The sequence below is a fragment of the Aulonocara sp. 'chitande type north' Nkhata Bay genome, linkage group LG18 (genome assembly GCF_057382095.1).
Source record: "Aulonocara sp. 'chitande type north' Nkhata Bay isolate Kocher_YH1m ecotype deep benthic linkage group LG18, A_spYH_male_GT1.1, whole genome shotgun sequence".
NCBI lineage: Eukaryota > Metazoa > Chordata > Actinopteri > Cichliformes > Cichlidae > Aulonocara > Aulonocara sp. 'chitande type north' Nkhata Bay.
Genome location: NC_141361.1, coordinates 36401856 through 36460872, shown reverse-complemented (window position 1 = coordinate 36460872; position 59017 = coordinate 36401856). Strand labels below are relative to the sequence as shown.

General features: G+C 40.8%; 4 protein-coding genes, 1 long non-coding RNA gene, 1 other non-coding gene and 1 pseudogene across 7 annotated transcripts; 1 reads left to right on the top strand and 6 right to left on the bottom strand.

The window, feature by feature from the left end:
• Positions 1-1700: 1700 nt before the first annotated feature.
• Positions 1701-3290, bottom strand: LOC147309111 (uncharacterized). Its single transcript, XR_015125939.1, has 3 exons — positions 3091-3290; positions 2300-2566; positions 1701-2202 (listed from the first exon to the last, which is right to left on the bottom strand). It is a non-coding gene; the product is annotated as an uncharacterized LOC147309111 (long non-coding RNA).
• A 1796-nt stretch (positions 3291-5086) lies between these two features.
• LOC147309110 (uncharacterized) lies at positions 5087-8729 on the bottom strand (annotated as a pseudogene).
• Positions 8730-11981: 3252 nt separating this feature from the next.
• Positions 11982-15150, top strand: LOC147309109 (fat storage-inducing transmembrane protein 1-like). Its single transcript, XM_086270703.1, has 2 exons — positions 11982-12923; positions 13060-15150. The coding sequence occupies exons 1-2, from the start codon at positions 12745-12747 to the stop codon at positions 13745-13747; spliced, it is 867 nt and encodes a 288-aa protein (XP_086126829.1). The 5' UTR covers positions 11982-12744; the 3' UTR covers positions 13748-15150.
• A 2193-nt stretch (positions 15151-17343) lies between these two features.
• Positions 17344-26245, bottom strand: LOC147309108 (tRNA selenocysteine 1-associated protein 1-like). Of its 2 annotated transcripts, none has more exons than XM_086270702.1 (9): positions 26063-26245; positions 24117-24214; positions 23361-23460; positions 22508-22560; positions 21475-21603; positions 20888-21004; positions 18984-19287; positions 18456-18498; positions 17344-18356 (listed from the first exon to the last, which is right to left on the bottom strand). In XM_086270702.1, the coding sequence occupies exons 1-9, from the start codon at positions 26099-26101 to the stop codon at positions 18220-18222; spliced, it is 1020 nt and encodes a 339-aa protein (XP_086126828.1). In that variant the 5' UTR covers positions 26102-26245; the 3' UTR covers positions 17344-18219. The 2 variants fall into 2 exon arrangements, with proteins under 2 accessions (XP_086126828.1, XP_086126827.1); XM_086270701.1 differs by having other exon boundaries at positions 18456-18501; positions 26063-26244.
• Positions 26246-26582: 337 nt separating this feature from the next.
• trnaq-cug (transfer RNA glutamine (anticodon CUG)) lies at positions 26583-26654 on the bottom strand. The gene has a single exon. It is a non-coding gene; the product is annotated as a tRNA-Gln (tRNA).
• A 1134-nt stretch (positions 26655-27788) lies between these two features.
• On the bottom strand, positions 27789-39301 carry LOC147309106 (inositol monophosphatase 3-like). The gene is made up of 8 exons (XM_086270700.1): positions 38679-39301; positions 35423-35495; positions 35006-35152; positions 34671-34830; positions 32845-32940; positions 31590-31751; positions 31147-31281; positions 27789-30755 (listed from the first exon to the last, which is right to left on the bottom strand). Exons 1-8 carry the CDS (start codon positions 38819-38821, stop codon positions 30610-30612), a joined length of 1062 nt encoding a protein of 353 aa, XP_086126826.1. The 5' UTR covers positions 38822-39301; the 3' UTR covers positions 27789-30609.
• Positions 39302-40299: 998 nt separating this feature from the next.
• LOC147309105 (aspartate--tRNA ligase, mitochondrial-like) lies at positions 40300-50885 on the bottom strand. Its single transcript, XM_086271247.1, has 17 exons — positions 50444-50885; positions 49939-50038; positions 49294-49357; positions 49100-49201; positions 48574-48669; positions 48376-48499; positions 48147-48193; positions 47830-47936; positions 45843-45912; positions 44017-44196; positions 43779-43886; positions 43578-43640; positions 43276-43428; positions 42966-43184; positions 42768-42878; positions 42588-42663; positions 40300-41099 (listed from the first exon to the last, which is right to left on the bottom strand). Exons 1-17 carry the CDS (start codon positions 50616-50618, stop codon positions 40915-40917), a joined length of 1980 nt encoding a protein of 659 aa, XP_086127373.1. The 5' UTR covers positions 50619-50885; the 3' UTR covers positions 40300-40914.
• Positions 50886-59017: the final 8132 nt, after the last annotated feature.

Below are 59017 nucleotides of genomic sequence, written 5' to 3'. Positions count from 1 at the left end.
GGTAATTACTAGCAGTCTTCTACTCTGTTGGTGTTCTTTTAAGTACTTTCTAACCACCACACACATTCACACTCTGATGGATCCACTGGGGACAGTATGGCATTCAATTTCCTTAGCCAAAGACATTTTGACATGTGGACTGAAGAAGCTGAAGAGTGAACCACCTACCTTCCAACTGGTGGAACCCACCCGAGCCACAACCGCTCGCTGAGCTTGCTGAAGGTTAGCAAGAGATTGTGGGTTGGGTTAAAACGTGAACTTGAGAGTGAACTTAAACAACTACTTCTTACTAGCTTACAACTGCTTCCTTCTCTCACTTCAACCTGGTTGCGGCAGATGGCCGCCCCTCCCTGAGCCTGGTTCTGTCGGAGGTTTCTTCCTGTTAAAAGTTTAAAAGTTTTTCCTTCCCACTGTCACCAAAGTGCTTGCTCATAGGGGGTCATGTGATTGTTGGGTTTTTCTCTGTGTGTATTATTGTAGGGTCTACCTTACAATATAAAGCCCCTTGAGGTGACTGTTATTGTGGTTTGGGGCTGTATAAATAAAATTGAATTGAATTGAATTACAACTAAGGTATGCTGAAAAGCATACAACAGCATTAGCACGCAACACAGAGAACCTTGAAGCAGATGGACTACAGCAGCTGAAGGCCACAATAGAAGATTGGAGAAAAATTGCAAGAAATGATTTGTTTCAATATCTGCTGCAGCACTCAGAGTGTTGGGTCAGAACTTGGTGTGACCAACATGAAAGCAGAGCTTCCTCATATCAATGGTTCAGGCTGCTGATGGGGTAACACACCATGTCACAAAGACCAAATCATCTTAGACTGTTTACTTGAACATGACAGTGAGTTCACTCCACTCAAATATCCTCCACAGTCACCAGATCTCAATCCAATAGAGCACCTTTGGCATGTGACATCAGAATGTACCAAAACATCTGAGGAATGTTTCCAGCAACTCTTTGAATTCATGCCATAATCAATTAAAGTAGTTCTGAAGTCAAAAGAGAGTCCAACCTAGTACTATCAATATATAACCAATGAATTGACAGGTGAGTGTATACCAGGGGTGGGCAACTCCAGGCCTCGAGGGCCGGTGTCCCTGCAGGTTTTAGATGTGTCCTTGAACCAACACAGCTGATTTAAATGGCTAAATTAGCTCCTGAAGTTCTCCAGAGGCCTGGTAACGAACTAATCATGTGATTCAGGTGTGTTGACCCAAGGTGAGATCTAAAACCTGCAGGACAGCGGCCCTCGGAGCCTGGAATTGCCCACCCCTGGTGTATACAATAATTTAATTGTTTATTAACAGTAATTGTTTATTACAATTTATTTCACTATTAATGTACCATGTATTAACAGTGTTAACAAACAGAACATACTCACATCATCATGTTCATTAAATCCTTTAGTGACCCCTCATGAATGATGCTATCACTCAGAACATTTATTTACTCCTCTGAAGTGAACCATTCAGAGTCAAGCATACTTTTTTAGTTACTAGTATACTAAGTTTAAAGTAGCCTATCAATAGAATGTAGCGCTCACCTTTGTCCTGTCATTGTTTATGTATTAAGCATGTGTGCACTTTAATAACTGCCGGTGTGATAGATTAATAATAGACCTTTTATTTGCTACCTTGCCTGACCCCGCTGCTTTCCACTGCATGAGCAGACTGGATGAACTGTTAGAGCCTGTGTACTGTCCACACTATCAGTAGCATTCTCCACCTGATAGCAGGTGGAGAGATAAAGGCTTGCTTTTACAAGAACAGATCTGAGCCATGCACAGAAGATATAGTCATAGAAGAAAAAATATCCACCACAACTACACGGAGAGGCTAAAGCGGTTATTGTCAGGCTGGTATAATGTTACTTTTTGAACTACAAAGGACAATACAAAATGAGTTTAGTTAGTCAAAAAATAAAGTAAAAAACATAAAATTATATGTTAAAGTATGAAAGAGGACTCCAGCATGTCTGACCCTGTCTGTCCTTTCTGGCTTTCCAGTTTGGAACATTTTCAGCAGCAGGACAGGGCAGAGGAGATCAGGTCAGCAGCTGTTTGTGTTGCCAGTCAGTCTTTAAGGGGGATTAGAGGCGAGATCCCACAGCTGACAGCTTCGATGACTGCCACACAGATAGCCAACCCTTTAATGGATCCGGAAGTGGGAGAGGCAGCACAGCATTACTAGCTTTCTATCACATCAAAGAGAAATTCAGAGTCACACAGTACAGAACAAGCTTGACAGATGTAGGAAGCGAAAGGTTTCAAAGATTCTGGAAAGAAAATTACCTAGAGATGTGTCCAGAGACACCATAACAATGGCCAAAACACTTGTGAATGACTTAGCCAAGTTGGGAAATGTAGTTCCAATGAAAACAATCACTCCAACCTTGCAGAGGGATGGAGTGCGAGGTTGCACTTCACTTGGCTGCTGGTTTAGCTCACTGGGATGAGCGGGTGACCATATGCTGCCTTGCAGAGAGCAGCCGGCCTAGGTTTGGTTCCAACCCGTTGCCCTTTGCAGCATATCTTCCCTTTCTCTCTCCCTCTGTTTTCCTGAGAAGAGGGAGCATAATCTCATCAAGGTGCAAGGAATCGTGAAGAAGAAAGCTATGTGAAGATTTTGAAAGAAAACCCCAAGCAGTCAGCAGGATAACTGGGTCTGGGTCATAATTTTGTCCAACATGCTGACCCATAATGCTCCCTTTGAAGAACTATTTTCATAAGTTAACATTATTAACTGGGAGCTTACTTGAAGACATATAAGAGACAAGTGTCAGTTGACTATTTTTTTATTTATTTTTTTTGCTGGATAACAATTATTATATAATTATTTTAAGTTCAATCAGAAAGATCTGTGGTCACACATCTGTCTGCTTTCCAGGTTTTTGGTGGCTAATTTAAGTTTTACATCACTTTCCCACTCTGTCAAGCTCACTGTGGACATCACTGGTCTAGTCCAATCATCTTTCTCCCTGCGTTCTCAAGGCCAATCAGCCTCCACTCCCCATACTTTAAATCTGTCATTCTGCCTTGCAGATGCCTTCATGCAACCCACCTCCTCCCCATCTCCTCCTTACCTTACAAGTTACTCAGGCTCCATCCAAGCCTCCATCTTCATCTCCACCACCAGCATCTAGACTCCACTGGGTCCTGCTCTAACTCCTATCATTCTGCTGTGTTGGGCCGTCAGAGTTTAACTGCCAAATAGATTAATTGAAATCTGTATATCAATAAATCATGTTCAATTCTGTCTCCTTTTCAGGAGTGACTGTTGGCATCAGAGGGGTACTGAAACTTGTTTCTGCCACTGAACAAAGTTTTTTTTGACATGCATAACTCGAAATTTTGAAGGTATCTCTAAATCCCCCACTGTTCTGTCTGCTCTACAGTTGTACCTACATGATGCCTCCATTACTTTGTGTTGTCGACTCTGTGGTCTGCTACAGCTGAACACAGGATTGTCACACCAGAGGATCGCAGCAATGGCATCCTGGTAAACAGGAGCATGACTCATTGTCACAATGATATCACCAGATTTTGAAAAGCAACTACGAGTATTGAGATTGAAAAGGAAGAATGTGACCATTGACTTACTATGGTCTGACTGGTCTGATCACTGGTGTGTGCCTGCATGTAAATGTAAGTGTAAGTGTGTGTGTGTGTGTGTGTGTGTGTGTGTGTGTGTGTGTGTGTGTGTGTGTGTGTGTCAGTGTCATAGGGACATTTATAGTCATATTTTTTATAGTCATCCTTTGGGGGCACAAACCAAGTTTACTTGGTGATGGCTTGTTTGAGTTCAGGTTATGTTTAGGGTCCATACTGTCCATTACTTGTTACATGAAAGTGACTATGACTATTACACCGGTTGCAGTAAACTGTTATGTCTCAGCTGATCCACAGAGTGGCAGGGTTTTTGTTCACCCCCAATTCAAAAGCATACACTATACATATAAGTTCTAATATATTATATATAAATGTACCTGTCCACTGGTCGATCACATGAGCATGTGGAGGCAGGGAGCTCATAGCACAAGCATGCTCCCATCCTATTATAAGATTGTGCTTTGCATTATTAAATATAATGTGTTTTATTTATCCATTATATTTCTAAACATGAAGAAGTCACAAGCAAAGTGAGACCACACCACAGCACATGTTTAAACAAGGACATAAAAAAAAACATGTATGTATTATTGTAGGGTCTACCTTACAATATAAAGCCCCTTGAGGTGACTGTTGCTGTGCTTTGGCTATATAAATACACTGAACAAAAATATAAATGCAACACCTTTGTTACTGCTCCCATTCCCCATGGGATGGACGTAGAGACCTGCTGTGAGACAAAACTGCACATTCCAGGGTGGCCTTTTGTTGTGGGCAGTCTGAGGTACACCTGTGCACTACTCATGATGTCAGATCAGCATCCTGATGTGGCACACCTGTGAGGTGGGATGGATTATCTCAATATAGCAGATGTGCCCACTACCACACATTTGGACTGATTTGTGACCACTGTTTGGGAGGGATGGTTATATTGTGTATCTGGAATGAATTTTAGGTCTCTACGTCCATCCCATGGGGAATGGGAGCAGTAACAAAGGTGTTGCGTTTATATTTTTGTTCAGTGTAGATGGACCATGACAGTCTCAAAACAACATTTCTCCATATTTAATTTTAGGCTAATGTTGATTGTCCAATAATGCGTATTCAAATACAAATAGCCTTCAACAGATCATTCTGCAGTCAAAACTCCAGTTCTCCAAACTGAATATTAAAAAAGCGTAGCTCTAACAACAAGATAATGGTTCTCATTGACTCTCAATAATCCACATTTTTTTAAGACGCGTGGGGTGGGGGATTCTTTCAAGTAAAAAAAAGCTTTTCCTGTAGATGTCAGCAGCACTACAATAATGAAATCCAAGCACAGAGGGTCTCTGTATTGCTCTTGGGAGTGCTGTTGCGCTACAGACAGCGCTACACTGAATCTTACAAACGCTGTTGTTTGCAATCATGTGGAAATCATCTCACGATGGTGGAGCTGCTCGGGATAGAAGTAACAATGCAGATGAATGGTCAAATAATAAGTTAAAGAAAGATGAACCTGATTTCATCATCATTTCAACTGCTGTAACAAAAGAATTTGCCACATCTCAGATAAAGTATTTTTCAATTATTCACTCATATTTGTTCATGCTGAATATGTACATTATTTGATTTGATTTTATTGATTGATTAGCATTCAAATTCAAATCTCAGTGAAAACAGTGAGAAAAAAAAAACAAAAAACAGTGAAAACAGAACAAAAATCTACCATAAAGAAAGAAAGCATGAGACAAGGCTAATCAAAAGGTATTGGCTGAAGCATTTGCTTATTACGCCAACCCTTTTCACAAAATATCTTTTTGTATGCAGCTCCTGTACACAGGGCTTGAAGAAAATAATAAAACAAAGCAAAAACCAAACAAAACAAACAAACAAACAAACAAACAAAACAAAGAAAAAAAAACTTTCCACCTTAGATAAGTAACTACATCAAAGTAAAGAATCAAGAGGTTGTTGTTTTTTTTTCTCCTTTTTGTTCTTTTCATTCTTGATTTATATATTTTTCTAATACTCTATTTTTAAACATGTTTTTAAACAAGGAAAATGAACTACACCTTTTTAAATCACTGTCATAACTATTTATTCACCCTATACTATAAAGACACATCTCCTGGATGCACTGGTACGCATCTTCAGTGATGTATCCTAGGGTCATCAGGTGTTTCGGGTCTCACAACATCATACACCCTCGCCCAGGCGACCCAGCCGGGGGTGATCAGGCCCCGACTTGCGTACCAGTAGCTACCCACGGATCAGCCCTCTTAATCCACAGCCACCTTGTGGCTTTCTCTGCCGCTTCACTCACAGCCTGGATGGCCCTCTTCTTGGCTGCCCCAGCCACGCCCAGCCGGCCTAGAACTTTGCAGAGTGATCGTCCTGCAAAGCCCCTACAACCCACTTCTATGGGCTCATAGAAAGTCTTCCAGCCCCTTCCCCTGCACTCTTGCACTAGTTCCTGGTACTTTCCTCGTTTCCTTTCATTAGCCTCCTCAATCCGCTCTTCCCAGGGCACTGTGAGTTCCAGCATGATCAGCTGTTTTGAGGCCTCAGAAATAATTATCAAGTCTGGCCGGAGTGATGTTTCTGCAATGTTCTGAGGAAACTTTAGTTGTTTACCCAGGTCAGCCTGTAGCTGCCAATCAGAGGCTGTGTTGAGAAGGCCAGTTGTCAAATGTGGGCGCCCCTGGGGTTTCTCTCCAGCCTTAATAAAAGAGATTGCCTTCCTCGGAGCATGATGATGCTTGCTGATGCTGATTGCTGAGGCAATCTTTTCAGCAACTACTCTGAGCACCTGGTCGTGCCGCCAACGATACCGACCATCGGCCAGGGCCCTTGGGCAGCTGCTAAGGAGGTGTTCTAGGGTCCCTCTTCCAGAGCACAGGGGACAGGCAGGTGTCTCGCTCTTTCCCCACAAATGGAGGTTTGCTGGGCTTGGCAGAGTGTCGTATACTGCCTGCACTAGGAATCGGATCCGGTGGAAGTCTGCCTGCATGATGTTTGCCCAGGTGACCTTGCGCTGCAAGGTGCTCTCCCACCTTGTCCATGCTCCCTGCCGCTTAAGGCCTACAGCTCTGCTTACTCGCTCCTCCTCCACACCTGCTCGGACCTCTTCCTGGAGTAGCTGGTGTCTCTCCTTTCCCTGTGCCCTGCTGACCTGGGCCTTTGGGATGTACCCCAAGCCTGCTCCCCCTGTTGCTAAGACCCCCATTAGTGTTTTCTGCCTTAGGCGTGACTCCGCCACCTCAACTGCCTTCTCAGCCTTCCACTTTCTTCCTGTCCTTACCTCAATGCCTGCTGATGCCACCTTGCAGTCTTTAGAATCTCTGTACTGTAGGGCTTCTCGTGTGCGAGCCACCTTGAACTCTTCTGTGAGACCACTGAAGGGTAACTGCACGCTGTTGCTTGTCCCATACAAGGCAGCGCTGGTGAGACTGCGGGGAAGTCCCAGCCACTTACGAAGAAAGCCACTGATCTTTCTTTCAAGGGATTCCACAGTAGTTATTGGAACTGTATAGACAAGCAAGGGCCACAGGATTCGGGGCAGGATGGAATGCTGGTAGATCCAGGCTTTAAATCTTCCAGGCAAGCCGGACTTATCCACCTTAATAAGCCACGCTCCCAGCTCCTCATTTGCCTTCTGGATAGCAGTAGAGTCTTTCAGGCTGGAGTCAAAGAGTTTCCCCAAGCTCTTAACTGGTTGTTCCGTTATGGATGGAATAATGGTTCCTGAAATTGAGAACCGGAACTTGTCCGTCACCTTGCCCTTCTTCAGTACCATCGATCTTGACTTGGAAGGTTTAAAACTCATCCTTGCCCATGAGATGAGTCTCTCAAGACCTTGCAAGATCCACCTACACCCGGGAACTGATGATGTTGTAATGGTGAGGTCATCCATATAGGCTCTGATAGGGGGCTGACGAACACCTGACCTTGTTAACGGCCCTCTGCACTCCACCTCCGCAGCCTTTACCACCATGTTCATTGCCAGGGCAAAGAGCGTAACTGAGATGGTACAGCCTGTTATTATACCTTTTTGGAGTCGGTGCCAGTCTGAAGTAACTGCCCTAGAAGTGACCCTAAGCCTGAAATTGGCGTAATAGTCCAGGATTAGGTCCTTGATCTTGCTGGGGACGTGGTGGAGGTGCAAAGCATGCTCAACCAGTTTGTGTGGGATCGACCCATACGCATTAGTTAGGTCCAGCCACAATACAGCTAGGTCGCCTCTGTTCTCATGTGCTTCTCTTATAAGGTGTGTAACTACACCAGTGTGCTCTAGGCAACCAGGAACTCCTGGGATTCCCCCCTTCTGAACTGATGGATCAATGTAATTGTTTCTAAGGAGAAACTCGGTCAATCTCCAGGAGACAACGCTAAAAAACACCTTCCCCTCCACGCTCAATAGCGAGATACTCCGAAACTGGTTTATGTTTTTCGAATCCTCCTCTTTGGGAATCCAGACTCCCTCTGCGCACCTCCACTGATCAGCAACTCTCCCTCTCCGCTATATCACCTTTAAGATCTTCCACAGGTGGCGGAGCAGCTCTGGGCAGCGCTTATAGACAAGGTAGGGTACGCCACTGGGACCTGGGGAGGATGCTGAGCGGGCTGCTTTGATGACCTCACACACCTCCTTCAAACTTGGCTCCGTCAACTTGAACTCTACTGATGGTGGGGCAGGGTTGATGAGAGCTTTGTTTGGTCCCAAGTCTTGTTCCCTCAATGGGTCACTCGTGGTCTCATGAAGGAAGTTATTCACCTCCTCTGCTGAGCACTCCAACTGCCCGCTTCGCTTGACCCCAAGCAATTGTTTGGAAAATCGAAAGGGATCAGCAATGAAAGCTGCACGTTTCCTGGCTCTCTCTCTTCCTCGCCTCCTGTGCCATTCTGCTCTACGGAGGGTAATCAGCTTCTTCCGCAAGATGTTATGCAGCTCCTCTAAAGCTTGCTTCTCCTCCGCATCAGCGTTCTTGAACTGCTTCTTAAGGCTCCTAAGCTCCTGGCGTAGTTGATGAATCTTCATGGCCCTGCGGTTCATGGTGTAAGGGGTCTTGTTGCTACACTTCTCGATCAGGCCGAACCTTTCTGAGGCGTAGCTGACTATGATGGTGGTCATTGTTTTAAGCCTGCTGTCGGCACCTCTTTTGGCCACAGCTTGTATGATGTTGGAGACATCCTCATCAAACTTCTGCCACTCGCTCTGGCTGCTGGCTGGGGGCCACTTAATCCGCTGTTGTGGAACTACACTGCTTGGATTGGAAGAGTCCTGTGCATGGAGGGACTGGGCTCTGTGGGGTGCCTCCTGGCCGGGCTCCTCCTGCGTCTCACCAGGTTCAGGACCTGTGCGTTGCACCTCACTCTGCCGCTCCAAACATTTCATTCTAGCCTGATGGACCTTTAGGCCACGCTGGTTCTTGCACAGCTTGCCGCAGATACATGTCTTACTCGTAGTCCTTTCCATTGCATTAGTCGTTAACCTGTTCATTGTAAATAATTCGTATCCTTCCAGTCCCATTTCACTAACTTTCTCATTATCGAGCCATGTTTCTGATATTGCAATTATATTAAACTTTTTTAACTTACTTAAACATTCTGTAATTTTAGAAATTTTTTTATACAGGCTTCTACTATTGAAATGTATGACCGACAATGCATTTGCCATTTTAATATTCACATTGAATTGGTCATCTGTATAGTACTCACAAGTATTATTGGTGTTATTGTAGAAGTGGGTATCTGGGTCAATGCTACTTTCAGGGTCATTCATGTTGTGCTCTGCATAGTTAAACGTTTTGAAGTTCGTTTTCTCAGCGTGTGTGGCAAAATAACCACCTTGACAGTCCTTTTCATAATCAAAGTCTTCCTCTTCAATATCTCCGAATGGAAACCTATAATCTGTGTCCAAACTTGTCATTTATGTGTTTTTGTTGTTGTTGTTTCCATTGTTTTTGAGCCATAAGGCCAGAAACACTTTCCATACCCATTGTTCATTATCCAATCGTCACTTTTCCAATAGATTCCATAGCAGATTCCTGATTATTTATATTGCTCTAAGTCTTTGAGTTCTCTTATCATCACAACTTTCGCTTCTTCGGGATTGCCATTTAGTCTTATCATTACTTTGCAGTTCCTCGTCCATGTCGCTTGTATCTTATTTTGTTTTCTCAGGATGCGTGCCTGTCTTGCAATTTCAGCAGTCTTTTTCGTTAAATGTTCATTTAAATACACACCAGTCCCTTTTAGCTTCTTACCCTGTTTCAGTAACTCAATCTTTGTTTTGCGACTCACAAACCGAAGAATGATTGCTGGCTTTGTTTTACTGTCTTTTCTGGGGAGCGTGTGGCATGCTGCAATATGATGGCTCTGAATACTTATATTCTTCGTTTGAAGGAATTTTATCACTTGCTGTTCAAGCGTTTGCTGCTCCTCTACCGGGGCATCTTCACCGTCTTTACCTCCGCCAGCTGTTACTCTGGCGTAGGTTCGGTGTTGCGTCTCCAGACCACTTATGATTAAATCATCCATTCTTGTGTATTGTTCAAGGTCCTCGATTCGCCGTTCCAAGTCGTCTATTTTCTTGTCCTTGTCCTTTATGAGGTTTTTTAGTTGTTTTATTTCATCCATTAGGTCATGTAGCATACCTTGTTGTTTAGCCACTTTGCTCAGTTCATCAGACATGAAATTAAGCGATTTCCTAATCTCCTCCAACTCCTCTTCAACTCCTGGGTTTGCTTTTTTAGGTGGCATTTTGAAAATGATGAGATTGGTATTTCCTTTTAGCCAAAATATTGAACAGTGCAGAGAGATGCGGCAGTCTGTGTAAAATGATACACCTGTAAATCAGACGGTGTTACAGTGTAACAACACATAACACAGAAACACACACACTAATAGAGACATTAGTTTAGGTAATACAATGAGAGTAAATAAAAATACTGAACATATTTCAGTGGCTGATTGAGTTCTCATCATTTTTTTCATGCTTACAAAAACTATAAAACTATAGTTTTATATATAGTTGAAGCTTTCTATTTTAATTGTTTATCCATTCATCGGAGCTTATCCACTATTCATTGCTTCTAGCAGACTAATCTTAATGATGCATTGGTGTTGTCTTGACATAGGCTGTCCAGCTTCATTGGAGGATTGCACTGGACCATTGGTTCAGTACAGGAGGCAGGACTGACAGTAGGCACCAATCTTGAACAAGGGCTTAAAAAAGAACATGCTGAAAGAGTTACAATGACATAAAAAGACAGAGGGGGAATACTGTGGCCTGTAACGATACTCCTAGAACACAAACACGTTTTGTAACTTACTCAGCACACTAAACATAGTCTTGGTCAGGTATCAAAAAGTGTGATTCAGATCCTTTCATGTCATGGATTTCCTCAACAAAGCCTGCTCATAAGATGCTGGTTACAGTTATGTAATGTATTTCCCAAAATATTGAATTTATCAGAACTAATTTTCTATGAAGTCTACATTGAAGACAAAGCTATTGACTGTAAGTAATTAATGCAACAACACTGAGACTGCTAAGCAGGAAAGATCTAGTGCTGCTTAAAATGAAAGTGAAGTTTACAGAATGGCATACAGTTGATATGTAGTATGAATATAACTGAAAATTAATCTGACTAAAAAGCAAAACAGCTATATATTTAAAAAGTAAACAAAAACAAAGACTTAATAACAACCAATGCAGATGAAATTATAAGAAAAAAATAAGAAAAACTGGACTTATTTAGAGCATGCTAAAACAGCACAACAGTACAACGTAACAACAACAACAACAATAACAATAATAATAATAATAATAATAGTGCCATTTATTGGTAAGATGTAAGAGCCACTAAGAGTTGAAGGATCACTGTGTATAACAGAAATTGTTACAGAGAGAGCTCTGTGGACTTTAAGTGACTGGGTGCTGAGAGGACAGAAGTGCCTTGGTCAATTTGGCTCAATTAAAGAAACTAAATGAAACAGAATGACAGCAGACCGCGGAGAGCAAGAAAGGACAGCAAGTGATTGACAGAGACAGACTTCTACAGCAGCTGAGCCTCAGCTCAGATACAGTACAAAGGTTATAGCTATTAATACACCAGGACACATACAAACACACACATAATGTGACACATTTAATTTAATTGATGTCACTTCTGGTTCATGACGCTGCTCAAGTCAGCATTGCTCAGTTTACTCTCACCCTTTAACTTTGCTTTGCATTAATGTGAATAATCTGAAACCCCATGATATCCATTTTACTGTCAAGGAATCCATGTCAGTGGTTCGACCTTCAGCTACTCCAATATGAGCAATGTGACACGGGTAAGAGCACACTATGTACATATTGGGTGGTTGTGAAGGACAAGAGCACTGAGGGAGAAGCTACTGTTACACTGAAGATAGCAGAAGAGTATTCTGGAGCTACAACTATGGGATGTCTCTGAGTGTCACAGCTGGGTTGACACTGCATTTTTGAAGAATCAGTGCAGGCGTGACCAGTGACAAACGCACAGTCTCACAGTCGCATGGCAGGAAACCAGGAAGGAGAGAACTTCTTCAACAGAAGCTCACTCAGCTCTGAACTAAAGCTGTGAATGGAGAACAGCAAACTTCCCTGACTCAGTAGAAGTGCCTGCTGGACTGAAGAATTTTAGGGCTGGATTTCATGGGTTGTCAAACGCCAGTTGTCAATTCATTCATACATACCCCTGGAAGTAAATACTAACGTCACAGCAGCTAACATTAGTGGACTTTTATCACACCCCTAAGCAACAGTGGATTTCTGGAGGATCAATCATCATTAATAATCATGCTCCAATGGATCTAATCTTTGAAAACTGCAGTTTGTTTCCCTAAATTCAGTGACTTTATTGTGCATTTGCATTTGTCTGGTCATTGCTACTATCTCCTGGACTACATAAGATGGTGAATTCTTCTTGTTTCTTCTTGAATTCTTCTGCAAATGTAATGTGTGGTTAGCGTTACATGCATTCTGTAGAGGATTACAGATTCATCACATGAAACAGTGAACACTGTTGGGTCTGAGGTGGATAATCTGCACAAACACAGCGAGCAGCAGGTGGCTTTTGTATATTGTTTGAAATTCAGTCAGCATTTTGGTCCAAATGTTCCTCAGCACAGTCCTTGTAGTCCTGACAGACCTGGCAGCCAGGTTTATGGGTACCACCTTGTTCCGGCGGCACTTCCACCTGTTGTTGTCAGCACTGGTGATGTTCGGTCCCATGCTGAGTCTTTGGGTGTCTCACCACAGCATCTTTGCCAAGAAGAATCACTTCCTCTACAGGTGAGACTGCTTCCTGTTACACTTCCTGTCAACTTTGTTCTGTCCTGATATTTAATATTTCATATTCAGTCGATATAATTTCTTCTTCCATCACGTCCTGTCTCCACTGCTCTCATCTCTGTTCTCCTTCTTCCAGGATGTTCTTGCACTCTGGTTGGGGTTGGACCTGCATCTTTGTTGGCTCTTTTGTTTTCCTCCTCTCCTTTTCCGTCCGTCGTTCCCTGTCTCTCTCCATCCGCCACCTCTCACGGCTTGCGGTGGCCGGTGGACTATGGCTTGGTTTTTGCAAACTCTTGGACCTCCTGGAGAATGCCACAGGAAGCTGCTATGAACCTTTAGAAGCTGGAACAGTGGTCACAAATGGCCAGACTCTGCTGGTGCTGCGAGAGGGGGAGAGCAAGTCTGAGTGTCTGAAAGCTGGAATGCTGTGGAGGGGATATGAGGTTTCTGAAGACATTTTCCTTCTCTGCCTTTGCTGCCTGCTGCTGGTAGAGGAAACAGCTGTGTTTGGACCTTATTTGAGCCTTGGGGGAATCTCAGATGCCCCACTGAGAATCCTCTTTCTGTTCTGTGTTCTTCTGCTCTGGCTCTGGATCTTCTTGTTGCTCTGTCTCTTAGCTTACTTTCCTCAGTTCCCCACCCAGCTGCTGGGGGGTGCTCTTGGCTGTCTCAGCTGGAGAGGACTATATCAGGGCTGGTACCGCCTGGGGCCCAGCTGGTACTGCCCCGGGAGGCCTGGTTTGGGACTACTTAACATAAAGGCTGTCGGTAATGACGTGGAGGATGCACAACTGAAACAACCAAATCACGATCACTGCAATTAACTTAAAAAACAAACAAACAAACATTTGAGAACTAACTGTAAAATAAATTGAATTCCAAACAAACAGATGTACAGTGTGGGTTATCAGACCTCTTAATTCTTTCATGTCAAATATGTTTATTTACCTTTTCTGTTACATACAACCGATGATTCACATCTGCTCTTCCTTTGAAAGCTAGAATTGTGTGACAGCCAAATCAACCCAGCACTGGAAAGACAAATGGAGAACACAGAAGCAGATTTACAGAGACATTAATTTGGTCGAGTTTGCTCACTTTCTGTTTTGTCCAGATTTTTTGCTGTGGACTTCAAGGCAATGAAGAAGTGCCAAAAGCTACAGTCCTGTCACTTGTAGCCAGAGGTGGCAAAATATAGACATTCTGTTCTAAAGCAGAAGTGCAGTTCTTTATCATAGCGAGACTATCTCTGCACTCTGTTACATATTCCATATGTACGGGGTATGACCCCCATTGGCCGTGGCGTTACACCCCGTACATATGGAATATGTAATGAAGTGGAGAGATAGTCTCTCACTCAGAGATGTTACAATGTAACCGTACAATAGTTGCATTAAAAAAAATACTCCAGTAAAAGTTGAAGAGTAGTGATTAAACTTCTTTACTCAAGTACAAGAGAAAAAGAAAGTGAAAAGCAGCTCCTTGAAGGACAATTCTACTAACCATTTTTATGCATAGATAACTGGACCTGCCGCTATATTAATATAATATTAAAATGATATTAGTACATGAGAATACACATATTAGTCAAATCTAAATTCTAATGAATGCACCCAGCTTGAATCTGTTGTTTAGGACACAATAAGTAAAATATTTTTTTCTTTTAAAGAATGTTAAGTGAGATTTGGCAAGTGGGGGAACACTAAGATCTGTTGTACTGGCTCAACGTGGGGAAAATGCTAACACTCACAATAATTTCGAATGTAAGCTTGAGCATTAGTAGACAAATTGTGATCAGCTTAGCTGCTGCTCTTTGTGGATTTAAACGGCTGACTTCAACATGTGTTTCACAGCCATCTCGGTGGAGTTTCATTTCTTACACTAACAGTATACTGGATGTTGCCTTTATACTAGACAGGTGGATGAATTCATTCAGTGAATGAATCTAAGCATCATCAGCTTAAATGCAAATCCATCATCTACACTACATGTAACCTAACACTGACAACTACAGCCACTGAGTATCAGGCTAACACAGTGTTTTACTGTAAATTCACCAGATTGATGCAAGCTAACCTGTTTATCCTGCACATAACTACCCTGAATGTTCATGAAACATTTGATGAACACATAATTAGTGCATGGTACAGTAGTACCATTTGCTCCAGTTCTTCTTGTTCTTGTCCCCACGCTTTGTCAGATGCTGACCAAGTCTGTAGGGGCTACTTTGGGGTTTAAAGTTAAAAAACCAGGCTGTGAGACCACGCGTGGAAATATCATAAACAAACATAAAGTACCTGCAAAGCTGTGTGCCATGGGTCCTTGATGTCATATATACTGTTTTGTATATTTTGTTTTTCAGGACATTTCACAGTATAAAAAATAAATATTTTATCAAAATACATCATATACTGATAAAATATGGGATTCAAAATGATAAAATCACAGATAACCTTTGAATATTATTTTGTGTGCAGTTTGTTACAGAATGTGTCGCTAGACAAAGCTCCAGCTGACATTTTTTTTTTCGGGGAGATAAAAGAAAGAGCGTTAACTTCACTCAGAGATGGAGAAAGATGTAAGAAAAGAAAGGACAGGAGAGGAAGACGAGAGGTTATGTTTAAGGGTAAGAACTGCTCAGTGAAACATGGTAAATTCCAGTCTGTGTTTTTGGTGATGTTTGTCGAGCTGATAGAAATGTTGTTGAAAAATTATGTTGTGTAGAAATGTTACACTCTTTGTGCTCATTTCTCTTTAGCGCAAGCTAGATCCTGACTACAATATCACTGGTGTCGCCCACTTTTATACTTTTATACTTTAATAATCGCTATAAATGATACAGTTGAACCTAAAGTAAGGAGCCTGTTTTGAAGACGTAAGGAGTAGGTAGTATAGATATTTGTGTTAAAATGTAGGGAGTAAAAGTGTAAAGAATTTAAAAAAAAATGAATACTCAAATGAAGTACAGATACCTGAAAATTCTACTTAAGTAGAGGAACAAAGTATTTGTAGGCTACTTGTTTGTTATTTTTAACAAGTAGAATAGTATAAACATGAACAGTAGCAGTAAATCAGACCAGATGACCAAGCAAACTTTAAACCAAGCCATTTTTACAGGGAATGTTTTTCACTGGAAGAAAGTCTAGTCTCACTAACATCTGGCTGTTAGTGAGAGTTCATAGTTCATAGTTCCGAATTCCATGACTTTATTTCTCCTGCTGACAGTTTTTTTTTTATCTTGTGCTCATTTAATAGATATAACTTCTATTTGATTTTAACTTGTGCTAATGCATGATCACTTTATCTAAAATATATTTAATAGTCTTTGATGGGAGTGAAAAAGGGAAAGAACTGTCAAAATAACTTGACTTGGTGTGAAGGCTTAAATACAACATTCAGACTGTTGGAGGTCAAAACAAGCTTACGTGAGGCAATTTAAAGTCAAAGCTCAGTATAACCAAAGCCAAAGGAATCAGGCAGGTGAACAAAAAACGATGGCACAAAGCATCGTCTGGAATAGGGTTACGGGGCTCCGTAGGCCTTGGGAGAGAGCTCCGGGGAAAGAATCTGGTGATCAGGCCTTGGCCCTTAGGGTGTAACCGGTTTCTGCTTCACTCTGCTCTAACAGGCCAGCCCAAATAAACTGCTCCACTCTGCATAGGGGTGCAGGGTGGATAAAGAAATCACAATTTTTATTCAGAGTGCCAGTAGATTTTCTTTGTGTACAGGCTGTAATCACCTGCTCTGGTGTTTACTGCTCTTTGTAGGTTTATGTATATGTATCTGTTTAAAATTATACTAAGGCTTAGGATTCACCCCTATTCATTGTTAGAGGTGTGTAAAATTCTTACACTTGCTCGCTGATAATTTCGCAATTAGCCCTTCAAAAATGGTTAATACTGGGTCAAAAAAACAAGACAGAAGAGAGAGATTAAGGCGATTGAGGCCTCCAACTGTGGATCCAAAACAAATGGCAACCTCGGGAGCCAACTCTTATATTCCTCTAGTTAAGTTTCCTTGTACAGAGGGTACATTTCTTTTCTACTTTTTTCTAACTGGCCCACCTTGTGTGACTCACAGGTGTCCTGACATATGTAAGATTTATTTATATTATGCTTTTCAAGAACAAAATGCACCTATACAGTTCATGGATGTAGCAACCCAGCAAACTACTATTTATTGATGACTTATCACACCACCCTCTAGTCCAAATACGGTTACCAACACTACTGTAGCCATATTGGTAACATTATGACTTAAAGTGAGTAATATCGATGTTTCTTCGCCCATCTTCTGTATACAATAAATAGTTTAAGAAGACAACTGAATGTTTTCTTAACTTATAACAGCATTTTTATTATTGCTGTATATTTTAATACTTTCCTTCCAGTATTGGCTGTAAAGACAAACTCAAGAGACATTTTTCCACCTTAATTCATTTTATTGATAAAACATCTCCAGAAAGAAAATATATACAAAACTTCAGCCATCAAAGAGCAGTTGATGGCTGCCTCGAAGTCTGACATCAAATCAGCCGTTAAAGTCCTCACACAGTTTTCACAGCACTCGAACATGTTGGGAGTTTGTCTCGTTCATCTAGCACATAGAAAGATTGTGAGCTTCTTGTTTGAAAAACAGATAACGTTTCCAATTGATGTGTTTTTCTGTAGGGTGTAAACTCAGTTTTCAACTCTTCCTAAATGAGTTCAATAATCTATCAGAATTTTTTCTAAAAGACAGGAATTCCTTCATTTAAAAAAAAAAAAAGAAAAAGATGAGAAGGATCGATGCTGTGTATGTACAAAGCAATTCTAATGATCATCCTGGACTCACAGGAAGTACATGACAAAAGACAATAAAGGCATGGTTTTCATTTTTGTTTGCAGATGTCAATCTCAACGTTGCTGAATGTGCATCTGCTGGTCATTCCATCACCAAATAACTACAGTTGGTTCCTCAGTGGCATAATTCAGTGGTGGTGGATGACACTCAAGTCTGCAGTACTACAGCTTCTGAGCGCTGGTCAGCTGCAGCACCTCAGATGGTATAAACTACAGAGCACTGAATAATGACTGACCTGCTGTTTGTTGCTAACATGCTAACTGTTACAGCCAAGTCTGTGAATATTTTAGGTGTTTAAAGAGGAACGTGTTTGTATTATCAGTCTTAGTGAGAACTGACACAGGAAATGAAAGCTGGCCACTAGAAGGTGTCAGTGTGTTGTTAAGATTTTGGGGATAAAAAACCAAAAACGTTTTTTAAAAATGAAAAATTTCAGGGGGGGTGGGGGACATTATCAAGAGAATGAGGGGATGGGGGAGTCAACAGAGTCCAGAGCCTCCCAGTGACAATTCATCATGGCATCGTAGAGCTCCTCACTGCGCTGCATGAAATCTTTGTTCCACAGGTCGACGTCACACTCGGGAATGGGCTCTAGAAAAAAGAAACCACAATGCAAATCCCCACTCTGTGAGTGTCTCCGACATTTCTCTGGATAGATTTTTTCCCTAATGTTATGTGACTCAGCCTTACCTTCTGCATTATCCTCATCTATGTCTTCAGCCTCCACATGGCTCTGCTGCAGAATGACATCAGGGATTAGAACTACTTTCTCAAACATGGAAATAAATCTGAAAACTGCCTGGATGTGATAATACATGGCACTAATTAACACAATATAAACACGGACAATGTGTCAGCTGTGCTATGTGTACTGGGTGTATACAGTGAACATGTTTCAGTGAACATTTTCACTTGGCAGTGACAACAGTTTGCAGTCAGTTAACTCAGCAGTGTCACTTGTCCTGTCTACACTGAAGCTGCTTTGTTCAATTGGCCCATTCTGGGTAAAGAGAGCTGGTGTTTGGATGAATTACTTGTGAGCATTCTATATAACATGATAAATGATGTAAATGAGAATCTTAAACTTTTGGAAGGAAGCTGATTGTTCTTTAGCAAAGGTTAGCAGTTTCTCACGCTAAAAGTCATTTTGCTAAGCTTTGCTAACTTCCTGAAATGTCAGGGTTCCTTTAAGCACTGGTGTGAAAGTGTTCCCCTTACCTCTACGGCTCCTGACATGTCTGTGGACATTGGTGGCATCCCCATGGGAGGTGGTGGCATCATGTGACCTGGTGGTGGGTATCCATAGGCTCCGTAACCGTAGTTGTAGCCACTGTTGTAGCCGCTGCCATAGCCGCTGTTGTAGCCGGTACTGTTGTAGCCACCATACTGGTCGTAGCCCCCCCACTGAGAATAGTAACCCTGGCTTCCACCACTATGGCTGCCATAGTAACCAGACTGAGTCTGGTTGTAGTTGCTCTGGTAATTCTGGCCCTGGCCCCCGTGGTAGCTGCTCATCTTCTGGCTGTAAAACAACAAAAAGAACAATTTTTGGTTTGTTTGAAGGTTATCTGATGAAAGATCTTCATGAATGAACATGTCTCAGAGGAGCCTGGATGGATTTAAAGGTGTAGACATATGCTGAAACAGTAAACTGGACTATACTTTTGTTACAGACAAATCAAATATAAATCAGTCATATGGTAATGGTAGAAAGTACACCTAAGTAAGCTTTTGGATATCTATATAATAAACCTAACCGGGTCCTTAGCAGGTGTTAAAGTTTAGGTAAACACTGCATCAAACCAGTAACACATGGCATACTGCATCATGTCAGTTAGCAAAAACAGAGCCAAAATACTGGTGGTGGTCAGAGGGCCCGGTGGCGCCAGTGTCCGGCAGCCTCACCTCTGTCAGTACGTCCCAGGGCAGCTGTGGCTACAATGTAGCTGCCATCGCCAGTGTGTGAATGTGTCTGTGAATGGGTGGATGACTGAATGTAGTGTGAAGCGCTTTGGGGTCCTTAGGGACTAGAAAAGCGCTATACAAATACAGGCCATTTACCAAAATGCAGGTCTGGACTTTGACTGGTCCCCTCCTGGGAAGATGTCTTGAATATTTTAAACTTGTGAATAATCTTTGTCACTGGAGAATGACTGACTTCAGAATGTTTTGAAGTGGCCTTCTAACCTTTCCCAGACTGATGCGCAACAATAACTGCTTCCCTAAGACCTTCTTAGCTTTGTGTTAAAACACACATGAACTCTCCAGACCAGCAAACTGCCAAAACATCTGCTTTTACAGAGGTGGTCACACTTAACTACATCTATTTGATTATTATCATAGTTCTTTGTAAATTATGAGAGTATAATATATTGTTGGTCATCTCAGGTTGCATTTACTCATTTTAAGACTTGCTATTATGTTATTATGTCCTAAATCTTGAAATTGAAAGAGGGTCTACTTTCATTTTACATGACTGTATTTTTCCAGTCAGGCTGACTTTGAGGCAGATTGAATTTTAAAGTGTGAATTTTAGTTCAGTCTTTTGGTTACTAAAAGACTATCAAATAAGACCTGATAATAATAAAAACCCCAGGTTTCTCTTTCTCTTGTCCTGCTAGCCCTCAGTGAAGCCTTCACCAGCACTGACCCTGTGCTACAATCATCCTAGGCTCTGGTCACTCACCTCTTTTCCCTCTCTATGGTTATAAAGCACTCTGCATTTAACAATTGGTCATTATTAAACTCTGACTCTCTTATTCAGAGTGTTTTTTATCCCACCTCCCACTGCTTTTCTCTGTCCTCTCAGTCTAACCGACTGTAGTAGATGGCCCTCCCTGAGCTTGGTTCTGCCAGAGTTCTCCTTCCTCCTTCCTGTTAAAAAGGTTTTTTTTCCTTTCCATCATCAAGTGCTTGCTCATAGGCCATCACATGAATGTTGGGGTGTTCCTCTCCATTATTGTAGAATCTTTGCCTACCAATATACAATCACTTGTGGTGAGTTTTGTTGTGGTTTGGCGCCAAGTAAATAAAACTGAGTTCAGGTGAATCCAAATTCCTCTGTCCTATTTTCTTTGGCACTTTCTCTATTCTATTCTCTCTTATCCTTGTCTGGGTCTTACCTCTTTGCAACAGCAATACTGAGCCTGAGTGGCTTTCCTCCCAGCATTGTACCCTGGCACTCCTCGATCGCCTTCTTCTGCTCGCTCTCCTCTCCAAACTTGACAAAGCCATAGCCTCTGCAAGTCAGAGAACAGTTACGCCTCCTTTGCACCGCCAACGCACACTCCATACTTGGCATTTAATAGCCACTTATAATGAGAAACAGAATATAATGGGTATTATTATGGTAGAACTGAAACTTGTTGTTTTACTTTTAACATGAGGTAGCATCACTTGAATTGTGAGTTGCTCTTGCTTAGCCTATATGGGGAAAACAATAGTTTTAGCATTAAGACGGCAAGAAAACATTTCTTCAGCCTTTTTTTTTTTCGAAAATAGATGAAGATGCACTGATGGTCAACGTCCATAGCACTGCTATCCAAATCATTATTATAGCACAGAAAACAGAAAAAAAAAATTACAGTATACTCTTACAACATTCATACAAGAAGGCAATACATCATACTATAGGAAGAAATACAAAATTCACAGTCAAACAGAATAATACTGCTGCCGCTGTCACGTGCACCTCAATGAGCTGACGTACCTTGAGTATCCATACTGGTCGGTGACTACTTTGGCTCCTTTGCATGAAGGGTACTTCTTAAAAACTTGATGCAGCTGGAAGTCATCTATCTCAGAAGCCAAGTCGCCCACGAAAACTGAGAACTCTGGCCTGAGAGAAGCAAGATCAAATATTCTTACTCAGTATGATAGACTGATATACTGATATGTTGACTGCTTTAGCCCACATGCCACTTAATAAGGACTGTTATGCAAGTTATCCTTCGTATTTAAACAGGAAGTGTATTGGAAGCTGGATAATTTACGGAACAACTTTGTTCAGTTTTAGATCATAAAATTGTAATTGCCCATTTCCTGACCCCCTCCCATGATGCATGTCACCCTCAGCTTTCACTGTTTATACAATGAGGGCCAGAAGTTTATGGACAACATTTCTTTGGTCACGTTGCTTCTACACATCACCACAGTGGATTTTAAATTAAGCAATCAAAATGTGATTGACGTGGAGGCTTTCAGCTTTAATTCGAGGTGTTCAAGTGAAGTGTTGTGTTAATCGCTTATGAATTACAACCATTTTACTATATACCTATAGTATCAATTTTAAAATCCTAGATGACTTCCTTCTTGAGTTATTGCATTCACCAGATTTTTTGACCTCAAGGTCAAGGTCAGAGGGCTTAATTTGAAACTCCTACGGTGCTTCGTTCTCAGGGTGGGTGGCCCATGTTGCCCGCCCACCCACCTGGCAAGGTGATGGCAACACCCCAGCAGCCTTTTATGGCTGAGGGTAAAACAAAATAAATCAATAGAAAACTGTTATTGTCCAAAAATGTATGGACCTGTATGCCACTGCTGCATGTCATTAACTTCTATCTTCTCTCTGTTCTCATTTATTTTTTGCCCCGATTGCCGTCCGTTGTTTTCGTTCCTCTTTTCTGTGCCGTCTCTTCCTCCAGCTAGGCAAGTTAGCTGGAGGAACTAAATTCTACAGAAAACTGCCTCCAAAAGTTTGGCGTTATGTAGCAAACAAAGACTGAATGGAAGTAAAGCCTTACCCTGCTTCTGGCCGTTTCCCATAGGTGGCATAGTTTAGCTTAAACTTCCGGGGCTGCACAAAGGAAGAGAAAGAACACACACTAAGCTAGGCAGACACACCAAAGACATGTAGTATAGCACTGATATTGCTGGAAATAAAAAGTGGAGTTACTATGGTTGTTATTTGGGTTTACATACCTCCACCACCCAGACCAGCCTTTAGCCCATTCCTCAGTTAGTTCCTACCAGAGACTCTATTCACCAGCTTCAAACAAAGTACATTCATGTACAAGCCTCTTAGCCACCTTCAGCAGCAGATACAGCCCAGTGAACAGGGGAGCCCAGTAGCTTGGCCAGCCCACGGGGCCAAAAGCATTTCAAACCAAGGAGCAAGCAGCTAAAGCTCACAACTTCCCAAACCACTTGGAACTGAAATTTGAAAGATGGGATGCCTTTTTTTGTCTTGCATCACCAGACTTAACTGGACCAGCCGTCTCTGCAGTTAGTATGAGACAGCTGCACTTAACATGATGTTTAACTAGTTTTGCTTCTTGATAAAACTGGTTTAAACTGACAGGGAAATCCTCACAGTGACAGCACTAAGAGCAACAAAAATCTGGTGTGTTCACAGAGACAATAACAACAGGATGTTAAACTGACTCCTAAGCACCTAACACTGTGTTTCTGTCCTAACAAAGCAGGACCAAGACTAGTTGAGCTCCACTATCCACAGATCAACAGTTAAGTACTGTTTGATAATTCTACTGAAAAAGGAAGGCGGTATTACATGTCAACAATATTTTTGTATTTATGATGAAATAATAATGATGAATAATATATGTGAGTAAATATCAACTGCACTACAGAACTGACCGGGTTTGATCCAGGAACCAGTTTCCCGTTGAGTCTCTGGACACACCGCTCCACACTCGCTTCATCTGCCAGCTCCACAAAACAGTATCCTGCTGAACCGCTGCACAAGAGAACAGAACCGGTAGCTACTTTTAGTGTTGAACGAGAAAGAGGCGGGAAAAACGCAGACAGATCAGGCATAACATTATGACCACTAACATATGAAGTGAATAGCACTCATTATCTTTTCATCATGGCACCTGTTGGTGGGTGATATATTAGGGAGCCACTGAACATTTTGTCCTCAAAGTTGATGTGTTACAAGCAGGAGAAATGGGCAACGCTTAGAAATTGAGAGAGTGGAGTAATGCTTTGTGCGATATTCTTCGGGGAAACTTTGGGTCCTGCCATCCATGTGAATGTCTCTTTGACACTTGCCGCCTATCTAATGAGTGCTGCAGACCGTGTGCAACCTTTCATGGTAACTCTTTTTCCTGATGGCTGTGTGGCTATTTCAGGAGGATAATGCGCCCTGATAACAGGAACACAGCAATGAATTTGAGGTGTTCACTTGGCTCCCAAATTCCCCAGATGTCAATCCAATCAAGCATCTGTGGGATGTGCTGGACAAACAAGTCTAAGTTCTGCAAGTTGTGAGGTGTGGCCTCCATCATTTAAAGGATCTGTTGGTAACATCTTGGTGCAGATACCACAGCAGAACTTCAGTGGTCTAGCGGAGTTAATACATATACATTTAGGCTGATGCATATATCCTACCCTGTTATCCTGTGAGTGATGATCTTGACCCCAAATGGAGACTCTCCCATAGCACTAAAGGCCTGTTTGATGAAGTTCTCATCCATATATGGGTCGAGCTACACACAAATACAAAGAAACATCATATGCACCACATTAGGTTCTGTGCAATATAATACAATGCATGTTTATGATTTACTGTATGTTATTACGCAGTAATACAGTACAATGCAACAAAGCATGGCTCTTTGTTCTAAGGCTACGTTCACACTTTAGGTGAAAGCGCATCAAATGCGACTTTTTTGACCCTATGCGACCCACATCCGATCATGGTATGACAGTGTGAACGGCACAAATCCAATATTATCAAATCCGATCTGGGTCACTCTCGTATGTGGTACTGAATCCGATACATATCTGATGTTTTAGAAAGCGACTGCTGTTTGAACGGTCATGTCGCATTAAATCCATCTTTTACGTCACTGACACAAGACAGACGCCAATTATCAGCGCCAGAGAAGACATGTGAACGCTTCCTGCCCATCCAGTGTAGAGGTCAGTGAAACTGTTGGGAAGACAACGTGAACATTTTATTTGTATAATCTGCAGATTCTGATAGAAATCTGCAACTATCCTTTGAAGCACCGCTCTTCTCTAAAACAGCGATAAGGATCATTATTAGGCCAAATGTAAATAACAAAATAACTTTATAACTTAAAGCAAAATTGGGAAACGTAAAGCCGGAAACAAGTCTTTACATTAAGGGCCATCAGTCAAACAATACTGTTTGCTCTGGGTCTAAACAGAGCGCGTTGTGTGTGACGTCTTCTTTTGCGCACGCGGGCCGCTTTGAGGGTTAACACTAGAGCGCGTTTGCTGTCACATTTTATTTGTAGTGTGAACAAGCAGACAAAAAAAATCAGATTTGATCAAAAAATCGGAATTGAGCATCAAGACCTGCAGTGTGAACGTAGCCTAACTGATACTTGTTTCTACTACAGAAGCTACTACAGAATATTTAGTAAAAATAACCAAACGCACACAAATTAAACCTCATTTTAGCATTCCTATGTAATTAAGCGGTTTCGAAATCACATGAGAAAATGCACAACTAACATGACTGACAAAAAGCGACACATTTGGGATTTTGATGTCGCCCAAACCCACAGCAAAAGTCACAACGCACAACCAATAAAACTGATTAAACTTCCTATAATTTATAATCTTGATAATCTCTTTCTGCTATTTGCACTTTTTTTTTTACTGTAAATTTCCAAGTTAATTTGTAAATTTTTGTAGTAACCTGTAAATTGTAAATACTGTAAAACCTTTTTCTGTCATTTAATGGTCGGGCATTGCACAGCTACAAGCATTTCACCCCCATGTCATACTGTGTGTGTGTGTGTGTGTGTGTGTGTGTGTGTGTGTGTGTGTGTGTGTGTGTGTGTGTGTGTGTGTGAGACAAATAAAATTTGAATTTGATCGATCATCTGTGTGTCTTTAGCACAGGCACAGCGCGCCTCCAGACCGAGGTTGTTTTTTTGTTTGGTTTTTTTTTTCAAACTAAAAAAAAAAAAATTGTCCTTTCGCTTAACCCTATACCAACTTTGAGTTTAGAGAATAATTTTGTGTGTGGCACTTTTTACGGCTTAATCTGTTAATCTTTGTTGGCGTTATATTTAAACTTTAATGATTAGCTCGCATCACTTGCTAAAGCTCGCCACAATACGAGGAGGAGCCTGGCCACAGACAATAACATTAGAGTTGTTTGATGACTTATCGTCGTTAATCGTTAATATGTGGTATTATTGAATTATGTTACACCAAATCTTTTCAAACTGTGTACACTGGAAGACAGTTTAGTCCAACATTTTACAAGTAGTAGGTTACCCTAACTCAACCTAGCTAGCAGTCGCCACACATAGCTAAGCTAAGATCACACACAGAAACATGGATTTCAAACATACATCACCCATCCAGAGACTCGTCTGTCTGTTGAACATCATGGATGCGAGATAAGATGGTAAGAGTATATATTCGTGGTACAAAAAGCAAATGTTTTGTTTAAAGTTATCTACACGGTCACACTGGACACGTCCATTCGTTGTTCCACTTCCGCCTTAGCCAGCAGACGTGTGCTCCGGTCTTTTCAAATTAAAAGTCTCACTCGAAACTATTGTAGCTGGCGTAGACCATAGGTCGAAATAGTCAGAATTGGGAAATAAGTCAAATTAATAATCACACAAATACATGTGCCTTGATTAATTTATATTGACATTTGGTAGCATTTCGAGGTCTACAAGGTGAAAATAAATATATCAAGGCGTCGGACATGTGTGATATGGACGCATTGCGCAGGCCAAAAGTTGGTCCTCATAAAAAAATATTGTCACACTTTCCTCGCTGGAATATTTTATATTTTATTTCCACAACTGTATTTATTACAAATCCGTCCGAGTTAACTTGACATGCAGCTTAAAAATAACCAGGTTCCACCGAGATTTGAACTCGGATCGCTGGATTCAGAGTCCAGAGTGCTAACCATTACACCATGGAACCACCACTCCTTAAACCACCGATGTATTCAAACACTTTGTCTTCTATCTGAATTTCTTATGTTATTAAGACTCTACAAAAGTGCTATTTTTATATCATGCTTGAACCGTTTCAGTGCTACCATGTGTCTGCTACAGTAATATCAAAGACTACGCAGCCCATTCCTTCATGCACACATATGCTTTATTGAGAATTCACAGCAAAAGAATGATTAATCACTCACAGAGCAAACCACCTGACAGTAACCCTCACTCCATAGCCTTTAAATAGCACACCAACTTTCATTAATTGCTTCTGATTTAGTTGTCCACTACCCTTTCATGTAAAAAGCCCCAGACGACACTGGAATAAATATGCCACCCAGCTTCCAAATTCAAAGAAACAGTTTATTATTATTGCCCTTATGTGCTGGTTAGAGGCAGAGTGAGTGGTCAGGTTAACCACACAACTGATTTGACCTCTGTATGGCTGGAACCAGAACGATTTAAACAGGTGTCAGAGTCCTATAGAAGACACAGTATTTAAAACCAGTAAACTGAAGTGACTATCAACTCATTGCTACCCCACTCCAATAATAAGTCATTTGTTATTAGTTTTATTTTGAATAAAATGTGAATCCCCTGTCCGAACCAAATGCAAATTGAGCCTACTCTTGTTAGAAAGGCAGGGACAGCCAGATAACCACACAGAATAAAACAAAACAAATTCAAGATGAGTAGGCTCTGTCTATATTGTATTCAAATTCCCACCCCTGGTCGGAAGTGTGAACACTGGTTTACATGCATTTCATCTGAAGCATTGCAGCTGAATACGTCACATCAGAATGGAAGGACTCTGGTAAATTTCCAAAAGTTACACGATTTGGTAACATTTGGTCAACTGATTATCGTTTCTAAAAGTGTCCGACAGGAGCAGGACATTGCGACTACTAAAGCACCCACTGTGCTCAAGGCTTAAGGAACTGAATACACCATTTAAGCAAAAGTTACAGGTGTCTATGAGCATGGTAGCCCTGTTTAATGTCTAATAATTGTATCCTACAGATTCACTGTAGATTGATTTTCCTAATGAAAACCTGCTGCCTACAAGTGTGTGAGGAGAAGGCAACAAAGGTCTGTAACTGACATCTTAATAATATTTTCTCATATTTTTCTTATTTAATTCAAAACTTTTCTTGTAGAACCAACAAACTAATGGATATAGCATCACTTGAAGACATTTTCACACATGAAGCTCCAGGGTTTTCTGGTTCCAAACAAACAACATATCATCACAACTGGTTCACATTCAGTCAAGGCCAAGATATCTGGGAATTTACTTTCCATTTTCTAACCATTTGGGAAGGGAAAAAGATTTAACGCTTGAGTAAATTTAAAAAATAAAAATAAAATAAAAAAATCTACTGCAGACTTTATGCAGAAAAAATCTTCACCTCAGAAAATCAGCTCAGGATATTTTCCACAGTTGTACGTTCTTATATGTAGCACACATGTGTTCTTGTGTTAAAATGACTTTAGATTTCTTGCAGCTCCTTATGGAGCCACCAGCTTAGAAAACAGTTCTCACACAAAAGCACAAAGTAAGACAATGTACAGCACTCACAAAAACACAAACACAAAGAAACATTACCCAAGTACTTGAAAAGTCTCTAATCCCTCTTAAACTGCCTACAGAGAATGACGCTTGGTATATCAACCGATGTTAGCATAGAAACATTCATTGACAGTCTAGTTTAGTGCAGATCAAACACACTCAAATCAGGTACAATGGAAATTTGTCACACTGTATATTTTACACTTAGCAAACCCAACATCTAACAGCCTTCAAACAGCTGCAGTACCATCAGTCTGTAACAGACCAATCCCACCATTGAACTTTTGGAACAACCAAAAAGGTCCCAAGTCAAACTAAAGGAACAGGTCACTCACAAGCTCAAGACACATCCTTGACTTCGTATTTCGCTGGGATTTTTCACAATGTAGCATTATTTCACAGTGAAACAGTCCAGCTTCAGGGGTTATAGAAATATCAGACAGACGGTACAGAAAGATTTCAGAGCAGTAAGCAGGAAGAGGTTCAACATTTTCAGTATGATGAAGTACTAAGAGAATTAAAAGGCTAATCAAAATTCAAAACCATGCACATGGAGTCAGTGTACAGTTTAGCATCCACCAAATCTGGCACCGGCATTTCAGCAGTTTTTCCCGTCAATTAATTTTCCAAGTGTGTAGACTGCACAGTAGCAGAAATTGTTTTCAAACTGGAGACAATATACATCAGTCCATCTCAGGTTGTTTTACATACATCTGTGAAATACATTTCTCTATGAAAGGTTTTTTAGAAAACTTACATTTAGCTGATGGCAACATGACACCACTGAAACACACGATTGATTTTCTTGTGACGTTCTGCTTTTAAATTGATGTCAATGATTTTGACTGAGCTTATGTGGTGGGACTTATACACTGCTCTCGGCAGAGGTGAGATCCCCTTGCTGTATAATCTGTAGTCTTTAGCTTTGATGTTCTGCTCATGTATGTAAAACGGTGGAGGCGACGCTGTGTGAAGTAGCTGAGAAGGTGCTGACTGACGTCACGCTAAGTCTGACTCATGTATTTGCAGGAATCTGAAGAGGAATGCAGAAATATAGGAACTTTTGCATTATTTTAGCTGATTAAAGCTCCCATCACTGAAAGAGAAAGGAAGGACATCATGTGGTGTGGGAAAAAGTCCCTTTACTGTACACATTTAAAAATAATAATCCAATTTAAATCTGGTATGGTTGTTCAATCTTGCAGTCATATCAGACTCCCATACTCTCTGGGAGTTCATATTTGGACTTCACAGAGAGCAAACATCACAACCTGTGTCGAAACGACCAAACCTTCATGCAGCTCTCAGGATGAATAGAAACAGGCCGTGAGTCACAACTCGCAGACTAAAAAGCAGCTTTCAGTGTCCAAGCCCAAAGGTGGTCTATCAGGTCAGGAGCATGCTACATCATCAATTTGTATTTGTCCCAGGATCAGACCGCAAATAGCCTTTTGATTTTTATAGGAGTAGAAGCAGACATTTTGGACTACATCTTGTGAAATACATGTGCTGACTGACTCGTGACTGAATATATTTTACAGTGTAGCTGAGATAGGCTGCAGCCCTCCCACGACCCTGACAAGGATAAGCGGAAGAGGATGGGTGTATATATTACAAGAGACCCTGGACTACAGTTTGATAGACCTGCAGCTCAAGTGTGATCAAGAACAGCAAAGTAAACTATTACACCAAGTGAACTGTGATGTGTTCATATAACATAGGGTAGTTAACCCCATATTACAGTGGAAGTTTATGATATGAAGACATATGGAGTGTATTTGCCCAGTCTCAAATAATACTACTATGGTACTATTAGTACTACTACTACTACTACTACTACTACTAATAATAATAATAATAATGAGGGGGATTACTCAATCTTGATGAGTATTCTAGTGTGCTTGCCTGTAACATGTTCTTTTCTTATTCTTGTTTTCTCTTCTGATTGTTGTGATAAAGACGATGAACACCAGAGATGTCCCTCTGTGGGTTTTGTTGCAGTGTTCAGTGTTGTGCTCCTCAGTTTGGGGGGTGGGGGGTTGTTTTCCACTGTATGTCCTTGTATGCAAGTTCCTGACAAAAGGAAGACATGTCGGTTCTCCACGCTGCAAGAAAGTATGCTTTCAGAGGAGTGAGTATTCAGAGCCATTGTGCCAGCTGTTGCAGTTTCCAGTCATAGCCAATTTGGCTCCACAGTCCTGCTCTTTTGTCCATGCTGGTAATTGTGACTCCAGTGCAACTTGATGGTAGATGTTTGGTGTCCCATGATGATGAAATCATGCAGGCCTGATTATGTTTCCAGCCCACTCTTGCTGGCTGCTGTGTCACCCTAATCAAACCACCTATGGCCCTGTCTCCGTGTGTTTCACTGCTTGTCATTGTCTGTGTTACCTCGTAGTCTTTTCAGTAAGGCCTCGTGATCTATACCTACACTGGCCACCAGTCCTCCTTCATTTTCTGGAGCTCCTCTGTAGTCGATGTTCTCTCCCTTTAGAGTTGTCATTTGGCCCCCTACAATCACAGTGATTACATGATTGAAATGGTCATTGGACAACAATACAGCTGCATTTAGTATTTCATTTCTTTTGAAGTATCTGTTTAGGTGTAGTTAAGCCAACATGCAGCCTAAGGTAATAACTGTTACTTTCATTAAGGAGGCTGCATGATTGGTTCAGTTTGCTGTTTGGATTATCCAAAATATTATGGACAGTTATATAAAAATAGGATAATGTATTAAATCTTTTCAAATGAAACTGGAACCAGAAGCTTCTTGACGAGGACTCGTGCTTATTGTGTAGTGATCTTTTTAGCCTCGTCTGAGACGTACCATCTCACAATGCTCTTGTTAATTTAATGAAGTGGGAAAACAGGACAGGCTGGAAAAAAATCTTTGCTACGTTACCCAGTTCAGTCAGTAGTGCAGCACCAGCACAGATGTCCCACTTCTTAATAACGGTGGTGTGGACGTAAACATCTGCCTCCTCTGTAAGGCTTGTCTCACTTGAATGTGTGTCCAGCAGTGACAGGACTTTGTATCCTGAGAAAGACAGAAATATTAAACCATGTTAGCATCCTCATCCGCCATAGCTGAGGTATGACATCTTGTACTAATGTTTGAAAGCAGGAAAAAAGGAAAATTTTTAAAATTTAAAAACATACATTAGAAAAAAAAAAGCAACAATAAAAACACACTGTGCAGTGCATTTTCTTAAATTATAGAAACTAACTAACTGACTGCAACACAAAGTCTTTGTGTGAATGGAAAATGGATTTGAAAACTAGACATTTAAGTGCAATTAAAGCCTTTGACTTTTAAATATTAAATAAATGTAAAGGACCACTCACCTGCTCCACCTGCTTCTATGATTGTTGTGCTGTTTCCAAAAGCATTCCGAATACGATTTTTAACTTTTCCAGAGTGAGAACGTGATACTATCACTTTCTTAGGGCTGGCGTTGTAGGATGAGCGGCGATTCACATTTGATCCATGACCTACGACCGCCCAGGCTGAAGGAATGATGAAAAGTACACAGAGAGACGGAAGAAGCTGTAAATGTCTCTTTTTCAGAGAGAGAAAAAGTCTTTTACAGTTAAAATAAATGAATAAATGTTTGCAAAAAACCCCAAATACATTTAAAGCAATTTGGCCCAAAGTTACACATGTTTTTTTGTATATGTTCAACTTTTCCAAGTGATTGACAAATGCCAATATGCAGGTGTGTGCAGTGTAATAGTGGCGCTCTGAATACAAATAAACACAATAAGTCTTCTGGATTATTTTGGCTTTAAAATGGTGTATGCTGCTCATTGCATTAGCAGCTGGTGAATGTTTAGAACATAAAGAGGGAGATCTGTTTTTAGGAGCTGAGACACGAGGCTTCAAAATGCAGAGCAAGAAGCTTTTTTTTTTTTTTTTTTTTAAACGTACAATGTATGCACAAAGTGTATCGGGTGTTCGGTGCCTCACAGCAAAATAGCCAAACTATTAACGAAGGTGACGCCTCACAGACATCCATCAGATAGAGCTGCCTGTGCCTTCAACTGTCAGTCCAAGCAGCCATGCCCCTAATAACAGTAGTCCTTAAGAAAATCCAGAGGTAAGTTGTAAACGTATTCAACCCTGTACAGCTGCTGAAGTGAGAAATATCCACTGACAGCACAACAGGTTTTTATACCAGCCTATTAAAAATTCTTTATGGCCAAATTGGGCATTGTAACAGGGAAGTCTACAGAGAATGTGATACTTTTAGAGCCAGCCTCTATTGGCCAAGCTCCAAAGGAAGAGGAACGAATGGTTTCCGGCACTTGACATTTGATTAACTGTGTAGCACCAGAATTTGCTGCTTCTGCACCGTAACACAGCAATTGTGACGCAGTTGTGCTTTACAGTTTACTTATTTACCAAGATGACTTCCCAAATGGGAAGACCAATAACTTAGAAAAAGAAAACGCCCCTGAAAACTCACCAAGTGATGGACTTGGCCAATCATCCAAGAAGCTGACTTCGCTCAACAATGACCTTATATTATTGGACTGGATGTGTAACAATAAAATGTGGAGCCTTGTTTAATGTGAAAGCGGCTGAAGCACTTAACCTTACCAGTGAAGCCAGCAAATGGCTGGTGTACAACTCCAATCACAGGTTTACCATCTACAGCCACACACACCATGGTGGTCACATATTTCACCAGATTCTCTGTGGACAGATGAGCAAAGAGGCAGAAGGCAGAATGAGGATAAGACAGAAACGGATAAAAAGACATCTTAATCTAGAATAAAATGCATGAATCACAACAATAATTTATGCTGTTGTTAAAACCCAAAGTTTCCCGTGGCAGTTTAAATGTTTAAGCTTGATATACAAGCGTTTGAAAATGACTCTCTCTGGCTTTACTTTTTCCACAGAAATGTTCCTTAATAACACAGTTATGGATCCCAGCACAATACAAGTATCACTTTCATATTACATTTGCATGGCACTGAAAGCCTTTCCGCAGCCTCACATGCTACTTCTTAAGAAATCAACATGCTTCAGTTTAGAACACGTCACTGTGGCCGGTGGAAACGTTGGACGTCGGCGACTCATTGTCAGTCACCTAAATCAACTAATCATCTCTAAACACACTTCTGCTTTAATTACCGCCCACTGCACGCTTTTCAAGCGTACAGCAACCAGCATACTAATTTTAAACTAAAGTAGGTCATGTGCACAGCCTGTCACCCACAGAGACTCAGTATGCGCATACATAAGGACACGTTCACAGAGTCAGTCTCACAAATACACATCAGCACCCAGTGTGTTCCTCCATCTGGGAGGCTGCCAACGAAACAGGCCAACATTTAAACTGTTACCCGGGTACATCATGAGAAAGAATGCTAATGACATGATATATTTTACAAATAAATTATTATTCAATTTTAATCTCATTTTAATATAAATTAATAATTTATATTAAACCGAGAATGCAGCGGAGTTTCTCCTGCTCTATATTAATAAAGAGGTCAATTGTTGTTATATAACACTGTTTTATATAACAATACTGACTGTAAAGACATTTTATCAGGATATATTTTTCTTTATTTAACAAATAATGAGCTTTAGAATAAACCAAAACATCTCAGTTGTGCAATTCTGAGCATGTTCAATGGCCTTGTGTCGAGGAAACAAACAGATCTTTACTGAACTTGTGTAACTGGATTTCTTTTAATCAATTTCCAACAAATGATTTTATACAGTATTGTGCAAAAGACTTGAGCAATCCCTTATTTATTTGTCTTATGTTCTCTTGTCCACACCATGCCAAAATACACCACGTTTCCATCTAACAGCACTTTCAGAATCACCTTTTTGGTGCAGAAATACTATTTAATGCCTATGAAAATATATTTATTATTTTTGCAGATTCAATTCAAGAAATGGGAATTAATTACATGTTTTCGAGACAGGGTTACTGCACCGAGCGCTCCAATTACCATGGACTACTGTTGCCTTCCCCCTCCACATCTTCTCGAGCCTTTCTCTCAGTATTTCTCGAGCGTCTCGTGTTCCTTCTTCCTGATGTTGCTGTCATTAAGTATTGCTACATCTATCACTACAGCCGTCTTCCTCTGCTTGTCCACCACTACTATGTCCGGTTGGTTAGCCAATCCGTATCTGGAAGTCCCACAGGATCTTAGCTCGGCCATGCTCAACCACCCATTTTGAATAGAATAAACAGACACACACAAACCCTCTATAGTCTATTCTATCTTTTGTTTTGAAAATGGTAGATTTGACATCATCAAACATCATACACAAAATAAGAAAAACCTCACTGAGAGCACACAAGCTGCCACACTATTAGTTGAATATACCATTCTCCTGTGGAACTTCAAATATGATATCAGTATGAGATGAGGCTGGCTGAGCGTCAGTGATATGCACACCTGTGTATTCCTGTGTCGCGTCTAGGGGATCGATCCACACAGTAATGCTCTCGACTGGAATGTCACTGCTCCCCTTAAACTTCTCACTTATTGCACCTGGAATGTTCTGGCTCCATTGTATTGAATTATCCTCCATGTTGTCGTGTTCTTCACTGTTCACCTAAAAACAAACACACAGAGAGGGAGATTAGTCCCAGTTTGTGATTTAACTCCCAGATTTGTGGAGCCGCTTATAAATGAGAACCCTCACCTGCCAACAAATACAAGGCAAGATAATTTGTGTTTTCCCAGGAGATTTCAAGGCAGCATGCAGAAGTAAAGAAATCTGGGCTCACCGTAACTTCAGGGAATGTGTTCTTCAGTAGGTAAAACATCTTTCTGTGAGACTGCAGGTCGCCCATAGTGAGTGGATCGTTAGCTCCTTCCTTTGTTTTGCCCTTTGATTTCTCCTGCAGGACATTTTCTTCACGCACCTGCTTTACCTAGAGAGATTTACAAAGCTCACATTTTCACCAGCTAATGATGGCTGTGTGTGGCTTACTTTTCTCTATAAATTCATTCATTATCCAGTTTATTCTACACTTTGCAGATGGTTTGCTTGATATCTGTGAAGGAGTCGTTTAGAAAGGTTTTTTTCTTTTGAAACATAAAAACATCAATATTTAACTACAATCAGAGATTGACACAAATTTGTCAGTGGCAAGAAATTTTATTTTCAGTCATATGGGGCTTAAATAAAATTGAACTCTTACCTCTTTACCACCTAGTTCTGCTGCCTCCATTGAGACAGCCAACAGGTCCCTCAAGTCCACTGTTCTTCTCTGCCTGCATGGATAAATGGACAAAACAAGAATCGTTAGCTTCCCAATGAACTTTTCCTCACAGCTAACCTGCTGAAACTGTATGAGCCTTATCAGGTTTTATATGATGCTAGAATTTCAAACTCAATAATATTTAGTAGTACTTTTGATACTATGGGGAAAGCTTTGAGCTCATCTTGAAGTAATAGCAGTAATGACAAGTACGTCATTTCTTGACAAAGTAAACTTGTTAACTTTTATCAAATTTTCCCAGTTACACGTTAGTTTTACTCAGCTACGTATTTAGGATCACGTTTGGAGGTTTTAATCATTTCATTACAGATCATGACAGTAAATTATATTTTAGAACCTACTAATAAACAAAGGGTACAGCAAACAATACAATACCTAACACATCCAAATAATTTAATTATTATAAAAGAGCAGCACTATGAAAATATTAAAAATGAACTTTGGATAAAGTGAGCTTATGCCAAAATAAAAACAACTGAAAAAAAAAGAAGAAAAAAGTTCACACTGCTCTGCCTCAGTCGCAGCTCTTCAGGCCTCAAACAGTCTGATTTGACTGCTCCGTTCTGGATTTCACTCTTTGGTCCTCCACACAGCGAGCATTGTGTCCACTCTGCCACAGCTCAATATGCAAACCATTCAGCCTGCAATATTTATTGATCTTTTATCCAACTACAGTCTGGTAGCCATTACCTTAATGACAATGATTAATGTTGCTATTGGGTGATCGCTAATAAAAATTCACACGCACACCAGCCAGGTTGACATTTCTGGTAACTATTTAATAATTCAATGTTGTTGAAATGGGAGCTTGAATGACCTCTGACATTCCGTCATTTTCAGTCCAGTATTTGAACCTGATCATTGTGAGATGAATATATTTCTTTCTTAAACCACTTAACACTGACATATAAATCATTCACACATAAAAAAGGCATCCAGCTCAAGTGATGAGCCAGCGTTCTGCCTACACATGAAAGACAACTTAGCAAAGAGCCAATTTTAAGTTCTATTTAAGCACTTTATTAGCAGCAGTATAATAAAGTTTACTCCAATTTCTTTAGTTGAAGTTACAAAAATACCCAAGATAACAGGTTGAAAGGCATCGGATAATAAAATGCTTATCAGCTTTTAGCTGAAAACTTGGACTATCTCTGCATGGTACGAAGTGCATCCTTAGCAAAATAATGTTGAGGAATCTAAACAAGTAGAGGACAAAAGAAAAAGTGGGCCTAAAAAATAAAGATAAGCAGTATCTTAAACTCTTTCATTTTTCAGCAATGAAAAAGATCCCAAAGACTCTGCAAACGTAGTAAAAGAGTACCCGGATAGAAAAATGGACAAATGAACATCATCAATCATGGATTGGCATCCTTAGAGCTGGGACTTAAACATTATTGACTCAGGGTGGGATGATTTTGACAAGAGAACGGAACAAAACGCAGCCAACATCCAAAGAACTTTGAATGTCCTTCGACTACTTAAAGAAATTATAGGAAAGATTACCTAAGAGAGTTCAGCCTTTCAAACTTCTTGAAATTACACAAACACGTTTGTGTTGTATGCTTGAATGTTTCAATAAATTGCTGCAGCTATTTAACATTTTTTTAGTAAGAAATGAAGGCTGGATCAAGACTTTTGCGCAGTACTGAATGTTATTCTTCATTTGCTGGCTGGTCTTGTCAATAAAGAACTAGAAAAGGGATGACATAGCTTCATCTTAGCCTTGTGATTATAGGTGTGGGTATTTAGCCAAAGATTTGGAGATTTTAAAATGGGCTGAGGCAGTGTTTAGTTTCAAACAGTGTCACAGAACTACATCAAGGCTAGTCCTAGGCATTTTTTAAACAAAACATACCAGTGCTATCACAGTATTCACAAAACCCACACTGATTACAACCCTCTTAACTAAAGCCAGTTCTCTCTCTCTATTTTTTTTCCCCTAAACTACACAGAGTCGTTTAGAAAGGCATATTCATTCTGCAGGACAACAAAGCCAACTGCACAGGCAAAATCATTCAGAGTCAAGTTCAGAACAAAGAGCCCTGCCACATGTTGCATGTGCCTCACAAAGCCCTGCATCATAGTGGGGCTGCATGAAGTGACAGCCTTGAGAAGAACTAAATCCATTGAAACTGTGGCAAGTTATTTCCTTAACTTATTGAAAAATAAAGACACTTATACTTTAATTTTACTGCCTGAAACTGTCAAGTGTTACATGTAAATGTAAGAGTGATATGAGCCTGTGTTTCAGATTACCTGGTGACAGTGAGGTACCAACTGCTATCTGTTCTCAGAGTGGATGTTAGTGAGCTCTCCCTGTATGCTGCCAACGGGGAAGACCAACCAGATTAACCTGTCACATATGTGCACCTTCTTCATTCTGACCAGATTTCAGCTCAACCATGAAGATTAACATCAGAGTTTGAGTTACAATTACATCAATAAATCTGAGATCATCTGCCAGAAGGTGTTAATAGGTTCCTTTCTAAGAAACCTTACAGGTAGTTTCTTTGTGAGGGAACGGTACATAAAACCACTGACACCTGCAGATGCCATGTATGATGTATTGTGCACGGTGCAGACATGTGATGGGTTAATCTGGTTGGACTGCCCCGCTGGCAGCATACCAGGAGCGGACTAACATCCGCTCCGAGTACAGATAGTATAAAGCAGGGGTCCCCAATCCCAGTCCGCGAGGGCCGGTGTCCCTGCAGGTTTTAGATCTCACCCTGGGTCAACACACCTGAATCACATGATAAGTTCATTACCAGGCCTCTGGAGAACTTCAAGACATGTTGAGAAGGTCATTTATCCATTTAAATCAGCTGTGATGGATCAAGGACACATCTAAAACCTGCAGGGACACCGGCCCTCGTGGACTGGGATTGGGCACCCCTGGTATAAAGTGTATGCTGCAGTTGTAGGGCTCACTAACAGCAGATCCCATAAAAATGTGTGCGAATAAGAACGTCAGGGAGAGAAATTACGAACACGCATCAGCACAGTTCTTTGGCGTCATACTGTCACCAGATAAACTCGCGCGCTTCATCTATTAACAAAGAATTGTGTCAGCTGACAAGAAAATAAATGCATTTTAGAGACATGTACATGAGAATAAAACCACAGACAGACACTCTACGAGCAGTGACAAGTTTTATCACGTTTTACCACTTACTGTGTTGAGAGGGGAGTCTGGGACCTGAAGGCAGCCAGGCGGCTGGAGATGACCCCGGAATACAGGTGGTAGATGACACCGACTCCAAGGAGACAGAACACCGCCACACCGAGCGGTGACAACCGGATACCCATCGGAGCCATGGCTACACGGAGAGCCTTTTCGGGTTTTTTAGCCGGAAAATGATTACTCAAATCCAAAATAAAAGCACATAAGTGCTTACAGGAGCTAGCTGACGTGGCTGTCCCCCGCCGCCAGTCACGAAAACCTAGATCCGCGTTGCCTCACAACTGCCAGCTAATCTTCTGATAAACACGTCGACTGTGCTAAAACAAAGCTAGGAAACAAGCTGTCAAATAACCCAACACACTGGCTATTTTTTAGCAGCTGACTAGCCGTTTAGCATCGTCCGACATGTCTGAGAGAATTCACCCAAAAACGAGGCCACCGCTCCCGTTTAGAACGACATTCCGATTCTTGGACAGCTCCCCCGCTCCTGGTTCTCGCTGTTAACTAACTGAAACGAGCCAAGTGTTCACAGCAGAACAAACACACCTCTGTTCACTCATTTTCCCTATGCACCTACAGATGTCGCGACTGCTCACTTCCCTTCCGGGTTATTGCTGCTTTCGTCACTGCTGTCAGTTCTTCTGCGTCTTGACTTTTTTTTTTTTTTTAAATTGCCGTTAAACTTCCAGATAGCACTTATTTTTATTACTACTAAAATTCTTCCATTTAGAAAAAATACATTAGGATGATTAAAAAAAACTTACTATAGCCAATAAATATTAGATAAGCTTTGGAAACCGATCTTTACCTAACAAAAAATCATATTTTGTCACAAAACTGTTCATGATTTATGAAAATTATTAGTTTTTAATATTTTTACTAAAATTGGGTTCTTTTTATCGTAATGCTATCCTAATTTGACTTCTTATGCATATTAGCGAGTTATAAATGCATAATATTGACTTTGCAAGCATATAGCTTTTAGGCTTGCAAAGTCTCTAATAAGTGACTTCCTTATTTCTTTTCTTTTTTAGGAGAAACTGGTTCCCTTTCTAGTTAAAGGTGAATGACATGCACTAAAAACAATATCTTCAGTAGACAAATTCACAAGTTTTATGTAACACTACACATACTGTGCACTGACAGTGACGGATGCGCCTACAGTATGTGCAAACCTCCCGTTTATTTTAATAAACGAATGAAAAAATAAACATGTTTATTATTTATCTATACTAATTTATTTTACGAATCCAGATTACTATCAAAGTTGGCTAGTTGCTAGATTTATGTGGCCACAGAACAGTTTCCACTTTGCCTCAGTCAATTTTATTAACACAGCAGTGCTTTTGGATCATATTCCTATATGGCTTCTTCTTTGCTTTAATCAGTATATTTTGGTGTTCACAGTTCTGGGATTACTCCCGAGTCCATGCACTAATCACACACACAAATTTCAGCCTAATTGTTGCGCACAGAGATTTCTCCAGATTCTGGTATATTATGCACCGATATGAAATTTTTTTTTTCAGTCATCACAATTTTACATTGAGGAAATGATTCTGAAATCATTCTATAATTTGTAAACAGTGTTCTTCCGACTGGTGAACCTCTATCCCATTCTTACTTCTAAGAAACAGATTCACTAAGATGCTCTCATTATTGTTTCTGACCTGTTAGTTGTATCTAGCGACCATCAAATTCAAACTGAGCTAATATTTCCCATGAAATGATACACGTACTGAGACTAAAATATGGGTTTACGTCATTTTCAAATCATTGCTTGCTGTTTTTATTTACATTACACAGAAGATGTATGAAGATCATCATGAAAATCATAAGTGAGAATCTCTGACTTTTGGATTTTAAAGTTCTGCACATGCTGAAATTGAACTTCTTGGCATCAAAAACAATGACATTATAGATTTATTATTATTTCATATAATGCCTCATTTGAACATGTACACCAAACCACCCCATAATAAGCAGCTGTACAGAATCAGTAAAAAGATATAAATATCTAAAAAACTTGATACGAAGGACCACAAACATAGAGGGACGGCAGCATCAATGCAGCCACAAGTATCTCTTGTCTCTGTTGTTTTGCCATCTGGCACAGATCTTACAGCCTCAAAGTCTTTTTGCTGTCTGCTGATAGTCTGCACATCTCCTCAGCCTCACCAGACCTGGGACTACACAGACATCCTTCGATGTCTGTGGTTCTTCTTAATCACTTTCCCTCTCTTCCTTGCTCTGTTGGCATTTTAACAGAAATGTGGTAACACTTCAGGTCCTCTTCAGACACCAAGTCGGGTGCACGGCTCATGAGGTCATGACCGCGGAATGACTTGGGGAAGGCGATTACGTCGCGGATGCTGGGAGCTCCGACTATTATTGAGACCAGTCGATCCAAACCTAGAAAAGGATAAAGAAATAAAGAGACAACTTGATCAATATACTGTTCAATATTGCACAATTTACTCTGAATTCACTGTTCAATTGTCCATGCAGGCTTCGCAATACATGCATTTTATACTAAGGACCTGGCAGAAAAAAGCTTGATCGTGTTCAGTCGAATGGTACAGACAGATACAGCTGAAATGGGCTAATAGTAAGAGTCAGACAAGTTCAGCACTGCTGCGCATTTGTCAAGTCACATCTTCCAAACCCAAATCATTTTGCACAATAACCGACTTGCTCACAGTTACTGAAACTCCATTCAGGCCCGGTGCTGCTCTGCTCTGAACATCTTATTCAGGTGTCACTGTGTGCCAGCTAATGACACAAACAGTGACAGTGTTGCCACCCTGTGGTCAAACCAGAAAGTACAGCTTTCAACTTTATCATTTCTATTCACACACTTCACACAAAACAAATACCAAACAAAGAACCACAAGACTCACAAACTACAGAGCAGTTTGGATTGTGTCTCTGCAGCATGTCTTTTGTCCTGTGTCCCTCCCCTCACCTCCAACCAGTCACAGCAGATGACCGCCCCTCCCTGAGCTTGGTTCTGCTAGATGTGTCTTCCTGTTAAAAAGGAGCTTTTCCTTCCCTCTGTCACCAAGTGCTTGCTCAAAGGACATTTCAAGATTGTTGGGTTCTCTCTGTATTATTTTTTAGAGAGTATTTACAATATTAGGTGCCTTAAGGTGCCTGATGCTGGGATATGGCACAAAATATATAATAACAAAATTGGACCCCCCCCCCAAAAAAAAAAACAAACAAAAAAAAAACAAAACAAAAAAAAAACAAAACAAAAAAAAACAAACACACACAGTTACTCCAGCCTTAAATTATTCATTCACAAACTCGGATGCACAAATTGACCAGAAATTTTAATAAAAGTACCATCCAACTGTAAGTGTCTCTCTTTCTCTGTTCAGCGTACCAAAATGTTAACTCTAAGTTTGAACAACAAACATTCTGAGAAATCTCATACAGTTATGAGCTAAAACATAAAAATCCCACAAATGAATTATAAACTGATCCATCCTTATTGTCTTGGTCCAGCACTGTAAATAATTATGTGGACTTTAGCTGCTGGCGTTGTAGCACGAGACAGTGGTTTGTGGGCTGAAGAATGACCTGCCTAATGAATGGCATGGGAACACTAATAATTACCCAGTTAGTGCTATAGTGGGGATTTATATACAACTAATGGAGAAACATGTGTAACTAAAATCAAGCATGTTGCCATGGATATGTGTTAGTGCTAAGAGCAATTCAAGAAAATACACTGATCTCTTTTCAGTGGTTAGGGAAACTGGACCGCCTACAAACAGTATTTAGAGTGAAAGCAATGATATCAGGTTGATACCGTGTGGTTAGTAAAAACCCAGTGTATGCACACATGTAAGTCATATACGAGCTCAGTGATAAATCGAGCAGAGTTGAGCTCACCCAGAGCAATGCCTCCATGAGGCGGCGCTCCTGAATCCAAGGCCTCGAGGAGGTGGGAGAGAAGTCCGGGGTCCTCCTGAAACACAAAAACAGTTGGAAACAGTTAGTGTTAACACTGAAACGTCCCACTCTTTCATAAGTGAAAGACTGAACTGCACCAAGATGGAGGAAGCCACTGACCTTAAGGACATTCTTCAGTACATAAAACTGCTCTGAGGCTTTGTGGATGCGAATGGAGCCTCCTCCGATCTCACAGCCATTTAACACCAGGTCATAGTGCTGACCACGAACCTGTGAAATACAGAATTTACAAACAGACGATACATCCTGCATTTTTCTACATAATTAAAAATAACTAATAAAGTACTACACGAGTACCTTATGTGGATCAGTATAGAGTAACCGTGTGTCCTCTGGCACTGGTGCAGTAAATGGATGATGAGCTGATTCCAGCTCCTCTGGATCATCTTCTTTGGGCAAGAAGAGAGGAAAGTCCACGACCCACAGGAAGTGGAAGGCTGAGGGGTCACGCACGACCACACCATGAGACTCCAGGAGCTTTGCACACTGCAGGCGAAGATGACCCAGCAATGGGCACTGAGAGCAGAAAAGAGAGTCAGATGAAGGGAGCGTTTGTATCAGCTCTGTGCTTCTTTGTTTGACAGCCGACTCAAACCAAGCCTCTTACAACAGTGTGGTGGGAGCCTGCTGCAATCAGAAGCAGGTCTCCTGGCTTGGCTTCAGTCCACTTCAGCAGCTCGTCTGTGACAGACGAAGACAGCAGCTTCTTCAGGGGAGACTTCAATGTCCCGTCTGCTCTGACCAGCACCAGGCTCAGCTCCTTAACGCACGAGGAGAAAACACAACTTGTGACTTTCTACTAGTGTTTGTAACACACAAGTGTTTGTAACACACAAGTGTTTGTAACACACAAGTGTTTATCTCAGAACAACGTGAGGCGTAAAAGAAAGAAAAGGATAAGAGACCTACCTGTCCAAACTGAGTCTTGGCTATTTGTTTCAGTTCTTCCAAATCCTTCCCAGTGAAAAGTTTCTGTTACAAGAAAGAAAACATAATGTGAGACACACAAATTCACATATGAGAGTTGTCAGCTTCTCTTGTGGCACAAAAACACATCTTCTGTTCTACATTTTCAGCATTCTCTGCCACAGGAAATGGTTCTGTTCTTACTGCTCCACTGGGGACACAGACGGCCCGAACGGAGCCTCCTGGTTGGCCAAGAGCTGATTGGAGGAATTCAATTTCCGTGGAAAGGAAGATCTGACTGAGGTCTATTAGCTGCACAAATAGACAAATAAAATAAAAAAATCATATAATTCACTCATGTTGTACATTAAACAAAAGAGTAAAAGATGTAGCATGTTCAGTAAGGACATAGTTTCAGTTAGGACCCCAAGAAATCAAACACCTTCATGTTGAATCTGGTGTCGGGTTTGTCCACACCGTAGTCCCTCATGGCCTCTTCATATGTCAGAGTTTGGAAAGGAGCCTTAAGAGGACCACGTTCTGCAGGCCAAGAGTACTGCAGCAAACCCTCCACCAGTGACATGATACCTGCCTGGTCCACAAAAGACATCTCTATGTCCACCTGGGAGAAACGACAAGAGGATTTTCAGAATTCAGACAACATGACATGATCCAACATGTCACATGTATGTGACAACAGGCCGGTCTATGGGCCAGACTAATCGGACTATATGTACTCAGATTACAGGAGAGACACATGGTACTCACACAATCCTGAATTGAAATCTGTGATAAAATATCACAGGAGCAAAGATGGCACCAGTATGTGTTTGCAAATCTTATTTTGGTGCAAAATCAGCAAACCTTTTAAATTACGCACATCATTGTTTGCAATGTTTTCACTCACAGCTGTAAAAGAATTCCAGCAGCAGCAGGATCCAAACAAAAAAGAGCTTTGGAATCAACTTGAAACATCGAGACAGGCTCGATCAAGATTTACAGTAAATTATATTGTGTGCTTTACATCTGGGAAGTGAGCTGCCATGTAAAAAGTACAGTTTAATTATTCTGTATTAGTTTTTTTAATTCGTCCTTTAAGTACTTTATTATTACATTTCTTAGCATTTTAAATTATTATTTTTTAGCAGTTTTATGCAACAGTGGGGTGATAAAATATCAAATCTTAGCAGTACCTTTATATATAACTTTTGTGGATTTAAAAAAAAATCCATAATGCTTAGGCTCAGCAGAGGACAAAAATATCCAATTTGTCACAGTAGTTTGAGAAGGAGAATCCTGGACTACATGCACGAACGGCACGCAATTAGATTTGAAGCATAACATTTTGATACAGGTTAGGATTCCTGTTTTTCACACAAGTGGCCTGGATTCAACACCCAGTATGCTCACCTGTACTTCAGGCAGGTGAGCTACACTACACAGTTTAATTAGCTGTTGAATGCACCAGTCAGCTGATAAAATATTAAAACTAACAGGTGGTCTACACACACAAGTGGTACGAAATCGCCCATATGGAAAAGATATATATATAAATCTTATAAAGTTTGTATCTGTCTTGTGTGAAACTTGTATGAAAAGCATATAAGTGTGAAAACAGATATAAGATCCCTTGAAAAATTATATAATGAAACTTGTATGTTTTGGATACTTACTAAAACAATGTATGAAAGTAATGCAAAAGTGGCCACTTTCATGAGTAAATCATGTAAGCCTTATATGATTTAATCACATATAAGTTTTTACTATTTCTTTTCCGTATGGGCGGGTTTGAAGTCAGACATTTTATTTCAGAAACTGAACAAACTTCTAGTGGTTAAGATTCCAGATTTTCACACAGGCAGCTGAGGTTTGACTCCCAGTATAGGAAAGGGCAGTTTAATCATATACTCAAAGCTAACAGGACATCAGTCGTTTTCTCTTTTTCACGAATCTGTCATTTGTTTTGATTTGTTGCTCATACCACAGTTGGCTCTGAGCTCTGGATAGCTTTTGCAACTTCTCCTGTTAGTTTTTTTTTTTTTTTAAATGTCCATGTTCAGCTGTGTCTGTGAGTGTGCACACAACTATTTGCCTGCACTGCTGCGCGTGTGCTGCATATGTCACACATGCATGAAGAGGACTACTTGTAAATAGATATATGGGAGGTTGGCCAGCAATTTCAAATATCTCATGTCTGAAACAGACTGAAAAATGTATTTTTCTTTTTTTAAACTGTGGCGCTTCAAACTTGTGTGTATTCCATCTCACCTGGGTGAATTCAGGCTGCCTGTCTGGTTTGGAGCCTTCGTCTCTGTAGCACCGGGCTATCTGAAAGTACCTGCCACAGAGGAGACAGAAGACAGAGGTTGTTGGCCATTAACAGCAGGTTCTGACTCTAACGTGGTGGACTTCTAAAAATTCTGTTATGTGTGCAAAGCTGTCAGCAGTGGAAATCAGTCAGGTCTAAGTGCTTTATTTCAGTATGGGAGTGCAATCATCCTTTGGTTCTTCTCCCCGGTATATAGGCAGTGACATAAGATTAATACCCCTAGGCTTTTTTCTCTTTTATCCAAGTACATGTTTCACACACAGAGTACGAATCTCCAGTATTTGCTCCATGCCTAGTCATCACATTTTAGGCTGGTATAGCAAACTTGCTTTAACCTCCTAGGACCTGGCGTCCACATATGTGGACATCATATTTTGGGTTATTTAGAACAAAATACTCAATTTTGCTCTACAAGGGCCTGATATCCACTTACGAGGACATTATACTGCTACTGTTCTATCGAATTTTAAACGAATATCCTCATATGTGGCTCTCATTTTTCTTAGAAACAAAAATCAGGTTAAAAAACAAAACAACAACTGGTAATTGTTTGTTTTTACATTCATCAGGTCCCAATCAGCCCAAATATCAAAGAGAAATTAAAAACGCATGCCATGAAAGAGTTTGGGTCTTAGGAGGTTAAAATGGTTTCTTATTAGCTGATGGTGGTCAGAAGTTTGCAGACGCTCATCGTGAACATAAACGTGACAGTAATTTTAAATAACCTCTTTGAACTGTTTTTTCCCAGGGTGGAATGATACACGTGCTTTATGTACAGCATACATCTTTAATAACAAATATAACTTGACTATTATTTCTCTAATGTCCCTTACAATGCTTTGCCTCGACGAGACGCTTTGAGTAGCCGTCAACAAGCTTGTGGCATAATTCTCGATGGATATTTGACCACCACTTCTTGGTAGAATTTTTAGAGTTCATTTAAATTGGTTGGTTTCCTGGTCCCAGCCTTTATGTGTAACCAACAAATTTTCAACTAGGTTGAGGTTGCAGTATTGGGAAGACCGTTTCAACTGTCCAGCTGTGGATTTGTTGAAAAATTTGGAAGTAGTCCTCCTATATTATTCTCTCTATTTTGGGCAATTTACCCGTATCACTGGTGGCAAAACATCCCCAAAGCTTGATGCTACCACCACCATGCTTGACGGTTGGTATGGTCCTCTTAGATTTGAAAGTCTCATCTTAATCCTCCAAACATACCCCTTGTAATTGTGGCCTAATAGCTCAATCTTTGTCTCGTCCAACCATAAAACCTCTTCACTTTCTGGGTCAGCACCCTCTCAGTCCATGTAATATAAAACTTGTTTCACTTGGGAAAGTGGCACTAATGTTCAAGTTCATGGCAGTCTTAAGCCCTGTGCTTCCTGGGTTGTTTCCTGAATAACCTAATCAATTTCCTCTCCTCTGAGGGAGAAATTGGTCTTCTTCCAAACAATCCAAACAATTTGCATTTACATGCAGTTGTTTGAATTTATTATCTTGCAGTATTCAGTTGTTTAGAAAGGTCTCCAACAGACCTTCCCAGTTTGTATACATCTACAGGTCTCCTTCCAAGACCTTAAGTGAGTTCTTTCCCCATTCTTGAGTGCTGGTCAGTCCAATGAATGCTGTCAAAAAATCATTTTTATACTGGCAAAAAGGGCAAAATCATGATCACTAACCAGTAGTTAAAAGACACTGTAGAACCTTGTACATACATACATTAAAGACGCATGTATGTACATCATCATTAAAAGCCCCAAATTACCATGACATTCATGCTCCCGACGAGTGGATGAAAACTTCTGACCAGAACTGTATGCTCACTATTCGTTCCCTTTTAACTCTGTTTTCGATCTGGACCAGTGCAGCGTTTAAAAACAACAAACATCTTTCTGTTAAATAGCAGATTGTGGAGCCTGCACCCACCTGTCTACACCAGCCACCATGAGAAGCTGCTTAAACTGCTGTGGACTCTGGGGTAAAGAGTAAAATAATCCTGGCTCTCTGGAGGGAACCACAAACTCTTTGGCTCCCTAAAACACAAACACTCATTAAGTTCATTAAAATATCAGATATGAAACCATAACATGTAAGCCAAATTATGTTTTTGCTGTTATATTTATATTTAATAGAACCAAAGAATTTTTTAGAAACTGTTCTTATAGACCATTAAAGGTGGATTGTTGTGCAAGTTTCTGCTCTTTAACCTGGTAAACATGTAAAAATGTCTACAAATGTCTTACCCCTGGTGTCCTTTTGAACAGAGTGGGAGTTTCCACATCCACAAAGCCTATTCATTACAGCAAAACAACAACAACAGCAAAAAGCATATGAAAATCAGAGCTTGCTACAGCAAGAACAGATTAGTTCCTGCACCTGGTTTCCTCTTACAGGCAACAACATCAGTGACAGTCCTGTGACCTTTTATGTCTGGGCAAATTAAAGACAGAACACAAACATGGCTGTCCATACCGTGCACATTACAGAGATACTCCCTCATCTTCATCACCAGCTGGGATCTCAGTCTTAGGTTCTTCTGCATCTGTGATGACCTCAGGTCCAGGTAGCGATACTGCATCCGCAATGACTCAGACTTCTGGTGAGTAAAAAAAATTTTTATTATTACAGCGTGCTCAATAGTCCACGTCCATGTAACGTTAAGTTACTTACTTTGACAAAGTCTTTTATCTCAAACGGCAGCTTCTGGCACACATTGAAGACCTCCACATTCTCTGCCAAGACTTCGATCTCTCCTGTCGGCATCTCCTGGTTTAAACACACGATTCAAAACAGAATTAGGCGACTAATCACCAAAAGTCTCATTATATTGCTACAGAAAGCAATTTAAGATTGATGAAATGGTATCAATTCACCAGATTATTTAGGACAGACAGTCACTCCTTGGAAAAGAAAGTTTCTGATCCCTGTCCTTTACTATGTTCATTAAAGGACAGAACATTATTATGCTATTTGATAAATATAGTGAAACATATTGATGAGAGAGTGTTGGTACTTTTTTTCCCCTTCCACGTTTAAAACCAGGCACTCAGTATATTAAGCACAGTGTGACTGGATGCTGTAGTAATTAGGATTCCTGGCCCATGTGGGTTAAACTCAAAGTACAGGAACTAGACTTTCCTCACCACCCCCTGCAGGTGGGTGGTGTTTCACTGCACCTTCAGAAGCACGTACAGACCTTGTTCTCCTGCCCCACTGGTCGGTTCCTGACTGTTCCTGTAACCTTGATGACAGACTCGGGCGTCAGATTGCACAACGTGGCTTTCAAAGTACTTGGAGACTTAAAACAGAGGAAACAAACTATTTAGTTCTGTATTTTACAGCACAGCGTTCATTGGTAATGTTAGTGTATTTTGTTGTTTTCTTCCATACTTCCTGAGGAATTAGAATTTGTGTCAAGCCGCTGAAGTCTCGCAGGATGACGAACAGGTCCTGCCTGTAGGGGGCAGAGACACATACTGTTTCTCAAATTTATATGAGACCCTTTGAAGAATGATGAAAGAACTTTTTTTAAGATGGTCTTAGTTCTCTTGGCTTTCTTGAGATCTTTCAGAGTTTTACTTAAATTTTTTTGGCCTTTTTCTGCTTGTACTCTATAGAGTACAGTGAAGAGTGACGGAGAGAGAGGGGAACACGTGTGGCAAAGGGTTGCGGGTCGGATTCAAACCTGTGCTGGCCACTCTCAGACATACGGCCTGCTCATCCCAGTGAGCTAAACCAGCACTCAGTGGTTTTCTTAAGACGTTTGCTGCTTTTTCACTCATTTCCAGTCCAGTCCTTGCACCTGACCATTTTCAGCTGGTTGTCATGAAGCCATTCTTAAGCAAGGGAAACGGGGAGAAAAGGCTGGGGAACGCCAAATTACACAAGAACCGGCAAAGGTCTTATAGAGCGATTAACCCAAATTGGACACTTTCGGTTTTGGAGGTCAGGAGAGAGGTACAACAGTGGGTTACTACAGCCATCTGTAAAACACACTGGGGGCTCAGTCATATCAATCAACCAGTGGCTGACTACCTGAGATACTGGACCCAGCCACACAGAGTGACTTTCTTCCCCGCATCATCTGATCGCAGTTCTCCACAGGTGTGACTCCTGAACGACAGACTGCTGGGACCTGATCGTAAGATGGATTTGGGACACAAGTCACAAGTTACACTTTGATACTCATTTTAAGTACTTACTGAAACTGAAGTGAATTTCTGCCGCATTAACAGATATGCAGAAATGTATAGAATTACAGTTTTTACAGAGACGGAAGAACAAATGTTTTACAAAATAATAAGTGTCCAAAAGTCTTAGATAATACAAGCAAACACGTCTCCTACAAAGTGGAAGATTCTAAAGGATTCTAATGAAACATGAATGATGTGGACAAGCTGGACTCAACTGAGAATCCTGTCCAATAACTACAAATGTAGACAGGCGAAGACCAGTAGAAGACCAGTAGAAGAAGTAGTGGCATTGGGCGCACGCACGTCACGTCAGTGTACAGGCTGGAGTACAGCCAGCTGATGAGTACCTGTGGAGGGCGGAGCAGCCCCGCAGAGTCCGTATGAGCAGCTCAGATGTCTGAGCTGAGGTCTCCACAGCAGCCGACCTTGACTGGGAGTCGAAGCTGAGCTCTGATACCAGACAGCATGAGCTCTGAGTCCTGTGAACACACTCCGCAGCACCAGCCTGCCTTTTGTTGCCATTTCTTTCAAAACACAGAGTGAAGCTCAGGCTGAGGAGAGCATGTTATTCAGAGCCGTGTCTGTCGCACTCCTCTCCCTCAGAGTAACAGGCTTGCAGAGTCCTTAAGGTTGTAATGTGAGCATTATGAAGCTCCACGGCAGTGAGAGCAGGTGAGCAGCCGTTACTCTTCCTGGATCCGGATAAGACTCGTGAGAAGTTTTCACGACTGCCTGCTCATGAGGATGGGCTGCTGTGCATCTGTTCAGTCTCATCCAGTCATGTGGCAATCGGCGCATTTTTACCGGACGTGACGTCACGTTGCTAGACGAGAACAGTCAACCTGCGACATGATCGATCTAACTCGCGAGGAAAAAGTCCACACGCTTTCAAGATTTCATCAATCTCCGATTCTTTTTCTAGAGACAACGCAACTTTTAGTTTAGTTTTTCAAGGATGTTATTTAGTCTGTTGCCAGATTATTTATACGCAGCATTAGAATTACAAAACCAACCCCAAGTTTGTTCTCTTCTTAACTCGTTAAATTTGTTTAAGAAAATAAACCACAGAAAACATATATTATAAAGAGTGGTGTCAAACTCGTATCACATCGTGGGCCACACACAGCCCACTTATGATCGAGTGGGCTGTGTGCCGCATGACTGGATGAGACATGACAGCCCACTCGATCATAAGTGGGCTGTGTGTGCAGTGAAACTCCACAATAAATGTGTAAAATGACAGAAATTTGTGATAGTTTGTGATAGTTCATTGCACTGAGTTCTAACAGTGCAATGACACAACTGTTTTAAAGCATCTTCCTAACTGCTTATCTGAGATGAGATATATCTCCCCTTGTGGTTTGTTTTCCGCTTCTCCTTGTATATGTGGCCTTAATGTATTATTGCATTCTGTTCATTAATTCTGTCTGTACAGATGTCTGTATCGAATGTCTCTGTATTTTCCATTTATATTAATTTTTACAGTTCCCTTAGGCAGTTCATTGTATCATTTTAAATTTATACAACACTAATTTCTATATTTTCATTTGTACTTTAAGTATTATGACAGTGCTATTATATTTCCCCATTTAAAAGCTTATCATGATCATGGCCAAATCTTCAAATTATCAGGTCAGTATATGTAAAAACTAATCCCTTTAAGCCCCAAGTTCAGGCGTCACATTTTCCAAACAGCCGGTTTTCTGGTCTTGACAGAGAGACGCTGTCACTACTGTGGTCATCTCAGGCACACAGCCTCACCCATGTGCAGTGGAGAGGAGCTTTTTCCTTTTTCTTTGAAAGGATTGTATGTATGTTCCCACTTAGCCTGTTTGGTGCCCTGGGCGAACACCCACTCTCTGTTAATTCTTGATATTTATAGTGATCTGTACATCCATCCATTCGCTTCTGCTTATCCTTTTCAGGGTCGCGGGGGGTGCTGGAGCCAATCCCAGCTGTCATAGGGCGAAAGGCGGGGTACACCCTGGACAGGTCGCCAGTCTGTTGCAGGGCCAACACACAAGGACAGACAACCATTCATACTCACATTCACTCGTACATTCACACCTAGTGGCAATTTGGATTATCCAATTAACCTATCCCCACAAGCTGCATGTCTTTGGAGGGTGGGAGGAAGCCGGAGTACCCGGAGGGAACCCACGCAAACACGGGGAGAACATGCAAACTCCACACAGAAAGACCCCGGCCTGATGGTGGAATTGAACTCGGGACCTTCTTGCTGTGCGGCAACAGTGCTAACCACCGTGCCCTAATACAGGGAGTGCAGAATTATTAGGCAAATGAGTATTTTGTCCACATCAACCTCTTCATGCATGTTGTCTTACTCCAAGCTGTATAGGCTGGAAAGCCTACTACCAATTAAGCATATTAGGTGATGTGCATCTCTGTAATGAGAAGGGGTGTGGTCTAATGACATCAACACCCTATATCAGGTGTGCATAATTATTAGGCAACGTCCTTTCCTTTGGCAAAATGGGTCAAAAGAAGGACTTGACAGGCTCAGAAAAGTCAAAAATAGTGAGATATCTTGCAGAGGGATGCAGCAGTCTCAAAATTGCAAAGCTTCTGAAGCGTGATCATCGAACAATCAAGCGTTTCATTCAAAATAGTCAACAGGGTCGCAAGAAGCGTGTGGAAAAACCAAGGCACAAAATAACTGCCCATGAACTGAGAAAAGTCAAGCGTGCAGCTGCCAAGATGCCACTTGCCACCAGTTTGGCCATATTTCAGAGCTGCAACATCACTGGAGTGCCCAAAAGCACAAGGTGTGTAATACTCAGAGACATGGCCAAGGTAAGAAAGGCTGAAAGACGATCACCACTGAACAAGACACACAAGCTGAAACGTCAAGACTGGGCCAAGAAATATCTCAAGACTGGTTTTTCTAAGGTTTTATGGACTGATGAAATGAGAGTGAGTCTTGATGGGCCAGATGGATGGGCCCGTGGCTGGATTGGTAAAGGGCAGAGAGCTCCAGTCCGACTCAGACGCCAGAACTGGTTTGGGCTGGTATCATCAAAGATGAGCTTGTGGGGCCTTTTCGGGTTGAGGATGGAGTCAAGCTCAACTCCCAGTCCTACTGCCAGTTTCTGGAAGACACCTTCTTCAAGCAGTGGTACAGGAAGAAGTCTGCATCCTTCAAGAAAAACATGATTTTCATGCAGGACAATGCTCCATCACACGCGTCCAAGTACTCCACAGCGTGGCTGGCAAGAAAGGGTATAAAAGAAGAAAAACTAATGACATGGCCACCTTGTTCACCTGATCTGAACCCCATTGAGAACCTGTGGTCCATCATCAAATGTGAGATTTACAAGGAGGGAAAACAGTACACCTCTCTGAACAGTGTCTGGGAGGCTGTGGTTGCTGCTGCACGCAATGTTGATGGTGAACAGATCAAAACACTGACAGGATCCATGGATGGCAGGCTTTTGAGTGTCCTTGCAAAGAAAGGTGGCTATATTGGTCGCTGATTTGGTTTTGGTTTGTTTTTGAATGTCAGAAACGTATATTTGTGAATGTGGAGATGTTATATTGGTTTCACTGGTAAAAAAAAATTGAAATGGGTATATATTTGTTTTTTGTTAAGTTGCCTAATAATTATGCACAGTAATAGTCACCTGCACACACAGATATCCCCCTAAAATAGCTAAAACTAAAAACAAACTAAAAACTACTTCCAAAAACATTCAGCTTTGATATTAATGAGTTTTTTGGGTTCATTGAGAACATGGTTGTTGTTCAATAATAAAATTATTCCTCAAAAATACAACTTGCCTAATAATTCTGCACTCCCTGAATTTGCACTAATGTCTTTTTTTTTTTTTACTAGCAATGCTCCAAAGCTGTTCTGTGGATGTCGGCAACCAAATACCCTCTGATGTCTGTGTACGAGGAAACGGCCCAATCCGTTTGTGTGTAATGAACACAAATGTTGCTCTGTATGTAATCTATATTAAACCAGAGGCATGTTGATAAATATATATATATATATATATATATATATATACATATACATAAGTAAGACGAGGGCTTGGTCTCTCCAAAGTTTCCTTTCTTTGTTTCTTCACGTTTCTGTGAGCAAAGAGAATTTTTGGATAAGAAGCTGCTGGGAAATCAAGCCCTCTGATCTTTGAGACCAGCCAGTGTTGCTGCCTCTCCAGTCTATATGACGCATCTTTTAAGCTGGTGTGATCACTCTGCTGCCCTCTACTGTTAGGAGTGGGATCAGCATGGAGACGCATTAATTAGCGCTCAGCAGTATAACTTACTAGCACTATTATTGAAGGTCTTATTAGTATGAATGACCATATTCTTGACATTGGGAAGCGTGGGCTGCAGGGTTGAGAATGAATACACGATCAGTGTAGGATCAAACCTGACCAACGCTGCTTTGACTTTTTGTGTTTATTTTTTTAAAGAGATGAAATGTAGAGTTTGATGTATTTTGCACATGTTCTTCTGAAAGGTGAACCTAAGGACTTTTCTGTACACACCATCTTATTTTAATACCAACACCATTCCTTTGACGTTGATTTTTCTTTTTTTCGAACTGCTGTTCGATACTGTTGCCTCTGACTGACAGATGTGTAGAGATGAATTGTAGTTGTGGGGCTGCTCTCCCCGACACTCCCTGCAGATTTTTGTTTAAGGTGTTTTTGTCCATTGAGTTTGTCCAAACACAGCTTTAGGACCTGCTCTGTTTAATCTGGCTCTCAGTGCCATTTCTTTTCTGTTAAAATGCTTCATGTTTGTTTTTTTGGACTTTATGCCTGTCATTGCCTTGCCTATTTTACCAAAAATAATGTTAATCAAATAATAATGGGTGTAGTTTGTAAGGTCAAGAGCAGACAAAGAATGTATTGAAAAAGCTGTTACAATCAGTTTCTTTGAAAAGTCTCATTTATTTGTACATTTTGGCGACAAAGCATCACGTGACTGAACTGACTGAGGACGATGAGAACATGGACGATGCGACAGCTCCCCAAAAATGAAGCCAAAACGTCTCTATCGCCCCCTGGTGTCTGGCTGCAGTATAGGTCATAAACCCCGCCTCCTCCATGTTAGCGGATGGGACTAGGGTCAGACTAAAATAAATTAATTCTCCTTAGATAACTTTTTTCCAAAGATTCTTTCTTTTGTTTTCAATAGCTCTCATCACGCTGACGCAACAAAATCAATGTTTGTTCTTCAACATAATTCAAGGGTTAATTTCCAAAACTTGCTTATGATCTTCAATTTGTAGCAGATCCACTATCACATAGCAGCTGGAGCAGTCTCCAATGGAGGTCAGTCCACTGCTGCCACCTGTGGCCAAATACCATAGCCTACTACTAGATTAACTTGTGACACATCTGCACCTGCTGCTATGATCACATTGAGTAGAGGCTGAGTGGCTGCACTTACCCCTGGTACATCCAAATCTACCCACAAACATGTTGACAGATGCAATCCCAGCAATGTGGATTGTCAACACTAAAAACAATCAGTAAGCAAAGACAACAGGGATAAATTTTTTCTGTTTATTTAGCACCCACAACATTTGTAGTCGCCTTCTGCACAGGGAAAGTCCACACACACACTGTGTGGTACCACTTTCCACAGAAGGTGCATTCAATCTGCAAGATTGAATGAGATTGTCAGAGTCATTGTCTGACTGTTTATTACTAATCACCTGCTGTACATTCACAGTAACTGCCATCTCCTTACAAATGTTTATTAGATTGACCACACTTATGCAGACTGTATATCACAACCAACTCTGAAATGTTCGTTTGCAGAGGGAAGACACAGGCAGACTATGCTAACGACATGTGATGTTACAACACTGGTGAAATATTAGTGTGTCATATATTTGTTCACGACATTTTTCTTATGGGCAAAAGTATTGATATCAGGATGGTGATTCTTATGACTATGTGTATGTCATTTGGCATTTTGTACAAATGTAGGCTGATAATAAATACATGATATCATTTCATTCATTTCAATGGTTTATTTGCATGACGCACAAACACACAGTTGAAAGGTACAAATGTATTGTGCATGAAACGAATTCAAACGTGCTGCAGATGTGTGTCACAGGTTGATCTGGCTGTAGGCTGTGGCATTTGGCCAGATGTGGCGCTGGTTGATTCGACTCAATGTTAGTGCACAAAGTAAACTGCTCGCTTTAGTTGTGCAGCAAAAACGCTGAAACCGGAGAAATACAACGTGCCAGGGGAACGATGACGACGACAAGTCTCCCGATCGTTTACTCTTGCTGTCCTGTGAACAACAACGGCGTGGTACTTGTTTGCTGTTTTCGTGATCGCGTCGCGCATGAGGATATCACCAGGTAAACTCGCCACATTTTTAAACATTTTGTTGTTCACCAGCATCAAGACTGACGGAGTGTGTTTGAGACAACCTCACAAGTGTCACAGATGACACATTTGGCATTTTTTTGCTGGTTTGTCGGTAGTAGCTCCTGAAACGCAAGTCTGCCACACATCTGTTCGACCAACGACAGTTGATCTAAACGCCAGTAGATCTGGAACACCGGTCATCACGGCAACGCTACAAGTGCGTTTCTCAGCATGGGCCCGAAAAAAGCTCTGTCAGCCGAGGAAGGTGACGATATTAAGAAGTCGCTGGAGTTTATGACAGAGGAGATTTCTACTGTCAAACTGCAGCAGAAAGCCATCCTGGACCTGGTCGAGGAAGTTAAGGCTCTCCGCATCCAGAACGCCGAGAAGGATCGGCGGCTGGCGTACCTGGAGAACAGAGTGGCGGATTTGGAGCAGGACACCCGGATGAACGATGTTATCATCACGGGGCTTCGCATCAAACCCCGGTCATACGCCCGGGCGGTCGCCGCTGACAATGTAGGAGGGCCAGGAGAGGAAGATGTCAACTCCACGGAGCATCAAGTGGCTACCTTTCTACGGTCCAAAGGTGTGGAAGTGGATTATAACAACATTGAGGCTTGCCACCCCGAAAAAATGACAGTGACAAACCAGCCATCATTGTGAGATTTGCAAACAGAAAACAGCACTGTTAAAACAAGGAAAGAAACTGAAAGGATCCGATGTCTTCATGAACGAACATCTGATAAAAAGAAATGCGGACATTGCCAGGAAAGCACGTTACTTGAGGAAACAGGGAAAAATTCAAAATACATGGACCACCAACTGCAAAGTATTCATTAAACTCAATGGAACACCGGAACAAGCCAAAGTGTTGGTCATCAGAAATATGGAGGAGCTGGACAAATACTGAGGTCAACTTACTCTGGAGGTATGAATACACATGTGACGTGACACACAACACAACACATGGCACAGTCCAAAAGAACTTCATCTGCATCCGGCAACAATATCAACATAACTCATTGGAATTCTCTTTATGATAATCTGGAACTGAGAACATTTCGATACACAGACCATAATGTTCTAGACTTAGAAAAGTATAGACCCGGAAAATAATTTCTTCTACAACATTAGCAGTAACTGCTGCTACTTCACCGATGAACAGTTTAAGCACACCATCAACACAAAAAATAAATGATCAATAATCCATTTTAATAGCAGAAGTCTGTATGCCAACTTCAACAATATAAAGGAATATCTCAATGAGTTGACAAATCCATTTGGAATTATTGCCATTTCTGAAACATGGATCAAATCGGAGAAAGGAATGGACTTTGGACAGGAGGGATATGAAGTGAATTTTGTAAATAGAAGGAACAAGAGTGGAGGGGGAGTAGCTGTGTATGTGGATAAAAACCTAAACTACAAGGTGGTAGAAAGTATGACAACTGTAATTGATAATTTACTAGAATGTATAACAATTGAAATTTATAAGGAAAAAGAGAAAAATGTAATAATTAGCTGTATATATAGAACACCTGGCTCTAGTATTCAAGTATTTAATGACTTCATAGAGGAAATATTTTCTAAAACAAATCAAAAAGTTATGTTTATCTGTGGTGATTTTAATATTGACCTGTTGAATCCAAAAAAGCATAAAATGACCGACGAATTCCTAAACACTATGTACAGTTTGAGTTTACATCCTAAAATAACCAGGCCTAGCAGAATTACACCACATTGTGCCACCTTACTTGACAATATTTTCACTAACAATATGGAAAACAACATTGTGAGCGGAATATTAATTAATGACATCAGTGATCACCTACCAGTTTTTGCAGTTTATGACACTAATTATAAGAAAAATCAGCATGAAGAACAACTGAGATACAGACGTGTAAGGACAGAAGAAACTATGAATGCATTTAAGAACGATCTATTAAATCAGGACTGGGACAAGGTGTACAAAGAAGCTGATATTGATATTGCATATGGCATATTTTTAAGAATATTCATGGAGTTGTACGATAAAAACTGTCCAACAATAAAATACAACAGAAAGCACAAATATTCAGATAGACCATGGCTCACTAAGGGTTTACAAAATGCATGTAAAAAGAAAAATACACTCTATAGGGAATTCCTGAAACAAAGAACAAAAGATGCTGAAAATAAATATAAAAAATACAAAAATAAGTTGACCAAGATTAATATTGAACAACAATAAACATAATATGAAGGGAATATGGGATGTTTTAAACAGTATCATTAAAAATAATTCTGGACAACAAAGTTATCCTAAATACTTTATCGACAATGGCAATATTATGGAAAACACTGCTGATAAGGTCAACAGCTTTAATCATTATTTTGTAAATATTGGACCAAAACTGGCAGAACAAATTCCTGAGTCACTGCCATCAGTAGACTGTAGTTAAAACCTGATTGATAGGAACCCTAACTCAATGTTCCTCACATCAGTGGAGGAAAAAGAAATAATTGACATTGTACACATGTGTAAATATAAAACATCTACTGATTGTAATG

What these genes read in the sequence shown, in the direction of transcription:
- LOC147309109 (XM_086270703.1), top strand. Translation starts at nt 12,745, where the DNA reads ATGTTCCTCAGCACAGTCCTTGTAGTCCTGACAGACCTGGCAGCCAGG. An exon ending in AAGAATCACTTCCTCTACAG is followed by an intron (nt 12,924 to 13,059) that starts GTGAGACTGCTT and finishes TCCTTCTTCCAG; the next exon opens with GATGTTCTTGCACTCTGGTT.
- LOC147309108 (XM_086270701.1), bottom strand. Translation starts at nt 26,101, where the DNA reads ATGATGTTCAACAGACAGACGAGTCTCTGGATGGGTGAT. An exon ending in ATCACTCACAGGATAACAGG is followed by an intron (nt 23,461 to 24,116) that starts GTAGGATATATG and finishes TCTCTTGTGCAG; the next exon opens with CGGTTCAGCAGGATACTGTT. An exon ending in GACCAGTATGGATACTCAAG is followed by an intron (nt 21,005 to 21,474) that starts GTACGTCAGCTC and finishes TCTGACTTGCAG; the next exon opens with AGGCTATGGCTTTGTCAAGT.
- LOC147309105 (XM_086271247.1), bottom strand. Translation starts at nt 50,618, where the DNA reads ATGGCAACAAAAGGCAGGCTGGTGCTGCGGAGTGTGTTCACAGGACTC. An exon ending in CAGTGGGGCAGGAGAACAAG is followed by an intron (nt 48,670 to 49,099) that starts GTCTGTACGTGC and finishes TGTTTAAACCAG; the next exon opens with GAGATGCCGACAGGAGAGAT. An exon ending in TCATGGAGGCATTGCTCTGG is followed by an intron (nt 41,100 to 42,587) that starts GTGAGCTCAACT and finishes ATCCTTTTCTAG; the next exon opens with GTTTGGATCGACTGGTCTCA.
- LOC147309106 (XM_086270700.1), bottom strand. Translation starts at nt 38,821, where the DNA reads ATGGCTCCGATGGGTATCCGGTTGTCACCGCTCGGTGTGGCGGTGTTC. An exon ending in ACACATTCCCTGAAGTTACG is followed by an intron (nt 34,831 to 35,005) that starts GTGAGCCCAGAT and finishes GTTTGTTTTTAG; the next exon opens with GTGAACAGTGAAGAACACGA. An exon ending in GCCATTTGCTGGCTTCACTG is followed by an intron (nt 31,752 to 32,844) that starts GTAAGGTTAAGT and finishes TCATTCCTTCAG; the next exon opens with CCTGGGCGGTCGTAGGTCAT.